Genomic DNA, 72,089 nt, shown 5'->3' with positions numbered 1-72,089 from the left:
CCCTACTCCCTCGCAACTTGGAATTTGAATTTCTTCCATGTTGATGGTATGATTAACATCTTCACATGGAACCGGGCTCATCAGCTTTGTAATCTCGTTCTGACATGGGATATATGACATCTCTAAGTGCTCCTCATGATGTATCCGACACCATTTCGGAAGCAACAAATCTTTTATTTTCATAGTATCGCCCAACAAACACATCCCTCATTTTACTGTTGTAGTGAAGCCTTTGACCCACCCTCTATATGCAGTCATGTCTTCTTTAAATAACTAGAGAGGAGCCGGTGTAGAGAAAGTGAAGATTTCATTGACCTTATAGACTCCTGGACTTACTTCAATGTATGCCACCTCATTGGGAGTACCATAATCTATCACTAACTTCTTCAACTTAGGTTCACTATCAATTCAGATCTGGTTGCTCACCCCCTTCCATGGAAGCCCTAAGTATGTAAAGCAATTTGGGAATATCCTCCCATAGTTTTTGACCAATCCCTACTAGGAAGCATCACATATACCTCTAGAATATCCACCACTTGAATGTCGATGTAACAGGATATGCGGGGATCAGCACCCAATTGGATGTATACACCTTTTAATTCTCTGATTACATTAACCTCATTCTTGTCTAGTTGTACCACCTTACTATTTGCACATACTGGGTTGAGACCGAGCTTCTGACATATAGAGTAGGGCATTACGTTTCCTGAAGCACCTAAATCTACCAAACAGTTATGTAGATTCTTTCCACATATCCTCAAACTCAGTAAAAATGGTGGGTTCTCAATTGCATCAATATTGATGTTGGCGTTGACTTCATTAAGGTTAGCCATCTTAACCTCATTGCTTTGTGACTCTAACAGTTCCAACTTCCTAAGGAGAGCCCTCTTTTGTTCAGGGCAATATCTCAGTACTTCCATTAGGGACATAGTGGTAGAAGTCCTCTCCATCTTCTTGGTAACATCAAATGATCCTTTCATAACATATTATTTCCCTTGAGCTTTTCTAGGGCATGCTCCTTGAAAATCCTGAGGAGGGTGAGGATTGTTGCTTGCATTTGCATCGGGAGGTACAAATCCACCATTTGGGGGAGGTGGCTCTATTAATGGAGCCTTGCCTTGACTCCTAAGATTGTAGTTGTTTCTGGTCTGAAATGCCTAAGCATCGTAGACACATGGTTCACCTTCAACTTCAGCTTGAAATTATTTGCACAAGAACATGTCAACCAACATTGTGGTATTAACTTTATCGGGTTTGTTATTAGAGCAAACTTTTGGTTGAGAATCAGCTTGAGCAATCCTTATGATCTTCTTGAACTGGGCACAATTAACCTCAAAATATGCAGTTGTATCATGCAACCTACACCAATTAGTTAGCAAATTCATATCCGCAAGGTTAACACTTTGTGTGTTGTTTGGTTTATCACGTGCATTGGGGTGATCATGGCTCACCCCATCGTTGTTTGGACCCATGTTCCACTGCCTATTGTAAGGTTTATTGTTATACCTTTGATTTTGGTTTTGGTTGTTGTAGTTTCATTGATTATTATATGGTTGGGATTGGTTATACCATCCCGGAGGATTCATCTTTAGGTGGCTCAAGTCTGAAGTAACTTGTGAGATCATTTTCTTTACTGCTTCTACTTCAATGGATATATGAGATCCTTGATTCTTAGGCATCGTAGTTGGAGGTTGGTTTGTTGTGTGAGTATTACCAAACTATTGATTTCCCCCTTGCACTTGACCAGCATTTTGTGTTTGAGTGAGGGCGGTATTAGTATTATTCTGCCAAGTCAAAGCTCGGGCAGAAAACTATTGATTCACCTGAGGTTGGGGTGCATAGATTGGCACCGACTTTATTGTTGGGGCACCTATAGGTAGAGGCGAGGATATGCCAGGGAGTTGGTTGTAGTTCCCTTAATTCACCCCTATGGGTAAATTATATCCAATCCCTCCTGGTGTTTGGTTCAACTCATGGTTCATGCTAATTGCTAACGTGAAGACTTTTGCCAAAGTGTCTCTATGATCTTGGGGAACACTCTTCTTAATAAACATAGCGGTCCAAGGGTCGATAGGTCTTAGATACGAGTCGATTCCTACATTGGGTGCTACTTGGTAAGGAGCTTGTAGCCTCTTGAATGCCCTTTGAAAGCTAGTGTTAAAAGTTGTTAAAGGCTCATTCGGTGACTTCTTAAGAGAGGCGAACTAACGGTATAGTGTTCTGGGATCTACGTACGCTCAGAATTGGTTGATGAAAGCTTTCTCCAAGACGTCCTAGCTAGTGATAGAATTTGCAGGTAGGGTTAAATACCAATTGTATTCATTCTCCCCAAGTGAATATGGGAAGATTATACATACTACATCTTAGTGTTCAATATTGTTATGAACGATTGCATTTTTCAATGCTTCAATATGCTCATCAGTCGTTCGTCCTCCCAAATAATAGAATTTGCTACAAAATTTATCTGGGTTTCTTGATAAGTCATGTATACCCCCTGGTATGGTTTCTAGTGGTGTGTGGTCTTGGTTAAAGTAGGCCATTAAAGGTGGTGATGGTGGATATTGAGTCACAAAAGGTGTAGCGATAGGCTGAGGACTAGGAATTAGTTGATCTTCTACGTTGAGTATGGATGAATGCACTAGTGAGGCTATTGAAGGTTGTTTCTTAGCTTTGTTCCTCTTTCTCCTAGTGGCGGGTCTTAACTCTACTAAGTAGGATGGTGAAGAACTACTCCTAAGGACTCTGTGGAATCTCTCGGGAGAGAAAGATGATATACGGTCCATCTTAGTACCTCAATTATTTGGTTGAGGAGGTGGTTGTGGATTTTCTTGTGGATTCTCCTAAGGATTAAGTTGTCTTTGTGCCTCTGCTTCTATACGTATAGCCTTTTGTCTTTCATTGTCCAACACTTGTCATGCTCGTAACCAATCATTATAATCTCTTGTATTGTCCCAAGCAAAATCGTATAGTTGGGTAAGAATGTCGGCATGCTCGTAGTTGAGGTTAGGTTGGGTAAAGGGCAACAACTACTCTCCTGGAAGTACCATATGTGGTTAACCAGCGAGGGGACTAGTATGGCCCTCCTTATAGCACAAGTTTATGTTGACAATTATTTTTGACACACTTGCCAATAGTCAGGTAGCCAATGTGAACACTCACCACTTCTCCTGAAAAGCAATGAGATTAGGAAAAATCACTACTCCAAGGTCTTTATAGTCGGGTCACGACAGTGATGAGCAGCCCAATGGTTGATGTGGTTGTACCTATTAAGGGGCTTGCTGGATGAAACTAAATCTCGTTGATCATGAATGGCTTAACTTCCTTTTTTGTATTTTAATGATTTAAGATTCTTTGGAAAATAAACTGTGAAGAGTAAAGGGAACAAAAAAACAACAACGAAACCAATTCAACAACAAGTTAACAAACTACTTAGTTAGCTCCCTGCAATCCAAAAATTTATCAAATATTATTCAAATTAGCATTCAACAACGGACCTCCAGTAAACTTGCAAAATCATCAATTTCACAGAATTATGGAAATAAAACCATCAATAATATCGCTTACCACAATAATTCTCATACACCACTACCGTGCACAATATGATTCATAAAGCAATAAACAGAAGATCAAACCCTATTGCTAATTCCAAATAACAAACATTAGCATATTACATAGAACAATTTCGTAGAATATAGACGTAGATTAGGCAATCTACAAGCTGCTTCTTGTATTAATTTCAAAGAATGTGTAACAAAAATAACTCAAATTCTTAACAATTTGCAAAATAATCTAAAAATATCTAAGTGGGCCACAAATCATCAATTTGGGGACCCTTACAAATGAATCCAAATTCTCAATTTATAGAAGTTTTCTACCCTACTATCTAGGAAATAAATCTAACCTAAATTAAGAACTCAAAACTAGGAGTCGCAATTAACTTGCAAGTTTCTACCTTAATACTCCAATTAACTATGACTAAATGGAGGTTGCATGAGCACTATGAAGACCATGTTGTGTAAGCCAAGATTTCGTAGTCATGCATAATTTTTCTCAAAACTGGAACGTGAGTTGGAGCTGCAGCTGAAAATATAAAATTGGGAGTCATGCAAAAGGCCTGCTATCTTTAGTAGCTATGTGTTCATCTTTCACTTTTTAATAAAAGATCTAGAATTATCGATAATGCATGCAACAACTTGTACAAATGGATCAGCTACATGTTTAATTCTAAATTTGTATTTCTTCAAAACTTCCTCTGCATGCTTCTTTCCTTTCTCTAACTCCCCTACTGTCTTTGCCACCTCTTGATAGTGGGTAATCAGGTACGTATATCTGTCCATGAGAGAGACATCAAACTAAGCCAAAGGTCCCAAATGTTGGGCCTCATGTGCATCCCACTAATTCAAAACTTGCTCTTCTTCCATTATCCTAGTGCTGGTTAACCCTAACCCAAAAGCTTCTAGCATATGCTTTACACAATTCTCGTATTCAAAATTTCTCTAAGGAGAGGGACTCGGATCTCTGCCATATCCTTCACATACTGCTGAAGCATTTCGATCTTCAGTACCAAAATGTATGCGTAATATTGCAGGTTCTTCCAGCTGTCTCCTCCTAAGAGATCTTCCTCCATTATTACCTCTTCCCCTAGATGCAAAACTTTATACAAAATTTAAAACTACTTATTAAAAATAGTTAGTTTCTATTCCCATTGTGTAGAACAAGAAGCTAATGTTGTGCCTACCTGTATTGCCTCTTGGTATATCCCCATGGCATCATGCAAAAATAATCTAATTTTCACTACATTTATCTGGGCCCATGATTTAGTTGCAGCAGCCACCTGTCTCACCTCCACTAATGCTTTCACTTCTCCCTCTGGCAGTGATGAGGTTGACGGTAGGTTGTCAGCCCTACAAGAGTTTAGAGGTTTGCTCATTTCTAATAACAACTGCTTGTATTTCCCCAATTGTGCTTTAAGCTCTATGTTGGAGGTATGCTCCTTCTCCACACGCCCCCTAACAACACTAGTGGCTATTTCTAGAGTGTCCAACTCTCCCCAGTTTGTTTGTTCGTTTACCCAAATTAACTTCAGATACTTGATATTTAGGAGAAGCTTGACCTTCAGTCTGGAATGGAATTTCCACATCTGCATCCACTTCATCGGAACCTATTCTTGATAAGTGATGTACAATTTTTTGGTTTCTGAAACTTTGGGAGCTCCTCTGTGATTACCTGTTGCGATGTTACCTTAGGGAGCTCTGCCTTTCTCTTCTTCTTCTTCTTGAAAGTAAATTTGAGCCACTATGGTATGTCTTGATCTTTGTCACCTTGATGTGACACTATGTCTGCAGTTACAATATGCACCTCTTCTTGTTCCTCTGATTCATCCCTCTCTTCTACATCTGTTTATTCAATATTAGGAGGTGAAGCGACTTAACGAGCCAGATTCGTTTGGAGAGCAATATTAGTATTCAGTTGTTGCTGCTTGTGCAACTTTCCTAACTTATCATTGACTGCTTCATAGAATGTTGTATCCTCATTTTCTCACGCCTCTGTTCCACCTTGCTTGGCAGTTATGTCTTTAAAGAGGTCTTCTTTGTCTTGAGGAGTTAAGACTAATCTCTCATTTAGCAAATCTTCTACTTCATCTTGTTCTTTCTCCTCTCCAAGTGGCCGATGTTGCTCGGGCTAATCCTCTCCTGATTTGAATTTGATTCTAAATTTGTAATAATCACCTCTTCAGTGTTGGACCTGAATCTTTGTATCCCCGTCTACCCTATGGTTACATTAACTGATGGTGGTACAGGGGCTCTGGTAACTGGAATATCCACCGTAGCTATTTGAGGAGGTTGAGCGGGCACATCTTCATTTATTTCTATTCCTTCCTATTGCTCTTGAGCACCCTCTCCTACATCTTGCCCTATAGTTGTCCTTGGTGGAAGGACTTTGGCCAATGGTACTACCCCTAATCCATCAGTCACTCTGAGGTCTGCAGCTTTCTTTAATTATTCAGACACCCTCATCTTCTCCCTAAGCTTTCTCATTAGATCCTCATTTCTATCTTGGGGCCCCATTTCTTCATCGGGGTCAGTAGATGTATTCTTTCTTGAGTTGGATCTTGTCTTCTAGGCATACTCCTTATAACCCCTTGACTAAGGTACCCCCGAGGTAGACTCCTTTTGTTTTCCCTTTGAGGGACTCGGCCTAACCCTTTGACATAGCCATTGTTTGGTTCTATTGATGAGCACTTGGTAAATCTTCTCTATATTCACGTCCTCATTCATGGACCACCTTATTGGGGAGAGGGCCTTTTTATCAATTTCTAGCCCTTTGTAAGCAGCATCAAGCAGGTCTCCATTGTCCTTGAGGTCTTTAGGGAGATTGTTCTCAATTTCAAAATCTCTTATTTGTGGCATTGATAACTTGTTATAAATTTTCCTCTCTTACTTCAAAACAGTCTTGGATGCTGGCCCAAAATCCTCCAGTCTAGGCTTGTGTCCCTCATATGCCTTAGGCATAGCTTGCTTGAGCTTCCCATAGGGATCATAGAATTACCTAGTAGAATCAAATTCTTTTAGGTTCAAATCCTGTAGCTCTAGCTCTACTAACTTCACCACCTATATCTTAGAGCATGGGAAGTATCCAATTGATACTGAAAAATCAATACCTATTTTGTGCTTAGACGACAGGAGGGATTGGAGGCCTAATAATTGCCTGACATATTCTAACAAAATTATCTTGTCATTACAATACCTAGGAAGCATCATTGGGTTCCCTATGAATCCAATGACCCTAATGTAACTGGAGGGTGGGTTTTGGATAAACCAACACGCCCACTCTCAGATAATAGCCATAGCCTCCGGGATAATCCGATATCCTGTATCTCCCATTAGTTTAATTATCACTGGAAAAATGAAGGCATGATTGATTCTTTTGAAATGACCCTTTGCATTGATTAGGGGGGGTTGGGAATAATATTCCCATACCTTCTTTTGTCCTTCTTTATCCCCTAATTGACCCTCCACCTGTAAGCCTGGGAATTTGTTAGCTCTCGCGGCCACCCAGATGACATAAGATGTGAAGAAGAATTTCTTGGTCCGGTGGACCTCCTTCATTTGCTTGCAGATGTTGTCTGAGACGATCTAAGGCCAATCAAAATATTGCTTTCACACAAAGATAGTAGTCATGAACTGAAACATCCAGGGATGAAAGTGCTTACAATTGGTCTTGCCAAAGGCCCTTCTTAGCATGATAATTAGGTCCCTTTGGGGCTCTTTGAAGTCTGCTCCCAGGATCTTTGTTGCCTTCAAACCTGTTTTCATCTCTTCCTCCAACCAGTTCTCATTCATGTGCCTTTTGTTCACTGTAACTTTGTCATTTCATACCTTTAAGGCCTCCTCTTCGGTTGAGAGGAATATCTCATCTCTGGTTGGGATACCGAACACAAATCCCAACATGTCAGGGGACAAATCTATGACTATTTTTCCCTGTGCGTCAATGCACTTTCTGGTGTCAAGGTCATAAAATTGAGCAATTGTCATTATGAACTCAGGTGCCTACACCAATTATGGAAAGATGGCCACCTCTACTAGGCCTAATATTTTAATTCTCCTGTGTGGGGCCTCCAATCTTGTCTTATCCAGATGGGTTCTGATATCCTCAATTTTGATATGGCCAATTTCAGTGTCAGTGACACATTTGAATTGATCGTCCAACTTTGAGGCGTAGACCAGTCCTTGATAGTGTTATTTCATGGTCGCTGGAAGTCGATCAATATCCTTGCCTCTTTTGTTGGAAGATGAGTCCATCTAACTGCTTGAATCTGCAAGAAGAAAGCAAGTTTCAGTTCCTTATCCAAATTATTAAAAATTCATTCACTTCGGGGTTCCGGAGTTTCAAGGTAGGAAGTTTTTCTTTTAAAATAGGGTCGGGAACTCTAGGGTTTCGGGGTTTCAGGCTAGGCACACATGGATGAAGTCTGGAACTCTGGGGTTCCGGGCTTGAAACTTAGGCTTATCTCGGGACTTTGGGGTCCCGAGCCAAATAAAAGATACCTAATAGGACTTTAGAAAGAGGAATTATAAAGGTGGACCTCGGAACTCCGGGGTTCCAAGGTTCTGAGGTGAGTGGTAGAAATTCCTCGAAAGGGATAATCTGGAACTCCGGGGTAAGAAAAAGCAATGAACCCGAAACTTTGGGGGTCCAGTGTTCCGAGCCAGGGAACTTAGGGCATGCGGGAACAAGCAATAAAACAAAAAAAAAACAAGAAAAGAAGATCTAACCTACAAACGACAAAGAGGGCAAGAAAAATCACCGACCTTGTGAAATGAAACACCCAAGAACGCGAAGGAAGCTCAGAATTTTTGAAGCACGCAGTCAGGGGCAAGGAAGCAAGATCTCTGAAGGTGGAATGCACAAATGAGCTTCAAAATTCTCACTATTCATACTTATACCCCCCCCCCCCCCCAATTCGTCTGTATGAACGCTTTAAACAGGACCTTGGGACTTTGGGGTCCCGAGGTTCTGAGCTCGATGACAAATACCCAAGACAAAAAACTTCACCTCGTAACTCTAGGATTCCAAGGTTCTGGGATGAATAAAGGCAAAGAAAGAACACAAGGATCAACCTTGGGACTCCGGGGCTCCGGGATTTTGGGGCTGATCAACAAAAACAAGCAACCGATCACTCAACCTCAGGACTCTGGAGTTCCAGGGTTCTGGGGTTGAGTAAACACAACACACCTCGAGACTCTGGGACTCCAGAGTTCTGAGGTAAAGAACTCAAAAACACACCTCGGTACTTTAGGACTCCGAAGTTCCGAGGTGAAGAAAACAAGACAAAGAGACCAACTTCGAGACTCCAAAGGTCTGGGGTTCCAAGGTGGACAAAGTGAAGAAACAAAAGGAAAGAGACCTCGGGACTCTAGGGTTTCGAGGTAAAGAAACAAAAACCAAAAGAACAAAGCAACACAAAGCAAAAACAGGGGACCCATATTTCAACACAAGGAAACTAATGGAGGATAGATATGCAGGGCATAACAGGTAGATAATCAAATGAGCCTCTATTTAAGACAATAGGCTACTCTGTTGGGCACTTCAACTGAGATGAGTGCATTGATATTAAATGCACCAACCTTGTACATAGTTTAGACCAGTCATTGATAAGCAATATTTATATGATGCACATACTAAATCCAAATTGTGGATCCCTTATGTGTTCTTACATATTTTGTGATTTTCTCCTTTGATTTGTTTATGTTTGGGGGTATTTCACTATTATGGCATGCTTGCATTTGTATGTATGCTACCTTAAATCAATTGCTTCCGATTGAAGTACACAATAAATTTAATGTGGGGATATATAGTTTGTTATGTATTTCACTTTGATCACACACCACAAGATTAGTTTTTGTACTTTGATCACACACTGTGACTTTCTTGGTGACACTACAACACCCATTTTGCAGTCTCATATGAAAAAAAAATCTTAGTGTCACTAAAACATCCATATTGCACTCTCATATTCAGATTACCAAGAAAACAAAGAGGTTTTGGCTTATAGTCTTCATTCATGTAAAACTCACATAGCATAATGCAACTTGCTAGACTTGTGTGAGACCATCCCCTGAGCATGAGCAACATAGCATAACACAACTTGCTAGACATGTTTGACTCCCTTTGTAACATGACACCTAGCTGGTATATGAGGATTTTTACTAATCCTAGAGGTTGTTTTGTGTTTTATGGCTCCTAGTAAGTTCTCATGGATCTTACAAGTCCCTAGATGCCATATCTTTTTGTTCTTGCATGATCCATGTGTTGTTACCTATGCTACTCATAACTCTCCATTTAACTTCATATTTTTTATTGATAAGATTGTAAGTCTTAGGGGCTACCACCTTCCAAAGTCTGGTGTTGTCTTGTCTCTTTAATGTCTTCATGAAAGTCATTTTTTTCTCTATACTTTATTAAGAGTATGAACATAAATTCGTATTCTCGCTAAAGTGGGGGCTAAATGTATTGTAGTAAATTATATACCCTTACAATTTCACACTCACTCTCGACTCACTTGGTGATTATGCCTCATGTTCGCGATTCATGTCTATTTGTGCTCAATTTTGGGATTGTTTCTAGAATCTCAGTGCAATCCCCTGCTCAATGACCTTTTTTGGCCTAGAATTCCAAGACTAGGGCATGTAGAACCCCTATTGAAACATTTTGGCCCAAAATTTGAAACCATAATGGTGTCTATGCATGTAGAAATAAAGTGCTCCTCGATGTTGATCTTAATAAAAAAATAAACCTAAAAAGGTGTAATTTGCATATATATACAACTCACTCTTTCATTTGAACAACAATTACTTTCATCTACAATTTATTAAACATTCCAATTGAGCATTTATCCAAGCTTATTCAAGGTAATTGAGGAAAAGTTTGCAATCAAGGATTCAAACATTCAAGTTTAAAAATCATGATCAACTTTTATGTTCCACCACAATGAAGGCATGATTTAATATACATCAAGCAATATCAAGATTTGTGTGATACTTCAAGGTAAGGGTTTCAAATCAAAAGTATCATTTACCGTTTCAAGAAAATTAATTGAGGTTTTTAACCTCTTCCCTACTAGGGGTAAGCTCTCTTTCATCCAACATTGTTGTGGTGAAGGTGGACACACCAACACGAGGTTTGACTTAAGCAAGCCCCTATACAACATGACATTTTCTCTTCTTTTCATGTGTACTGGTACAGATCTAATAAATAAAAGTTATAGAATTTTTCAAAGCAAACTAATATAAACAGTTCCAAAGCTAGAAAAGGCAAAAAAAACTAGATTGTGCTAATTTGCACACATGTATAACACTTTTAGGCTAATTTTTGGAGGGACGAGTCTATAGAGCCTCTTGGTCTAAAATATGAAGCTTTATATTGATGAAGACACCTTTAGAATAGAGTTCCTAGCACGTCAATCCAACACTTTTAGCTTCAAATTGTTGTCATAGGTTCTTCTCTATCCTCCTAATTTCATTTTTGTACTTTTATGTTGGCTTCCAATTCTATATTTTTCTATATATGTTGAATGTTGTCAATTTTTTGTCACTTTACCTAGATCTTACATATTCATAATCAAAATCATATCCTTCATCAAATCAAATTGAAAAGGCCAACAATTAATCAACTTGTGTTCAACTCTCCTTAAGTAGTGAAATTGAACCTTATTAGTTGTTCCCTCATCAAATGATTTAACATTATAAATGGTTAATGAATGAGTTCTTAGTTTGCATCCCTAGGCTAAGACTCCATTTCCACCTACGTTTCACCTCTAAAAACTCCTAAATAATGGTCTAAAACATCAAAAGTTTTTAAATTGGCTAAAAATAATAGGGTCTCTATTTTTAAAAAGTTTGCTTTTGTGCATGTATGGACTTGAAATTTTTCCCAAATATAAAAATTAAAAAATGAACATTGTGGGTGAGTTCCAAGCCAAATTCAATTCTAGATGTGAATTTAATAAAGATTTAAGGTTTTTATAAATTCTAATAAAACTTTAAGATTTAGTTTTAAGGCTTCAAATAATGGAATGCATCCTCAAAATTTAGATAAATTGAATCGATTAAATTTCAAGGTTATGGATCACTTTGAGAACTATAGTTAAAAATAATAATAGGCTCAATCAAGTACCTAGGTCAAAACTAATAATTCCTAGAAGTTGAGATATTTTTGGTGATGGAAGTTACTTTCCAAAACATGTAGCAAGACACCTAAAGGAAGTTGTGGAATATTTCTAATCTTTTTAAGGCATGCCAGGAAATACAATACAAAGTGGTAAGTCATGAGAAACATTGGAGGTAAAAATGTAGGATTAGATTTGAAGATTCATAAGAGGTAGAAGGATCCAAACGAAGGAGATTGAATTTATAAGGTGTTGTAGTCTATTGAGAAATTATCCTCTATTTTGTATTAGATTTTCTATATTAGGATAAGTGCTGAATTTGAATCAATGAATTGATATTTTCAATTTGTTAAATCTCATTTGTGATTTTTATGATTCAAGCACCATCAATATAAGATCTACATAATTATCAAAAACAAATAAATATCCATGAACATATCAAATAGATCAAATATTCATGTACAATATATGAGCATATATACATATATATCATGATCCTAAAAATTGGGTATCATTGATGCAAACATGATGAGGGGGTCTAATTACATAACCCAACCTCCTACCCAAACAATACCAAATCCATACAACAAAGAACATCATTCAACTATATCCGCAATCAAAAAAAGCTTCAAAATGATTTATTTGGATTTGAAATATTCATAAATATATTACAAAACTTAAAAATGTCACGTTACAAACGTTTCCCTCATTCTTAGTCATTGTCCCTCTCTATCTCCTTGTTGGTTTCACCGAGAACTCTTTTTCTAGGTGAGCTAGACCCTCACACTCTCTTTCCATTTTTTTTCCATTTGTTGTCAATAATCTTCTCCCTTTAACCACTTCCCAAATTACATATCCCCTCTTCTTGGATAGATACAAACCCCTCTCCCAACATCATGTATTTTTCTTTTATACTTATTTCATAAGGTTTTGAACTATCGACATAGTAGCTATGAAAATGATTGATCATTATTCTTCGCATCTCCTATTGTCATGTGTCATCCTCCAAAATACTTAGTTAAATAGTCACATGTTTATAAAAAAAATTCACCTAGTTAGAGCTCTTTTAAAGCTTATTGAGGATTTTTTCTCACTTACAAACCATGCTTCAAGAAGATTATTGAAGGTTCCAACCTTCATTTATTCTTTGAATTTCTTAAATGGGGATTCCAAGATCCTCATTCTCATCACCACATTAGATGTTCCTTCTTCATTAGGAACAAAATGAATTTTGTTGAGGGGTTCTTGCTAATGGGAACTTAAGAATTGACCACCCTTATCAATGATTCATTCTTCCATTAGTTATTTCTTGCCCATGTCAGGGGTATTTTGTTTTCTTGGATTGAAGGTTCCAATCCATACGGGAACTAAGTAAAACATTCCCTTTGTTAGGGATTTTGAGCCCATTAGATTCATTACCCTTAGCTTGTAAAAAAATGTGTTGGGCAAAAGGGTAGGAATCAAAACCATCTGAAGTTCTTGAGGATCTTGACATAGACTCTAGCATTGACCTCAAACACTTATCCTTTGTTAAAGCTTTGCAGTAGAACCAAAACTCGTTGATAGATATCAATGTTGTAGGAACTTGAGAAACTTCTAAATTTATCAATAAACCATTTCATCCTTCAAAAAATTATTTTACTTTTTTTTTAGGGTTGCTTTCTCTACTATGAGTTCCTTAAACTTATGTTTATTTGTCTTTAGTTTTATTTCTTTGGGATTTTTAGTGGGAACAAGAACTATTCTCAAAATTTGTTGGACAAAGAAGGATTATGTATCCTTAACAATTTTGGGTTGTGCAATTCTCTCAATTATTGTAAGTCTCTCAAGATCAATTCTTACACCTTCTTTCAAAAGAATATGACCTTATAGCTTTTCATTGATCACTTAAAAAATGCATTTCTTTGAATTCAATAAAATTATGTACTCTTAATCTATGAAAGATCTTTTCAAGATGTATGCAATGATCCCTTGCCCTTTTGAAAAATGAATTCAATTCATCCTAGTAGACAACCATAATCATATTAATCAAATAACAAAATGATACATCCATGGCCCTCTAAAATGTAGCACCTACATTAGTTAAAGCAAATGGAATCTTCACATATATATGTATCCCAAGGTGTGGTGAAAGTAGTCTTGTGTTGTTTTGATTATTTGAGGTTCACCTTTGTGTAACCATTAAATTTGTCCATCATTGATAGTAGTTCACAACTAGTAACCTTCTACAACATAGCCTCCATATTATGCAAAGGGTAATTATCCTTCGAGGAGGAATATTCAAGTTCCTAAATCTACACATAACCTAATTTATTATTCTTTCTAATAAGCACCAAATTTGAAACCTAGGTGAATTTTTTGATTGATTTTATGATTCCACCATCCCTAAGTTTTATCATCTCTTTTTGCACCTTTGGTGCCAATGTAGGATTTATTTGGTTTTTTTTTTAATCCTAAATGGTTTGGCATTAGATTTAAGAGTAATTTAATGCTGAAATAAGTCCTTGTATAGAATTTTAGATCAAAGTCCATAAAGAAAATATATTTTTGTAATTTTCAATAGAGATATGAGCATATATCTTACTTTAGGGTTTAGGTTTTTTCAATTAAAATCTTATGATGAGATGAATCTATACCCAAGTTAATCTCTTCTAGGTCTCTTTCATGAATGGGGGTTGGCTTAGCTATATTTCTATTATCTCCATCAAAAACCCTTTCTAATACAACTAATACTTTTTTAATATTGTTAGTTTTCAACTAAACAACTCATTACCAAATAAGGTTCCTTTTCCATTTATAAATTCGGTCATATTTTGAAAATCAAGTACTTGACTGTGATACTCATCGACACACTATAAGAATCTAAGTCAATCTTGATCTTCGTTGAAAACTTGTCAATTGCATATAATATCAAGAGTCGGTGGTCTTCTTTGAACTTATACTATAGAGATGGGCAACTAATGTAATCTCATCAAAACTTACTTCTATATTAGCCAAGAAATTGGTCGTGACATTTTTTCTACTCTCAATCCAATCAATAGAGAAAGCATCAAACATCTTTAATGTGTCTTAGCAACTCTATACTATTTAATCCTCTTATTCTGAGAAGCGTATTTTTATCTAACTTGTGAAACCACTAATTTTGAATCCCCTAGGACTTTAAGCTTCTTGATTCGGTGTTTCATAGCTAAATTTAATCCTAGTATTGAAGCTTCATATCGACTAAATTATTTGTACATTCAAATTTCAAAGAGAAAGGGTATTTAAAAGACTTGCTATTTGGTGACACAAGAATTTCCCTTGTCCTTCATCCTTCCTTTGAGCATGCACCATCAGTATGAATTAACCATTTATCGTTATTTTTAATTGTTGCATTAATTTCCTACTAGAGAGGTGACTTCTGTGAGTGATTTTTTCTAGTAGACTCAACACAAATTATCAAAATCTATATTTCTAAAATAGATTTCTTCATTAGACTCAATATTTTCAACAATGATAGTGATCTTTTTTCCCAAGTTTCAATTTCGCATCCCTACTATTAATAGAAATCAAAATCAAAGAATATGATGAATCCATTTGAATTCCTCATCCCCCAACTATTATAGACCATCTTCTAGACAACATCCTATATTGGGGTGGGATGTCTATCACTATAATATGCATATTATATTTCTTCTCTGGACATGTAATCAACTTAAACTAAACATATTTTAGGACACCAATAACTTGAACTTCTCTTGAATCTATAGCAGAGCACTTCCTTACTTGAAGGCCAAGCTAACTCGTGATTTACAAGGGCATGACATCGGCTAATGGTCCTGAATCATACATACAGTTCTTTACCAAGTTATCGTATGTTTATAAATTGACATAAAAAGGATCAACCTATGAAGGACACTTAGTTTATGTGGCCCCTACGTAAACCTCAAGCATTTAGAGACTAGAATCTATCACTTCAACTTTATTCGCTTGCTTTTCATTGTTTCCAAATTGCTCAATAGTCTTTGTATTATCTTGGGGACTCATTCGAGCTTTACCAATTAAGACTAATGCCTTATGCTCACTCATCCTCGTCATTTCCATTCTACTATCATAACCGTTAGATGTTTAAACTTTTTATTTTGTCATATTAAGATTATAATTTTTGTGCTTCATGTGATTCAAAGTAAGAAAAACAAAAGTGAAATCCTTGTTTAACAAAGGTTAAGAATAGAGATTTTTATTTGTATATCATAACTTTGTGTGATTTGAAGTGAGAAAAAACAAAAAGAAAATTTGTATTTTAATCTCTTGCATTACGCATAGTGTGAATTCAATTTTAAAATTATAAATTTTACATCATTTATTGCATTATCACTATGAATTCTAACAACATGAGTGATGACGAGTTTGAATCTCAACAAGTTAAAGTTAAAACTGAAATTCAATCCAATTATTACACCTAATAAAAGTGCAAAAGTGAAATAGGTTGACCATAAAACCTAAACCACTAGTTCCATTGTGAATGCAAATATTAGTTGTATTTCCATAGGTTTAGCAAAATTTGTTAAACCTTTAATCCAAAGTCTCTTATGAGAAAATCTGCAACAAAATTACAAATCAAACTTAAAGCATCTAGGGCACTATTTATTTTTTTCACTTTATTCATTAGAAGCACTACATTGTGTGTTGGAATTGTTGTCATTGATGTCAAAGACAAAAAGACAAAAAAAATTGTCATTGATCATTAATGTTAACAAACTAAATTGTTGTCATTGATCTGCTTCTTGGTGGAAAGGTGCATCCTTTGAACACTATTTTGTTAAAAAGAAAAGCTTCTCCCAGGTGGTGGCACAGGGTCCTCAGACTGAGGGTACGCCTCTTGTTTCTGGTGTTGCCTCGCCTCAGGAATGTGTGGATGCCTATGGTGGCATCCCGAGTGATCGTTTGAAAAATGATGGATCTTCTTCTTCGATGGATGACCCTCCCACATCTCAGAGTGTTGTTGTTGTCTCTGCCCCTCTGGATGTTGGCTTTGTTCCTCCTGATGATGGGAGGTCCTCTATTCTGGACCCATCCTCTTGGCAAAAGGCTGTTGCTAGGGTTGAGGAGGGATGGATTATTGTTAAAAGTAAAAAATCTAAATTGTCCCAGTCCTCTTTTGATATGACCCTTCGATCCCATAAGGGTAGGTCAAATTCTTGATCCTTCCTGGTTGGGTTGGGGCTGTTGGTTTTTTGCAGCTTGTTGGTTTTTGGTGGGGGTTATTGTTGTTCCCTTTCTTTTGATTGGTTGGGCCAAATCTCTTTTGTGTTCTGTTTCTTTGAGTGGTTTTTCAAGTTTATCTTTCGGTTTGGGTTGCAGGTCCTTCTAAAACCTATCTTGTATAGGGTTTATGGTCCCTTTAAAACTTGTTTTTACTTAATCAAAAACAAAATAAATTCTCAGTACATACATGTTTGTTTGATATTTTCATAAGAAAAATTATAATGTAATGACATTGAATCACTATAAATATTCATGTATATGCAACTTTGTGCATATAAGGCTACACTTCTAACAAAGCAGAAGATAAGATAATAGTTGTTGAGATGCAACATTTGTAATTGGAAACAAAGGTTTATGGAACTGTGAAATATATTGGGAGTTGACACCTCAGATTGTAACCTCTCACATTGTCAAATATCTATGAAAATCATTGTTAAGTGAGTAGATTTGTGAAGGACTAAATTTAGTCATTGGCACTTTTTTGGGGTAAATACCCTGAAACATATGGAGGAATGGGAAAGTGCATAATATTAAGAAGGATTCAAGATGCAATGTGTAGATCAAATAAAGCACACCAGTGAAATTATATTTCCCTCACCCACTTGCAAAATCCTACATATCCCACTTGCCTCCTAATCATCCTTCTAGAACCTATCTAATCCCTTCATTATCCTAATTAATCCATTTTGTTTCTTCCTAGGTTGCTCACACATGTGTGAGCACATAATCCCCTTCTCCGAAGGTGGGACTACATTGACTTTTCATCCCACTCCCCTTTGTGACACTTGTCACAAGGCTAAGCTTACAAATCTAGGACCACACTTGTGAGACCACATTGATCCTCACCCTCTCCCCTTTGTGACATTTATCACAAGGTTAAGCCTTTCAACTTGGGACCACATTCCTCCTTCAATCTTGACCCTTGATTGATAATCAATCTTGGCCATCCATTTCTAAGCCTTCAACTCTATAAATTAAGCCCTTATCTCTTATCAATCAATCCATCTTCATTTGCATCCAATCTATAGATAAATTGTTTTGTAAAGGTTACTAAGGAGCTCCATTGTCTTCTCTTAGCATTTTTAGATCATCTTAGTTGCATTATAGCATAGATTTCATCATGTTTAGTATATCATGTTAGTTTCTTTTCCATTCTAGATCAATCTCATCTTCATAACATTCTCATGTTAGCTTAATCTCATACTAATCTTCTCATCTTGGTAACATATCTAGTTTCATATCCATTTAGCATATCACTAAGATATTAGTTGTATTCCATTTAGATCTTATAATCATACATATCTCTCGTTCTTTAGGTAGTCATCCTAGAGATCAAGTACTCTTCCAAGCTGAGAGACACCTTGATTTGAAGGGTCCTTGGAGATAAAAGAACATGAGATGCACTTGGAGTTTTTTGATTTCAAAACTTAGTTTAGTTTCTATTTTAGATTTCTAACTCTAACACAATGTTTCATGTGTATGCTTGCTTGTTGTTTTCTCCTCTTACAAGTATCACAACAATTATAACATATTTTAATGAGCACTGGTTAGAAGTCTAAAGGGCAGCAATAAGGATGGTTCACTATCAGAAGGTGATCAATATATCACAGGATAGTTGACTATCAGAAGATACATATACACAACAGCAATAAAAGAAAGGGACAATGTAATTCAATCTAATGTGAACAGCAAAGGTGGCAGATTAATGTACAAACCGACTAAGCCAAAAACTACGATTAACAAATATTAAGTCAACTACATAATGCTTAGCAATCTGCAAACTGAGAAAGTACTTAATATGTTTATCAATAATCATTAGAGAGTAAAGTATATCATCAACTGGTGCGATTTCATGGAAGAGTGTGATCTGAAGTAATAAACAAAATCAAGTCTTGATCAAAACCGATTCAAAGGAAAGAAATAAAGCTTTTAGAAAAGTGTGATTTGTTTCGAAGTTGATAAAGCTGTAATTTATTAAAGTGACTCTGTTTAAGTGGTGCCATTCATTAAAATGATGTTTTATTATATGATGGAAGACATTAAGAAAGGGTACAATTCATTTGCGAAAGATTAAATTTGTAAAAGAGGTTTGACTTAAGAAAGAAGTAATTTGAAGAGATGTGATCATCTTTGTTATATGTTCATTTGTGAGGAGGCATGTCTTTTTTATGAAATGCAGATATAAAAGGAGATGAAGAATATGGGTAGGAAGAGTGTGTGGAGATGTGAAGTACATTTGAAGTGTATAGAAAAAGAATATATCAATCAGACATACACAGGTCTGCATCTGAAGGAATAGAAGAGAGATCAATAATCATACAGATATAGAAGAGACCATAAAAAAGATTGTGCAGACATAAAGAAGAAGATATATGCAGATATAGGAGGAGGATTATGCAGTGATTGATGATGAAATAAAGAAAATCATCTTGTGGTTACAAAGAAAGAGATTGACAGTTATACAGTGTAGATTGTAATTGTAATGCATGTAAGCAATGCAATGAAGATTAATTTTAAGTAGATATAATGGCAGATTTATAATAAGTTTAAGGAGGGATTTGTGATCATAACTTTGGCAGATTTATGATCCATTTTTAATAGATTTGAGAAGGAGATTGTAACAGATTGAAGAAGAGAGTTATAGTAAAATTTGTGGGGAAAACATTATCCATTATCTGTTGTAGAAGCAACATTGATAAGGTGTAAATTTGAATGAGAGGTTGGTGCCTCTAGTGGGAAAGTGTTCACTAATTGAATGAGGGGTTGAGGGGTTGGTGTTTCTAGTAGATTGAACCTACAAAATTTGTAAAAGATTATTATATAAGTAATTTGTTGTGGTTTTCTTTCATAAGGGTTTCTACGTATATTGTGTTCTATAATTTGTATTACCTGAAAGTTAGATCTTATATGAATGATAATGTGCAATGGATGTGAAATTATATGCATAAGATATTGACTTATATGCTTATGATATTAATTGAAAAAGAAAAAATTTGTTGTTATATTGATTCACTCTCGCACCCCTTCCCCTCTCAATATAATGTGTGCTCATCATTGTGGAAGTATCACTTCTATATGTAGATGTAGATGTATGTGAGAAGTAGATGTAGTACTATTAGAGTTAATGATCATCTACTTTATATCCAAAGCAAAAATGCACAAAAATTGAATTAAAGGGTTGGGATATGTAAGGTATGGAGCGGTCCATGTAATGAAGACAATGCACCTACATCTTCATTGTCTCTAAGGTCAAGGGGTCATTAGAGACAATATTCTACTTCTACTCCTTTGAAAAGCTCAATTGCATATATGTTTGTTTCTTTTACTTCGGGTGCAACAAAGGTTGGGAGGAATGCATGATGATAGTGATGACTGAAAACCTATTAATAGGATTATTCAATGTGCAATTGTATAATGAGGTACATAATATTATTGGCATCTTCTTTTCTGCCAATGGCATTTCATTCCATGTCGTTCGTTTTCTTTATTATAAAGAGGTGGTGGCAAAGATAACACGGATATAACCATCGTATGTGCTATCTAGGGAGACAAAATTGAAGATCACAATTATGGATAAGAACGATTCCAAAATAAATATTTTAATTGAGAAAATAAAGGAAACCAAATTCACAAGTGGGTGCAATATATTCATGGATAGGTGGATAAACATTTGGCACCATTCACTCATCAATATTACGATTATATGTATAGAGGGCCCTGCTTTTCGTAGGGTTGTTGATTGTTTAGAGCATTGCAAGGATGTTAATTTTTAGTTTCAAATTTTCAAAGATGTTCCACAAGGTGTTGGGCCGTAAAATATGGTTCAAGTAGTGATAGATGTGACCCATGTGTGTAAAGCTATACGAAAATTAATTGAGGTAGTTTATAGACATATTTGGAGGACTCCTTATTTGCATGCCATGAATAATGCACTTAAAGACATGGGGAAAAATGATAAGATTAAAGCTTGTCAATGATGCTAGAGATATGTAGATGTTAATTTACAACCACCACATTTTGCATGCACTCTACAAAACCTTCTCTAAGAAGGAATTCTTGAAACCTATGGAGACTAGATATGCATCATATTTTACTCTCTTGGAGAGTATGTTTGAGTTTAGAATAGACATGATAGTCAAAGTTCAAATCAAAGCAAAGGAAGAAGGTGAAAGATGTGGTAAAGAGTGATGCTTTTTGGGATGATGTAAAATATATTCTCTTCATCAATGCTCTAGTCTTCTAAGTGATTAAATATGGGGATGTCAATGCACCTAGCCTTGGAGAGGTGTATGAATTAGTTGATTCTATAATTGACCAATTGAAAGTTTCCAAAAAACAGAAAGACTCCACATTGCGACTCTACAATGAACTTATTTAACTAAGTTTATCAAAGGTGGGAAAAGCCCAACACTCTCTTGCATATGGTTGACTAAGCATTGAATCTGAAGTAGTACGTGGAAAGGCTTGGTAGAAGTACACCCATACAAGATATTGCAATGAAAATAAGATTCATCAAGGCCATCCAAAAGATATATGCTTCTACAAAGACTAGCCTCATTCGTACTAAGTGAACAAAAAATTCCCCCCTCATGTTTTGAGAAGACCAAGATGAAAAGTGAAATATGACATAAGACCCAATTTTGTGGATTCTACATGGGGATTTTTTTACTCTCTAGCCATTGATTTATTATCTCAAGTTTCTAGTTTTTTTGTTGTTGAGAGGAATTGACCTACTTATGGCTTCATTGCTTCCCTTAAAATGAGCAAGCTTACGTCTAAGAGGGTAGAGAAGCTTGTGGTTGCATAGCACTTTGCATCTCATTGACCACAAGACACACATGCAATGAGACATAGAATTTGAAGAGCTAGCACAAGTTGATGATGATGCTACATAATTTGTATTGGCTTAGAGGAGCTTGAGCAAGTGGAATTCAATAGTTCCAATGATGAGAAGTTTGAAGATGATAAGAGGTCTCACTTCACTTCATTTTTTAACTTTGTCATTTTAATCATCATCATGAAAATATGAATATGATATAAATTTCGAACTCAATTTTTTTATTGTTTCTAGTTCTTTTGTTGTTGAGAGGTATTGGTCTACTTGTAGCTACATCCACTCCGCTACATCCACTCCCTTAAAAAGAACAAGCTTACCTCTAAGAGGGTGGAGAAGCTTGTGGATGTATATAGCACCTTAAATCTCATGCATATGGCACCTTACATCTCATTGACTACAAGACACTTGCAATGAGTTGTAGAGTCAGAGAAGCCAACACAAGTTGATGATGATACATAAGTAGGGCTTTTTTGTATTAGTTGAAAAGAGCTTTTCCATGTGGAATCCAACAATTATAATGACGAGATGTTTGGGAATGATAAGAAAACTCACTTCATTTTTTTATTGTGAATGTTTGTCATTGTAATCGTCATAATGAAATTTTGAATATAATATAAATTTCAAACTCAACATTTTCATTGTCAATGAAAAGTGCTTAGAACTTTAAAGTTTTTTTACTAATTTACCAAAGTCTCATTTATAATTTTAATACTTAAACATCCTTTTATAGCTATTTTTCCAAATGCTTTGTGAATTTACGCCACCATCCCCAAACTTAAGTCTAAAGTATGATAATATCATCCACAACGTATATTAATCTATAATGACCAAATTACATAGATGAAATGACAGCTAGCAGCAACCCTCGATGAAAAGAGAATCAAATGATGCAAGAAATTTTAGAATGAATATCACATCATGTAAACCCAACCACCTGAACAGCTAGAATATAACGTCAGCACAAGGTCAAAGCTATAGAACAGAGACAATATAGTCCACAACAGTAATATAAGTGCCTAAAGCACATTAACCACTAAAAACGAGTCTTCAATATACAATGTAATAATATTCCGAGAGGGTGAATTGAACTGAACAGGTAACTTATCCCCAGCATTTGTGAGTTGCTTTGTGCTCACTTAACATCTACCGGAAAAAGCTGCAAAAATAGGAAGACTACAAATACCGGATACATGTAGATATAGATGTTTCTAAGTTCAGTTCTAGAATCTCTTGCTTCGTATTGATCTTGAGAAAAGACGGATGTAAACTATCCTATGACACAAATAGTCTCGTAGTTCGTACTGAAATTCATTGAAGCTCCAAGACACTCGATACCCCAATTAATTGAGATCAGTTGAAGGATGTAATTAATCTGCAAGGTCTTAGGGTCAAGTTCGTACTGAAATTCACTGAAGCTGCAAGACACTCGATACCCCAATTAATTGAGATCAGTTAAGGATGTAATTGATTGGCAAGGTCTTAGGGTCTCTTGCTACAGCAGAATATCTACGTAACAGCAGGCAATCAGCTCATAGTTGTTAACGTAGTTCATATTTTAGTCACATTCCATCAAATGAAACAAAAACTGAAATTCAAAAATAGCAGTCCATATGCTTGAAGTAACTGCCAAGCAAGGAAATTTGCTCAATCCCCCGAGAATAAATTAGATATCTACCCCAATGAAGATGATCACAATGTTGAAATGATTACTGAATGGCAGGGGCAATTATTAAAGAAATTTTAAGCATTTTCATTAACATCTCCCATGTATTTCTGATTTTATATGTCACCGCTACTCTCCGCTTTATGGTAATTATATCAATCCTACAACTAGAGATCAACTATCCATTACTCTAAACTCGTTAGGTTCTCTCAGCCAAAGAGATCTGACATGGCACATATAACATCTAGCCAAAGGTATCCTGTAAAAAATATGAACACATACCTGCCTGATGGAAACAATAGCAGCAACTGGTATTAACAGTTTGAACAACTGCCAAGAGTTAGATAGCTTCCAAATGTAATTAGATCAGCCCATTTTAAATCTAAAATTAAACCAACAAAACAAAAAGATTCTACTCATATATTGGACATGATAAATATGCAAAACGTAATGCAGCATGTCTTCTCCAGAACACTAAAGGATTGTCTCTGGAAATGTACTTCATTTTTATTTACAACACCCCACAGTTGACAACTCGAGATTGTATAGCCCTAAGCATGTTAGTAATACTATTTAGAAGAAAAAACTGGAGTAGACTTGGCTCTTCCAATTAAGAGATGGGGCAAACATGCTGACCAAAAAATGACAATATAAGATTAGAACCATACAAATAGATCAGATGATTATTTTTATGATTTCTGGTTACTGCTGATCCACTCTAGGCAAAATGTCAATCATTTTGTCCAGAAGGGATAATGAGCAATTCCTATACACGATAGATGCTAGCAACCCAAAATGTCAATCATTTGTCCAGAAGGGATAATTAACAATTCCTACACACAATAGATGCTAGCATGGTTGCTTTAGCATTTAAATCCTGCCAAAAAATCATTCAACCATCTTTTTAACTAGATAATATCTAAGATTGTAAATCTTCTATTGATTTAAAAGTATTCATGTTGCCTTAAATAAAAGACAACTACATGCAGTTCCTATGTGTATACATTCTGATTGCATCTAATTGTGTTCATTCTAAACAATTTTATAGTTTATACTACTCTAATCATCAATCATATTTTTCTTGGAACATGTCACAAATCCCTTCCCAAATCCCTTGATTAGGAAGAACAAAAAACCTCTAGAATCCTGAATATATTTATCAGCAAGGCTCTTACATGGTAATACTGGCTGCAAATAGTAGAAAGTATCGCCAACATAATAAGGAACATTGCTTGGTATCTGGCCCCAATTTGAATCTTGCAAAAGGCTAGAAAGTTTGCTTTGTTTAGAAGTACATATAGCTTGTGATACTAAGTTACTTTGAGATTCGTCATACTCAAAGAAACACGAAATTCTTCACTAAGCATGTTTAAGAAATTTGAAAAAAAAAGAATCGGCCAAGGCAACCCCAGTTAATCTTCAGGGAAAACCATCTGTATACCAGAATATGTGGTGTTGCATTACAAAAGCATCGACGGATGTATGAGCTTCGAAAGTTTTTGGGCATAGGTGAAATTCTCAACAGGTGTGCAATCACGAGCATTATCCCATACATAACTTGGAAAGATGGTGATTGAACATCACCGTGATTGAACATCACCAGTTAGAAACATGCAACTTACGATCAAAAATTATATGACAGCTTCCACAAACTAGAGACAAGATATAGACGTTCAGGAAAGATCACTACAATACAGAGGTATTTACTACAGAGTGGTGCTAAAGCATGTAATTCCCCTACCGATGATTAACATGAACACCTCTACCTTGACTAAACCTATCCTGCAAAGCATAATTTCCCCTTCTACCATAGTCTTGTTGCCTGTAATTTCTCCTGCTGGAGAAGTCATCACCATAGTTGCCCTCGTTGTACACAAATTGATCATTTCTGCTTCTTTCTGAACCTCTGTAAGAATCATAACTTCTTCTGTTGTCTTCTTGTGTTGGCCATGGCTCCATTGTTTCAGACTCATGAACAGTGTAGGAGCTCTGAACCTCATGATGCCTTCTGCTATCATCATTACCAACAGGCCAGTCTATTGCATCAAGATCCTGATGTGTATGTGTATCCACAGAACTAGGCCTTGCACCTAGTCGTTCTAAAACAAAACGCCTTGGGGTCTCTCTTTGTGCAGGCATAGGACCTAGTCTATCAAAGACATCTCTCTTCCGTTCATTGTAACCAGCAAAACTACCAGATCTATCAAAGTCAGAGCCTCCTCTAGAATGTTTCTCCCTTGCTGGTAAGGAAATTCCTCTCTCAATAACTAAACCTCTGTGGGTATCACTTCTCCTTGAATTGGGTCTTGACCCTGCAGGCTCATGCCACTGAGTATCGCCTTGCCAGGAGCCTGTGCCTGGTCTTTCAGATTCGTGAGCTGTGGTATCATCATGCCAAGAACCTGATCCAGACATTTCAGGTCCATATCCTCGTGGATCACTCTGCCAGGAACTTGAACTCGGCCTTTCAGAATCATAACCTCGGGAAGTATTATTGCGCTGAAAACGAGAATCTAGTCTTTCAGAAGGGTGTCCTCTGTTAAAATTAAAAGGCCCAGTGTTAGATCGCACTCTTTCAGAGCCATTTCCTTGAAAAAAATCATTATACCCTGGTCGAGGACCTGACCAACCAGAATCAGGGGCTGCAAGAAATCCAGCATGATCTGAATGAAAGCCTTGTCTGTTTACATCATATCGTCCAGGAAAATCACCAGACACTGATCGAGAACCAGGCCTATCAAGTGCTGAGCTTCGACGACCAGAACCTCTGACCATGCCCCCACGTCTCTCTGGTTCAAAACGCCGTGACATGTCTCTGTCTCTAGAGCTCAAACTTGATCTCTCACCATCATATTCTCCTGTTATATCTCCACTCAGTGACAATGAACCTAACCTTTCAGGATTAAATCCTCTTGAAATATCTGATCGCTCAGGTCCTGAGAACAGCTTCCCAGAATGGTCAGAATGTCCAGATCGAGAACTAGGTCTATCAACATGTTTCTGTGGGAAACGAACCATGTCATCCAGACCCAATGTCAACTCTTGCAGCTCACTCTCTTTCTGATTAAGTTGGGCTTGTAAGTTATCCGCATGTTCCTTATCCAATACCTGACCAGATCCTTCAACATATTTAACTCTGTCCCCCTCAATGGCATTCTTAACCAACATTTTAAGTTTATTTATCTCTTCCTTCAGTTCCCTTTCCTTTTCCGACTCAGGCCTGCCAAAAAGTGACAAAATAAATATTAATGCAGAATAAGAAGATACGAAGATCTAAAATGTTCCTGTCAATATTGTAGTCATAAAAGCATACAACTAAAGGTAATAAGTAATAACAACAGGAAGAACTACATTTATGAGCAGTTTCTTCTCATGTTCTTTTAATAACTAAATCTAAAGATTTCAGAAAATTTGTTATAATGATTAAATGCAGTTAATGTACAGCCAGATTAAAACTAACAAGTCGATAGGATATAAAACAAATGTGTCATTTTTCATTTATTCCAGGCTAGTGTTCGAACAGAAAATGGAAAAAATGTGGGATCCTGATATCTACTTGAATGAATCTTTCCTACATTATTCTTCTTCACACAATATGTAATATATACATTATGCTCTCTCTTGAGAACATTAAAGAAATGTTTTTTCATAACATAATGAGTATTTCCTAGAGATGTAACTAGACAGAGATAACTTTCCAATTGTATAACTTTGTAGTTAATCACAGGAATATTAAACTTTCCAATAATATAACTTTGTAGCCAATTGTAGAATGTTCGACAAAAAATCTTAATATATCTGCTAGATTAAGTGTTGAGATGAAAAAGCATATCAGTATATTAAAGGTTGACATAAACTTGACACTAACTGTTAATCCTTCAAAACATTAATTGGAACTTTAACATGTAATGAGGAGAGTTAACCTCCCATTTATAGAATAACTAGTTCTAACTAAGGACAGTACCTGTGCGAGGAAGTCACAGATCACAATACCGATAGGATTTAAATACCTTTACTTTCAAGTAAGAGAAAGGAGGCCTTAATTGCTCTCCAATCTCTAGAAATCCATAGACAAAGTATTGCATTTACAGAAATATCTATGAGTAGAATATGCTGGAAGGAATTAATGAACACCAAATGAGAATACAACAAAACTGATTGCAATTCAGCCTAATCAAAAAATATAATTTATACCGGATTTACTGAATCCAAGTAGGAATTCAATACTTCCACAGACCAGACTTGTTCCAACTTCCAACTCACCATTTGCATGTGCATTCAAGAGATAAAAAGGTAACTACAGCAATACATTGCATAGCTAAATTTCAAAAGTAGAACAAATATCTATCAAGAAAATACCAAAAAATATTGGTACTATTGTTCAAGGGTGGTGTGTACCCTTTTCCTATAACAAGTTAATATTTAATAACTAAAAAGCTTTTGCATAATTGATTATAAAATTGTGGAAAAACCAGCATTTCCCAGTCCGTTTGATCTCACATTGAAATGACTTGGAAAAAAATCCTTGTAAATTGTGAGTCAAATTTAAGCCAAGGTTAAAATTTTATTTTGTGAACTCAACAGAATGGTCTTCTGACAAAAGCTAGTATGATTTTCATCTAAAACGGGTTATGATTCAAGATGTTCCCCCTCTCCCAAAGCCATCATATATGCCTCAAAAGTAACAAATAGCATTGTTTTTCTTTGAATAATGCATCTTATTACATCACAAATTGGTAAGAGTACAATGATGAGAAGTGCAATAAGAAAAAAATTGATCGCCCCAATTGCAATGCAATCATGAGTGTCCATTGTAGTAATGATCATTAAATTTAACACAGTAAAACCTCAAGCAAGGGCAGTACAGTTTCAACCTTGTCATGTTAGAATCATGATCATGATGGTGTCAGTCAATTATTTGACCTCTTTTTCTCTAGAGAAAATTCTTTGAAAATGTGTTATTTATCTCATCAATTTAAAGCTCTTCAGAGACCCAACTATTTTTTTGGTCAAAACAGTCCTATCATGACTTCACACAACCGCCTACCATTTTAGACAACTTTTGTGATAATTTAAATTGGTTTTGAGCCTTTATTGAATGCCATAATTTTACTTTAATATAATTCGTGGCTTCCCAAAGATCTCTTGGCTTATTTTCTCTCCCCTTTGCAGGTCTGCAACTTGCAATTCCCATGCATCAGTGAAAATGATAACATGTCATTTGATGAGCTTACACTTTTTGTGGATGGCATTTAAAGTGTTATCAGGAAATGAATAGCTAGATAAAAATGTGAAGAAACACTTAGGAGGTGCCTATCAGGTAAACATCACTTTCAGCCTTTCATGTTACTGCTATACTGGGTCCTTGTGGCAATTTTGATGTGCCTAGGAACATCCACACTTCAAGATTTCAGGATCAATTCTTCTAAAAGGATTTGATAGCAATTGGAGATAGTGTCAGATGAAGGCATTAAAAATTTGCCAGTACCTCCATTCTGGGAAAGATTCATATGTGAGGCCTATAAAGAAACATTTGGCTTGATTGTAATGAGAATATTGATGAAAAGCTGCTAAAGGAAGGTAGCAGCTCTTTAACATTTCCATGGACTCTCTTTCCAGGTTTCAATTCTCCTACAGCAGAGATCTTATGGAGATAACAACAGTTCACTCTTACAAAGGAGTCCAATTGAATGGTCTAACTTTAAGTTTTCCCCTCTCAATCACACCTTTGTAAGGGATATGCCTTCCTTTCTATCTTGAAGCTGGTGTTTTCATAAATAGCTTATGATATTCCTTCGACTATGTCTCTATTCATTGCAGTCATCATACTCTAAGTTCTTTATGGCTCAGAGGTTAAGGCTCTCAATTTGGGGTATACTGACTAAAAATGTAGTGAGGGTTTAAGCTATCATGCTTTAAAATGTAACTCATTGCAAACAAACATTGCCTTAGCTCAAACCACATTGTAAATTTATTTGATGTGCATGGTTGAGATGAGAACGATCTGACAATCATATGCTTCTTTTATGCAAATGGAATACCATTTAATGTTACTGCTAACCTTAACATGAGAGGGGGGTCCAAGCTATAGGCAATGGACCGACACAGTATAACCCCCCAGGTCTATGGAGATTTGCACGACTTTGATTAACAAACAAAAAAACTACTAGAGCAACAAATCGCACTGATGGAGTGTGATCTGCAAGAGGGTGCAACATTGTGATGGACAGCAGGAGAAATACTAGAAACCATCCACTTCTCAAAATTATAGTAACTTGTACAAAAGGCCCTTATTTCTATAGGGAGGTAGATAGTTTGGTGCATGAACAAACTGAGAGATACTTATAAATCAGCCATATGTCCCCATTTGGGATATACCTGATTTTGCCCAAAAGTAACAATTCCAATAAATGCAATTCATTTACAAATAGAATTCTAAAATAAAATTACATAATTGCAATGCCATTAATTAGAGAAAATCCTAATTTAAGTCTTATAAACAATATTAATTAATATCAAAGCATTAATATCAAGATCTATGATTGTATACAAATAATCTTTATTCAAATCAAAGTATTCTAATATCATTCATGTCTATTTCTTAGCTTATTCCCATAGTCAACTATATTGGGAATCCAATGCCGGGAGACCGTCTCCCTCAACCCAGCCCAACGGCATGGAATGAACCTCCAATCTATTTGGCCCCTTGGCCCACAAGTATGGTAGGAGCTCCACTCCATCCATTTCAGGGTGGCGTACTTGATGAGGGAAGACCAGTACTGCTGCATCTTCCTATTTACAAAACACTTCGCATTGATTCTAAACGTGGTTGCTGATGGAAATTAGGTAAATGATTACTTATCATATATTTCTTGTTGAATTCGCATTTTAATCATATAAGTAAGACTTAAAAGCTTCCTATCAGATTTATGTTGAAATAAATAAATAAATACCATAATACTTGCATACCAATTATTTCCCTTAATATTATAGACTACTGTTCTTAATTTCTACTCAGGTTTATTTCTTTTTCTATTTTCTGATTTCCTTGATTTCTGTCTTCTCTACTTTTCTATTTCCTTTTTCCAACTTTCTCTCTGCCTCCACCAAATGAGGCTTCCTTCTTTTATACCATCCAAGGTGTGAAGGGTCATAACCTTTAAAAAGATACAACCTTTCCGATGGCTGCCCTTCACTTTGTAAAGCATGCCTTTTCATGATTGCTGCCCTTTGGAGAATAATTTAATGAACTTCAAATGAGTTCCTTAACTCGCTGCCCTAGGTCGGCCATTATGTATTAGCTTCTTTTTGCCCTGTTCGGCCCTTATTTATTAGCTTCTTTTTGCCCTAGTAGGCCCTAATTAATTACTTATTTTTACCCTAGGTTTAGTTATTGATGCTGGGACTTGTTCTGTCTTTCTTCCTTGCCTTTGTGAATAGATAAGGTAAGCGATCCAAGTCCCCTTTCTGCTGTGATTTCAAAATTCCATTTCTGTTGAGACTTCTTAGTGATGTTTTTAGTCAGAGCATGACACCATCTGACACCATTAACAAGGTGGATGCATTATATATAATCCAAATTGTTACAAATGATACTCTTGTTGTCAAGCAATGGCTTGTTGATGTAGCAATAATAAAAACATATATTTTGAACAACATGATGTGAGCATTCATTGAATAATGCACTTGAAAACATTGGCAAGTTTCAGTGGGGATTGATAACAAAAGGGAAATAACAATTTGTGTATGCAATTATTGCCACACACATGCCATTTATCAATAAATTATTAAATTGTCAAGGTGGTACCTATCAAACTTGCCCATACACAGTTGCTTCTTACTTCATACTTCTTGACTGCCATTACGTGGTCAAAGAGGCTTTGTGTTACACAATAGATAGTGATGCACAGTCAACTTGGACACAATCTACATCAAATACTATGGGTGGGGCGGATGGTCCTTGATAATCATTTTTGGCCAGATGTTTAATTTGTATGAAATAGAGAGAGATTGTAAAGTTGCGTTGTGCTGTGGTAAAAAGGATTTGCAGCTGATAAGAAGATGCTTCTACTATCAAGAGACAATAAAATAATTTTTCATGCAGACAAGATGAATTTTCTACTGTGGAAGCTGTTTATAAAATGAGTATGAAGAAAGACCAAATAGAATGGTGGTAGAACCATGGAGGTGAAGCACCGAAATTGCAATCATTTGTAAAACGATTACTCCTGCAGTTAACTAGATCATCTTGTGAGAAGAATCGGAGTGCTTATGATTCTATTCATTCGTTGAAAAAAGAAACTAATTAGGGTTGACAAAATAAGAAAAACTAATCTAAATTCATAGCATACTTCACTTTCTCACTTGAACAGACCTTGGATACAAGGAAGTTCCTTCAACAAAATAGAAACCAATTCCACCTCATGGGGCAGGTGACCTCTTGGAGAATGAAGTTGCTGCAGCAAACAGACTCAATGATTGACACCCAATTCAATCAGATGTAGATGAAGCTTCTGAGTGATGTGTATTTAAAGAACATCCCAACAAAGGATCTATAAATTGATAATAGAGTTGATGCAAGAGTTAAGCTTGTTCCATAAACATAATTATCATTTATAGTTTTGGGGTTTTGTATGTCTACCTCTCAACATTTCAATGAGAGGTATTATACATGAGTTAATAATAATACTCTTTGAGATTATATTGGCTTTAAAGTGTTATTATTTTATACAGTTTGAAGTTTAATTGTTTAAGTCATGATAATGATTATCAGATATTAATATAAATAATCTTTGATTTTATTGACATTTATTGAGTATTTATGTACTTCCAAATACCAATTTTTTTATTTCTTTAATCTTTTTTCTCTCCAAGTACCCATTTCCTATTTTATTTTAAATGGCATACTAGCTGTCCCCATCTACCACACCCTCCAGGACCTGTATCCTGGTAACTATACTAAAAGTCCAATGCTATCACACAATTTTCTTTCTTACTATTAGGAATGTTTCTACAACATATTGCCACCCAATTCCATTCCATAAATTTCTGGGGTGAAACAAAAATCCTAATTTACTATTTTATATATATACAAAAATCGTGTTCTAAAATTCATTTAATGATAAATCTATAGAGTATAGATATAAAGTATAAAGTATATTGCTAGGTTTGCTAAAGCCTAGTTTCAATTGCAAAATATAATACTGAGCGTATTTTAAGGTGCACTTCAAAAACTGACTAAAAAATATTTTGAATAAAAAACTTATTTTTTCTCTGTAATTGAGGGTTAGAAACATAATATCTATTTCAGCGTCTTGCTCAAGATTCCAAGAATAATAAATCATATCCATCTTGGGATCCTGCTCTATCCTCCACTTATTGTATAACAGAAGTAACTTCGTTGCATCATAAAATAAAATCTGTTTGTTGATTTAAGGGCGTTTTTTTAAAATCTTTAATTATTATTTTTTAAACTTTTTTCAGTTGTATTTATATCATATGATTATATGTTTCTTAAACATGAAACATCCATGGAGTTGAGATCTTGTAATTAAGGTGTTGGGTTCTAATTTTGTAGACCCAAGTTCAAATCCCCAAAATGACATCAAAGGTGAAAGTCTACGTGGTGTCTCTTAGTCTTCCACTGATTAGCTTCTAGTAGCAATTTCTAAGTTGTTGCTCTTAAGGAATTAAGTATTTGTATCAGTCAGCTCAGATGCTCATTTGAGATATATTTGCAGACTGTCAGAAAAAAAGAAAGAAAAGAAAAAAGTGAAAAAACTTGAAACCAAAATTTATCAAAAAGATTTCCATTGATCTTTCCAAATTGTGTGGTCAAATTCAACATTCAAATTCAAAACAGGCAACATGGGATATATAATTACCATACAGAGTCATTGTAAATACATTAAATTTATTATTTTGATTTCAACGCATCCATACAATAAGAATATAGCACACACAACAAAATTTAAAAACTACTGCACTACTGAGGTTGGAACTTTGTGCTAGAGCTCTTTATTAGCTGAGACCTGCACAAGAATAGAGGGCCAGCATTTTTCTTGTCATATACCACAACACAACAAAATTTAAAAACTACTGCACTACTGAGGTTTGAACTTTGGACTAGAGCTCTTTATTAGCTGAGACATGCACAAGAATAGAAAGCCAGCATTTTTCTTGTTATATACCACAACACTTGAGTATTGAGAAATTCCGTTTTCTTGATCGATGTGTCCACTAATAATTTCAAGGAGCTAACTATTTGTACAGTTGGCTCAGATGCTCATTTCACTTATATTTTTTTACTATTGAAAAAAGAAAATAAGAAAGTAAAAAGCAAAAAAAAAGAAGACTTGAAACCAAAGTTTATCAAAAATATTTCCACTTAGCTTTCCAAATTGTGTGTCCGAACTCAAAATTCAAACTTAAACCAAGCGACAAGGGCTATATCATATATGCATTACCATATTGAGTTGTTTAAATACTTTAAATCTATTATTTTATTTTCAATGCATCTATGCAATAGAAATGTAGCTCACACAACAAAATTAAAATAAAGCCAGATATAAATTTGCCCCCTCTTTGAAATAGGATCGGCACTACAAATTATTCCTAATTTATCACCCTGCAGAATAATTAAGTGGGAGTTAGTTGGGTGGGGTTTTATATTGCTTATTCGCCTATTCTAATGCATTCTAGCTTACTCTAGCAGGTTAATTAATTCCGGATAATTAAATTTAATGAATGGTCAGAAGGCATGAAATGAAGAGTTGTGACTCCCTCAAACATGAGAGATAAAAGAGAGATCATTTCATTCAAAAAGAAGATTCATCAATCATTGGTCGGGAATGAAGGAAACCAATTTGGAAATAAATTATTATTCTCAAAGGCAGCCATTTAGGGTGGTGATTAATTCTTACGAAGGCGGGTGACTCATTCCTTGAGAAGGGTGGTGACTACTTCAAGAAGTGGGTATAAAGGGCAAATCAATCCTCCAAGCAAAGAATCCAACAAGCCATCAATCCATCCAAGACAACAATTCAAAAATTCATTCAACAATAAATTGACTCAGAAATTCATATTTCAAGTATCAATTTATTCAGTAATAAATATAAAAGCAGAGATTCATTGAAACATAATCCATTAAAACATCAAATCAGCAATAGTCTAGAAAATACATCAAGTTATGAATTTTGGATTCTAGGTAGTAAGTTGCAAATCGGAAGAATGAAATCCCTTTTGGGTACACATGAATTGGAAGGACTTAAACCCTTTCATACTCTTACCAAGTTTGGATGAAAACCCAAATCTTGGTCAAGGAGGAAGAAAACCCTTGGTATTGTCACTGTTGAATTAGGAACAAAACCTCTAATTCAGCAGATTTGCAAGTATTTCCAGAGAATTCAAGATATGATTGACTTTTTGAGTATTGTGTTATGATTTATTGATCTGACTATTATCATAAATTCTTACTCTTTTATAAAACTATTATCAATTTTAAGTAGATATTATTGTTATAAACAAAAATCAGGAATATCCCAAAAAGTGACATTTCAAATGGATTGTGAGACCTCCCATTTATGTCAGTTCTGCCATATATGTGGCCAAAATGGCAGATATAGCAAAAAGAACTATTTGCATAGAAGAAAAATCCTCAAAAGGAGAGACTCCAGAAGCTAAAAATGTAAGTCACACAATCAACTCAAGCAACCACAAAATACCATGGTGAACAAAATGCAAAATACAATGGTAAACAATAGCCTACATAATGTACAAGAGGAACCTTGCTTATAAAGGCAAGGTGAAAGATAAGACGAAGTAGGATTATCACAAGTGTCACAATCATATGACATGAGATAAAAAATGACCTAAATGTTCCCTAACTAAACTAAGTGTCAATAGGACCTAGATGGGAACCAATTAGGTAATATACCTCGTTCACTCACACCAACACCCTCCTTTGTGCAACATTGGTAGGAAAACAACAGCAAACATGAAAAGATGGTTCCCTGTGATAAGGCCTTGTTAGGTATGCATGTACAAAAGATCTCTCACAAATAGAGTAAAAGAGAAAAATCTGTAGGGAAAAACCTCTCTCAAAAAGAGAGGAAATGTGAAAACAAAGTCAAACATATATATACATGACGGAGTGATGAAAGAGAACTCAACAAGACAGCCAATATCCCCCCATAGGAGAGAAAGAGAGAATATGTATACCCCCACAAAGAAGTAGCTCACGTGCCAATGGTGAATGCTCGAAGATGAATGCTGAAGACAATCCAAAATCAGCAAAACATTTTTCCCCTAGGGAAGAAACAAATCCAATGGTGCAAGTAGAAAAAACTTCCACTCCAAAAAGAGAAATGAAAGGATAAATCTCAGAATTTGTGCCTTTGAAAACTGCTAGAGTGTCCACATGTCCAAATTAAAGGATGTCACTGATAGTAAAATCTAAGAAAAAAATATCGAGCACTTATGTAAAATCTAAAAAATAATATGTGTACCACTACGCAATGCTTAGAATCAACTTTGCAGGGCCTATAAGATCACAGAAAACCAATACTCTGACAAAAATTTCTGCACTATCCATGAAAATTTCTTTGGAGCAATAAGAAAAAGATGCATGGCCACTATCAGGAAAATTTCTTTGGAGCAATAAGAAAAAGATGCATGGCCACTATCAGGATGGCACCACGAACCTAAGCAACGGATCTAAGCAGCCACCAAAGCAGGTTTGAGGCCACAACAACCACTGCACTACTTGCTAGCATTAAGCCCCCCATGGTTTGGAGTGCCTAGGGCTTGTGGCTTCGTGCAAGATCACCCACTTATCAAAATAAAAAGTTTAATAATTAAAATAAACTACTCGATCATCATGCCAATGACATCAACCTTGCACTGACAATACCTAGCAACACATAAAATACAAAAAACTCAATCCAAACCTTTGACGAAGTAAAATGACGTTAGGATTAAGGTGCCATCTACCTTGTAAATCCTATGACATGGTTCCGACATTCTTGGAAAGTGTCCTAAGGCACTTAAGGTGTATTGGGGAAATATTTTGTAATATTTATTCACTATTGTTTGTAATACATTCATAAGCAGTGACAGGTTCCACTAGCAATGGTAAAGGTGGGTTGTGAACACAATTATTTAACATTGTTCTCCCCACATGTAATGGTCTAAAATGGGATGATTAATGACAATGGAAGAGGAGAAACAAGTGACCCTTGGGCTTCTCCAAGCTAGCACTTGGAAGAGGCAATAGGTGCCTTTTGGTATTTCGTCATTTATTGCATTTAGTGTAATGTTTACCTTCCATGTTTGGATGCCCAAGTTGGAGTGAAAGTATTGGAGCCAAAATAGGTGTCCTTTTGACTTCTATGGAGGTAATCGAAGGGTTGGAAACATTTGGAATGAAGATCTTTCTTTGGTGGTTTTGGAAATCTTGTCATTCTATATAATATTATAAACAACTCTTTGAATGTAGAATTTAAGAGGAACAGTTGAATGTAGAGTTACTTTGCAGAAGCAAGGACAGTTAAGAAGCCCAAGGAGGTTTTTCATGTGTAAAGAGGTGTTACCATGTTGAAGGCAAAGAGAAGAATGGAAGTGAAGGTATTGTAATCATATTTATTTGTTACTATGCATACTTGGCATCTCTTCTTCCTGGATTTTTTTCCCACAAAGGTTTCTCCATGTAAATCATGTGTTATGTGATACTCTTTTGTTGCTGATTTGTGCCTCATTGCTGCTATTTATGTTAATGCCATGCTATGTTTATTGCTGTTGTAAGTTCACATAAGGTAGTGTTAATAAGCGTGATATGTAGGCTGAATTTAGCATTAAAAAAAGATCTAAGCTTGGTTTTTCCACATTAAGGCAACTTAATTTCAAATTTGCATTTAAATTTCAAATTTTCGTGTTGCAGTTATCCAAGCCTTGTATCTCATCCTTTGATTGGTTTTTTTGGATAGAGATTGAATTTCTCAATCTTTGGTATTAGAACATGATATTTATTGACATATGATGCCAAAGGATGTAGCAAATACCCTGCAAAACTTGCTGACTATACAAATGAAGTTTTCTAACAAGTGTGAACTGTACATTTATATGGACTGTACAGATCCACACAATTGTATAGATTTTTTTATAGACATTTTCCCAAATCCAAAACCTATCAAGTTATATATCAATGTATAGATTTTTAGCCTTCTAGACTCAATGGTGAGGTCCACTTTGCACCATAATGCACCCAACAAATATTCCTACCAAAAACACTTCCAAATTTATAAGGGGCTTGCATATCTAAAGCTCTAATACCATGTAAGAGTCACACAATAGAATCACGCAATCAAGATTATCTACAAAACCAAAAATACCTTCTACAAGAGATTAACAATAAATGAATTGCTAGATCATAAAATGCATACAAGATACATTGGCATATAGATGGACTATACAAATGGACTGCATGATATACATAAGAAACCTTGCTTATATGAGCAAAATAAAAGATAGCACAACATATTATGGCAAGTGTCACAATCATTTGAAATGAGACACACAGAGTAAACTAAAATGACATAAAAGTGCCCTAATTAAACTTAACTAAGTATGAATAGGATCCAGATGGAAACCAGTTAGGTAATAAACCCCATCCACACCAATAGAAAATAAGGGAGAAAAAAACTTGGTAAGATCTACCAACCCCAAAAAAATTCCAAGACAAACATGCACTCTAGTGGAAAAACAAATCATCCTCTCCTTTAGAATTCAAGAATGGAAAGGACAACCTGATTAAAGAAATACTCACAGATACGTTTTAAAATAATTAGAGCAGCCCCAAACAGTCAATCCTGTAGATTTTGAAGAAATATAATTTAATGAACTGTATGAAAGAAGAGATGAAATTGTAGAGGAATCTACAGGAGATTCAGAGGATGAGATTATTGACAAAACTGAAAAGGAGATTTGCATGTTGTTCCTCAAAAGATTATTCCCTGGATAAGTCAAAGTTGTAAACCTTAGAAAACTTCAAGGGATTTATTGTAAGGATGGTGATGTAGGAAACTGATGCTTTCAAAACTGAAAAAAAAATCATCAAACAAAAAAAACCAAATGAGGTGGTTCCCAAAATCAGAAAACAGAAAGAAAGAAGATGCAGTTAATAATAGGGAGGAATTAAAGACATGACATTTCCATTGTCCATGACATAAATTATAAAGCTTCTGGTAACAACTGTGTACAGCTTTTTTAGCATAGAGATTTTGGATCACACTCTATGATCTATCGTTTTCATTCTGATGATGGATTATGGAGTGTGATCCAAAATCTCTATGCAAAAAAAGTTATAAACAGTTGTTACCGGAAGCTTTACAATTAATATGGAGTAAGTCAAAATTAGATTTCAGATACACTACAGAGAGCGGAACTTGCAAATGGCAGCTCAAAAAAGGTTTGTCAAGGGCGGGCAGAAACCTAGCTACTGAAGCCACTTGGTAGTATGATGATAATTCATGGAATATCAAGGGTCTAGATTTCCTGATTAAGAGATGCTTCTAAGGCATATAATATTTGATAACAAATGATATACACTTCAATCATATGAATCCCCTGGGGCCTTAAGATGACTGGCAAAAACTCAGGCATCTTTACAAGGTGATAGATACTCAGATCCTTCCCCACATTTCAATTAAAGTTCCAGTCATTCCTGCTAAATATCTTAAATTCTTTCGAACTCTTATGGCCCTGCATTAGCAGGCATAAAATGAATATACTGTATCCTGATCAATGATTTCAAAAGTGGAGAAGCTTCACACCAGTTTGGAAGGAAACAAAAAAGGGAACCCAAGTGACAGTTAGATAGAAACTTGCTGAATCAAGAAAAACCATGCTCCAACAAATTACGGTAAGTGCCAATAATGAAAGAAATACATTGGAGTAAGAAGTCTCAGATACAGCTTATCTGAATCAAAAACAAATCCCTCGTTACAAGATACAGAAGGTGCCAATAATGGAAGAAACAGAATGGGGACGTGACAGGAAGTTTTTCCAAAACCACAGTACTCATAAGATGTAAACGCAGGACAAATTATCTTTGCCATTCCAGTTGGACAGGCAGTATCAGACCTTGAACACATCACGGAAGAGAAAATCAAAACTACCTTTCTCTACACCATCCAAAACTGACTTAAATTGAACAGCAATCCAAGAGAAATTACTAGAGAACTCAGCCAAGATTATTTCAAAAGAGGACAATAAACATTTTGTTGACTTCTACTTAGAAGTGGTTCATAATGTAGTCTTTTAATTTGATCAAGGTAAGTCTCCAGGAGAAATGACTTAAACTGAACAGCAATCCAAGAGAAATGACTAGAGAACTCAGCCAAAATTATTGCAAAAGAGGACAATAAACATCGGTTAAATTCTACTTAGTAGTGGTTCATAATGTAGTCTTTTTATTTGATCAGGATAATGTAGTCTTTTAATTTGACAATAATTCAATAAACAAATTTCCAGATGGATTCTAACATGAATTTAGGGATAATATCAGTTTAAAAAACTGGCCTGCTTCTAGCAGTGAAGTAATCTAGAATAAGCAAAAACAATTCTTGAATTTTATATTAATAGCATTAAACCCAAATAAAGAAGAAGCACGATGATTTGACTCTTGCAGACGAGCTGCTTTTTGCATCAAGACCTACAAAATATTAAAATAATATTAAAGATATAGGACAGAGTTTCCTTCAAAAATCCCTCATGGTCGTATAACTATATCCCATGAGTTTTGCATAGTGAACAATGGCAGGAATCTGTATCAAACTACAAATAAACAAGGCATATTATTGTGTGAAAATCATTTGTTTTAAGTTTTGTGATTCATCGAAGGTAGTGCAGTGCATACAGGAATCTTACTCCACTTCAAGGTTCTCTTTGTGAAAGGAGATCCAATATCTTCACACATCTTCATAAGGTTGACTGAAGCACTGGGAAGGAAAATTTATTTTCTCAAGAGAAAGTCAAATAAAGGGTTCCAAGTTATAGGAGGGCTCACGAGAATCTATCATTTAAAATTTACAGATAACACCACATTTGACAGTATTGCTACTTTAAATGGAGCAGAAAATACAAAGAGATCCTTGACTTGAATGTGGTTGCAGCTAGTGATGAAAATCTCTGCAAATACCCACAGAACTCGTGAGCACTTGTGCCTCAAAAATGGCGACGAGTTACATGTTGAAAAACTCATCACCAAGTTTCCATAAAAACTTGTGGCAATTTTTACATAAAAATATCACAAAACGTGCAAGTTAATGCCCCTAACTCCATCAAAAATTCATCCAAATGCAATATATAATTGATTTATAACAAAATGTGATTTTCCTTAAGAGTTTTTGAGTATTTTTCCAACGAGAAAATATAACTGGGCGATTGAGGGCATGTTGGCGGTGCACAATTATAGGTTTTAGGAATCTTTTGTGGTTCTCTGAATTTTTTATGTTTGAACTTTGCATTGTTAGGAGAATCCCTGCTAATAAACTTGTGCAATGTGACATTGTGACAAGAAGTATGACAAGGCAGCAATTGCATACAACAGTAAGGAAACAATTAAGGGTTTTGATTTTAAAAAATACGAAAGGGTTTTAGGGTTTAGCATTGGTAAAATACAATTAGTTTAGATATTTTCTGATTAGATTATGTAAGTGTTTTGGAATGGTTTAATTGCTATGTTTGGAATGATTGGCTAAGAGGATTTAGATCTTTGTCTTGGCAAATCTGTTGGAAACGATAGTAACTTGTTATTTTAAAGCAGCTGAAATGATGACAGCAGAAGAAATCATCCAGTTTATGTGATTCTCATTCCAGAAAGTCATGTCAACCTAATACATGGTAATGACCATCATTTGTTATCTGGTATTTAGGCCTTCCAGAATTCTAGATTTAGAACAAGAACCAGTTATTTAAGCTTTACACTTCTACTACTTGCTCTAGAGTTGTAATCTTTCTCAGATTGAAGATAGGCAGCAAAATCACAGCTTGTAATCCTTGTATTCAAACGAGTTTCACAAGCCTTATTATATACAAAGCACTAAGTTTCTGTCCTTCCAAAAACCCAACTTTAAGGGGGAGAATTATAAGTACAAGATGCCATAAGCTTCTGTTATTAGAATAATATCTTTCTCTTTGTGTTATTGATGGTCATTTAAGTTGTTTCTAATTTCGCCTCTAGTTAACGATTGTTTCTTTTAGAAACATCGTCTTTGTAACTCTATTTAAAGGAGCTTTGTCTCCTTGATTAATTGAACAACATCGATTCTTTGAAATCCATTGCGTGTCTCGCACTGTTTTATGGTATCAGAGTCTGAATAAAGAATTTGTGAATTCTTTTTCGAGATTTTTCGGGCCTTAGTTTTGCTACAGATTTTCGAAAAAAAAATTGTGTTCAAAAATCCGTTATGGACTGTGTTTATGTCGTGTAACGGGATTCTTCCTATTTGCGTCTGTCTGGCGAGGGTTTTTGGCAGTTTTCGGCGCGGTACAGACCCGCCATTTTTTCTGCAACCTGCAACTTGGTCAAACCCGCGTTTTTTGACTTTCGGCTAGGGTTTTGACCCTCCAGATTCATTCGAAATTTTTTTCTGATTGCAGATTCTTGGTGGGTTTTTCGAGATCTCAACTGGGTCGTCGTCAGAATTTTCTGGGTGCCTTGATTTTCGTGCCTCAATTTTTGAGCCAGCAGATCCAGATTTCGATAGCAGATTTTTTCTGGGTTTTTCGCAAGGATTTCTGGGTTGTCTTCAGATTTTTCTGGGTCAGCCGGATTTTTTTTCGAAATCCGTGCAATCCGTACTTCATTTTTTGAAGTCTGTACTTGCATCTGCCTCTGTTTCTGCATTGGGATTTGAATTTTTTGAATTCTGTGGCAGCGCCTCTTCTCAGTTTTTTGTTTTCCGTGCATTGGGAAACATGCAAGATGGCGTCATTGACCAACTTGATGTTGGAAGGCAGTCAGGTTTTGTGCACTTAGCATCTTCTTAGTACCTTGATTTTCGTGCGTCGAAAAGCGTGCAGATGGCTTATGGGCATCGATGTTTGTTTCGGTTTTTAATTTTTTTTACCTAAAAAAAATTCTGATGGGTTTTAATATTTTTTCCCTTGAAAAAATCTGTGGGTTTTAATAGTTTTGTCCTAAAAAATTATCTGTGGGTTTTTAAATATTTTTTGTCCCTGTAAAAAAAAAAAAAATCATGAGGGTTTATGATTTTTTCCTAAAAAATTGTACTTTGCTGCAGTCTGTTTTTTGTCGCATCTGGAGTTGTGCGAACATCTGCAGTAGTCTCTTATTTGCAGTCTATTTTCGGGCATCTTGCTCATCTGTAATAGTTTGGAGGGTTTGCCGATTTTTTCCTCAAAATCGTGACAACTGTTCTTGGTGTGTCTCTAGTTACAGGGAGGAACAGTTCTCCAACATCAGGTTGGACGGTTGGTGTTGTTTTGGGTATCTCCAGAAGTTCTGCAGTTTCTGGGAGGGTTGGTGGCAGACTCATCTCAAGTGACAGAGTTAGTGGCAGGCTCTTGTCTTCTGTTGCAGCGTGTTCTGAGAAGAAGGGGGCAACCTTCTCTATTATTTCTCTTGGTAGTTAGAACGATGACCATTAAGGGAGGGTATTAGAATAATATCTTTCTCTTTGTGTTATTAATGGTCATTTAAGTTGTTTCTAATTTCGCCTCTAGTTAACGATTGTTTCTTTTAGAAACATCGTCTTTGTAACTCTATTTAAAGGAGCTTTGTCTCCTTGATTAATTGAACAACATCGATTATTTGAAATCCATTGCGTGTCTCGCACTGTTTTATCTGTCAAATTGCAGTTTGCACAAGTTTATATATGATGGATATCAATAAAATGTTCTACAGATAAAGTATATATTGTTGTTTGTAACTAGGTGAAGATGGGTTCGGATTGCCTTAAGGCAACATCCAACCCCACTTAGGACTGGGCCCTATCCTAAAGGGTAATGTGCCCCAAGGTTAAGCCCAGCCCTATCCTAAAACCCCACGCCACAATAACAAACATTCGCGCCAAAATGAAAGAGGCCGACTTGCAAAATAAAAGTTAAAAATGCATATAAATAAAAGACACTTTGCAAATCAATTTCACTTATCTTCATTTCAGCGAATTAGCTCTGCCTGAAAAGTGCGAACTTACTCTTGGAGAGTGCGAAGTTGACCAGACTTATGTGAATTAGTTCTAGACGACAAAGACAATTTTGGTGCAGAGATTAGAAGTGCAGATCTGTCATTCAAGAAGGAATCAGATTTGTAAAGCAAGCTAAGTATTGTATTTGTGCAATAAGAGTGAATACATAATCTGACCTGTGGGTCTTTAATGCTGGGTTTTTCCTCCTTGGAGGTTTTCCCAGGGTATTTGTGTTTGTCTCTTGGTTCCTTGTTCCATTCTTGAATTCACTTGATTGTAGTTTACTAAATTACAAATCTGATTAATAAACTAGGGCATGATTAAATGTTACAAATCCGATTAATAAACTAGGGCATGATTAAATGTTACAAATCTGATTACTGATCTAGGGCACGAATTTAACATGGTATCAGAGCTAAGGTTATACTAACCCTCAGATTTCAGTAAGCTCTTACCTTCAGGTTGTTGTTCGCGTTTTATTAAGAAAATGACGGGTGAAGTTAGAGGGCATCATCGGGTCCTCATCAAGGAGTCATTCTTTAATTCATTAAAGATTGTGGAGATTCGAGTGAAGAACCAAAGAAGGAAGTAACTGGTATTTCTCCTTTCAGATTTTTCAGATCTCTGGAATGCAAATTATATACTGTGGAGTCATTACCTTATTCAGACCTTCAGAATTGATTTTCAGAATTGGTCTAAACCCTAGGTTGGTATGTATTTCATGATTCTTAACCCTTGATGTGATCCGATCCAATTTTAATAATGATTGAATCTTTGATGGTATGGTAGATTTATTTTGCTACTAGACATGCAACTACTATTTTGTATTGCTAACAAAATCAATTGTATTCCCACCAATCTTCAAACCCTAGCTGACTGTGCTAAGGCACATCAAGAGGAGATTGCGAATTATGGCTTTTGAAGATAGACTGCAAAGATAGGTTCTTTTGGGAAGCTTTCGGTTCCAGTGTTAGTGTTATCTAAACATCAACAAGGTATTTTTTAAATTCTTTATTAACTTTGTGATGAGAGACTTTATGATAATTGAAGATTAAGTATTCCTGTTGAATAACTTTGTCAATTTGTTTATATGGGGTTTCTTTGTCAAGTTGTAATAATAAGGGTTTCATTATCAATATTTGCTTCTTATGGGTTTGTGCTTACTTAGCTTTGTAAAACCCCTGTTGGGTTGTGTGAAAGGAAAATGATATTCTCTTTGAATTAACCCGTGTTGGGCCAATCATGTTTTGAGGTTCCCTGTGATAGGTGTTTATCCTTGTAGGTGTACAAGCAAGTTTGTGCCCGTGTTATCCCGAGTTACCATCCTTATATCATCCCTGTTGCATTCGAGCTCATGTCATTAAATGTTGTGACAAATGCAGTCTTATTATGTGTCAGTTATCTATTAAAGTAACTGCATGACAGGTTGCTTTCAGTTATTTGGTTATGATGATGCTCTTTCCTACATAGTAGAAGTTAGAATGTATTGTTGTAAATAGCATATGTAGGAAAAGTGAAAGATGAACAAGTCAATGGTCTCCTTCTGTGATTAGCATTGAGATCTCTTCAGGTTGAGGTAAGCATTTCACTCGTTAATTTCTTCTACTTCCACCAAAGCTGAATATAATTATGATCTTGTTCAGCAAAGTATGAAGATTTTGTTTTACTTGATATTTATCTATCATATGTATGTAGTCATAGTATATCTTGTGATTGAGTTTCTAAGAAATCTAAATTTTAGTTGTTCAGTTTGAAAGATGATTTGGCTTGTGTATTTTGCTTGCTTGAATCTCACGCCTGTTTTTTTTTTATAAGTATATAAGGATCCTTTCAGGCAAGGTTATTCGGATGGGAACTAGGTTGTATCTCAGCCTCTCGGGGTTAAAGATGAAGGTTTTCTGAAAATTCACCTTGCAGAAGGTGAAAGTAAGAGAAACGCAAGTAGCATCTTCAGTTGTATATGATTTCTAGTTCCTTTATTGATTCTTATTTGATTAAGGATTAAGAAGGAGTCCTATCTTCAATAAAGACTTAGTATTAAAGAATTGACAATCATTTAAGTCTAGGGTTTTGTAAAGTTCTAACTTCCTTTCTTAAAGTATTTTGGTTTTTTGATGTGATGATTTAACTCTATTCTCATCATTGGAATATAAGGAATAATTAGCACAGGGATCTAAATTTATTGTCTTCTAGGATTAGAAATATGTCAAGGATCTAACCAAATTATTCTTTTGATATTTAGAATAATGGATTGTAAACCTTTATGAAAACTAACATAAAGATTGAGGATGTCTGTAGCAAAGTCTGATTTTGCAGATCCATCTAAAGACAAGCAGCTGATTGGTAGATGCCTCAGCTAATTCACGATCAAGGTCGAAGCATGTTGTTGCTACCAAGCATATCTTGTTGCATTTTGAAAATCTCAAATGATTGTGAGCAGAAGACTGTAATCACCCCAGAAGGCTAACTCAGATTCTGAAGTGTCTCAGACAAGGGAAGTCACTTCAATCTCCTGTTGTAACTTGAATTCCCTATGATCTCTTAGGACTACAGCAAACAGTCCTCAGTCACACTGAGTACTGCTGAAGCTGAATTCATTGAAGCATGAACTATATCAAGGAAATTGTGTGGTTTTTCAAATTCTTGTTAAATGGTTTCTTATAATTATTCTTATCAGAATCGTATAGAGATACCTGAAAATTCGGTGTCTTATGGCAGGATAATCTTGCGTTGCAAATATTCTCACCAAGTCTTTTGAAGACTGAGTACTTCAAAAGATAGACTTGGAGCTGAAGAGAACGCCACCTTGATTGAGAAGGAGTCTCAACCTCAGTGATGCATTGTGTTTCATCAACCACCCTCTGCGGGTAATGTAAGGTGGTAGTGTAATCTTCTCAAGGGAAGAGTAATTGTTACCATCCTCTGCGGGCAATGTAAGATGGTAGAAAAGACGGAATTTCATCCTATGCTTGTGTGCTAGATGGAAAGTGTACTAGATAGAAGATTATGCTTATTCATTCCTTGCTTGTGTGCAAAATGGAGGACTATGGTTTATGTAACTTCATTCTATGCTTGTGAGCAAGATGAAGGATTATGATGTTACATTCTTCTCTGAGAGAAGATTGAAATGGAAGCTCTTCATCATTCTTAACAGGCAATGGATGGTGTATATGCGTGATAGATATCATGGAAAGAGTCCATGATGTGCATATATATACTTGTGTTTATTCATGTCTTGCAGGTGTACATGATAAAGTTCTGGATTCATCCTCTATAGGCAAGGCAAGATGAATATTATAAAAGGGTTCCATGATGAGTTACCATTATGTGATTTGGTTACTGGCTACTTGATGTGATCCTCTCTAAGGAGTGCTGGCTGAGTTTAGATTACAGATTGCACAATGAATGTATAAGGAAAAGTACTTTGGGTATCTGCTTCAACTTGGGCTCTACAGTGATCTCTTGGGCATGTAGAAAGCAATCTTCCGTAGCATTAAGCACTGCAGAAGCTAAGTACATTGCAGCATTTGTTGCATCCAGAGAAGCAGTGTGGCTTCGCAAACTCCTCGTCGGATTATTTGGTCAAGCTAGTGGTCCTACCACCATTCATTGTGATAATCAAAGCTGTATAAAGATGTCAATAAACCCTGTGTTCCATGACCGGTCCAAACACGTGGAAACGCACTATCACTTCATTCGGGATATGGTGCAAAGAGGCGCCATTCAACTAAAGTACATTAGCAGGGATGAACAGGTTGCGGACATCCTTACCAAACCCTTATCCAGAGTGAAGTTCGAAAACTTCAGAGACAGACTTGGTATTGTGGAAAACGAAACCCTGATTGAGAGGGAGCTCCAATCTCAGTGACTCTATCTGCAACACTTTGATCATTCTTTGCTTGTGTGCAAGAATGAATTGTGTCCAATCTAAGCTTGTGTGCTAGATGGAAAATTGTAATTATGTAAAGACCCACTTGTGTATTACACTTTCTATGCTTGTGTGCTAGAACCATCCTATGCTTGTGTGCTAGGTGGAAGATGTAATTCTATGCTTGTGTGCTAGATCCATTCTATGCTTGTGTGGTAGATGGAACTCTAAAGGTTTAGATTATGTATTCTCTTCTTCCCTAGTTAAGAGGGAGTGTTGTTTGTAACTAGGTGAAGATGGGTTCGGATTGCCTTAAGGCAACATCCGAACCCACTTAGGACTGAGCCCTATCCTAAAGGGTAACGTGCCCCAAGGTTAAGCCCAGTCCTATCCTAAAACCCCACGCCACAATAACAAACATTGGCACCAAAATGAAAGAGGCCGACTTGCAAAATAAAAGTTAAAGATGCATATAAATAAAAGACACTTTGCAAATCAATTTCACTTATCTTCATTTCAGCAAATTAGCTCTGCCTGAAAAGTGTGAACTTACTCTTGGAGAGTGCGAAGTTGACCAGACTTATGTGAATTAGTTCTAGAGGACAAAGACAATTTTGGTGCAGAGATTAGAAGTGCAGATCTGTCATTCAAGAAGGAATCAGATTTGTAAAGCAAGCTAAGTATTGTATTTGTGCAATAAGAGTGAATACATAATCTGACCTGTGGGTCTTTAATGCTGGGTTTTTCCTCCTTGGAGGTTTTCCCAGGGTATTTGTGTTTGTCTCTTGGTTCCTTGTTCCATTTTTTAATTCCCTTGATTATAGTTTACTAAATTACAAATCTGATTAATAAACTGGGGCATGATTAAATGTTACAAATCTGATTAATAAACTAGGGCATGATTAAATGTTACAAATCTGATTACTGATCTAGGGCACGAATTTAACATATACATGTGCTTTTGAAGAATATTTTTAAAAATTATGTATTTTCAAATATTAAATAAATTTGCCAAGTTATTGCCAAGTTTTTCCTCGAGTTTTTGCAAAGCCCCAAAATTTTAAAATTGTGGATCTATTAAGTTATTGCCTCTTATGGTAAATAGATGTTATATTAACAAAGGAGACAAAGGCTCCTTAAATAAGCAATTACAAGCAGAGTTTCTAAAACAGAAACGAACAACAAAAAGGAAACTACCTAAAAATCTGAATCTAAGATGACCATTATAGAACATTACATTATTTTAATATCCTCCCTTAATGGTCATTGTCCTAACAACCCTAGAGAAGGCAATTTGCAGGTCTTTAGATCACAAGCACAAAGAAGGCTGCCCCTTCTCCTCAGAACACTTTGCTGCTACTGAGACCCTCCCTGTATCTATAGAATGTTAATGACCGAGATAACCAAAAACCTCCAACCTAATGTTGGGAAAACAAAAAGCTGTCCCTCCCTGTAGCCAAAGACATCGAGAACAACTTTTCAAACTAGAACCACAATTTTGAGGAAAAATCGGCAAACCCTTGTGCAGACCGTTGCCTTAGCAACTCTAGGTGTGATCCAAAACCACTGCAAGAAACCACAATTTTTGTGGAAAAATTGAGCAAAACCATCTTTACAAGAGAAAATACGATTTTGGGGAGAAAATTGCACAAAACCCAAACACTATTTTTGAAGAGAAAAATCAATCAAAACCCACAAATGATTTATAAGGAGAAAATCACACAAAACCCATACACTGAAACATCAACAAGTAGCTAGTACAAAAGCTAAGACATGGATCAACATACAAAACTTCATTTTTGAGGAAAACAATAAAACCCTTGTATAATTTGTGGAAAAAATCGTACAAAACCCAAAAATAATTTCTTTTGGAAAAAATTATAAATCCAAATACCCTAAATCCCACATGAACTTTGCAAAAAATTACAGATGAATTTTTAGGACAAAATCAAGCAAAAGCCAAAATATTTTTTTAAGAACAAAAATTATTAAAAACCTAGAATAATTTTAATAAGGATTAAAAAAATTATAAAAAACCCACAAATAATTTTTCCTCAAAAATTATAAAAACCATACAAATAACTTTTGAGGAAAAATTACAAAAACCCTCAAAACAACACAAGAAAGCTTCTAATGATTTCAAAAAAATACTTCCAACAATTCTTATTTTCATAAAAAATCGAAAAAAAAAATTGTAGAAAAAAATTCCAAATAAGAAGAGGCTATGAATTTTTATTAAAAAATTTGACAAATTCTAAAAAACCCCATCAACCCGCTCTGATACCATGTTATGGTAAATAGATGTTATAATTAACAAAGGAGACAAAGGCTCCTTAAATAAGCAATTACAAGCAGAGTTTCTAAAACAGGATTGAAGGACGAAAAGGAAACTACCTAAACATCTAAATCTAAGATGACCATTATAGAACATTACATTATTTTAATATTGTCGAGTCCAAGTTTTCAACTATGGTTGCAGCCATGCCACTTATCAATTAAAACCAAAAAACTTTTAAATTTTTGCATTATAGAAGACAGGAATATGTACAATCTTTAACTAAAGTTCCAATTCTCTCCCCAGATCTTACTGTGTAGTGGTAGAAATTCCTTGAATTTGTGTAACCTCTTATTGATTGACTCCACTTCGAAGTGACAGTATGGAAAAGAAAATGGTTAACTCTTACGGGCCATCTCCAAACAATAAATTCTACAATGCAATCTTGACAATCATATCATGACTGCTTTGAAGATTTCTTCCAAACTTTTCTTCATTGCTCCTCAAAACCAAAGAATCTTTCTATAGAATGGTACAGAGAAAAACATGAAAATTCTACTTTGGAAAAGGATGGGAAACTAATTGGGATAGAAAGCACATGCCTATGAAAATTCCACTCAGAATCTGAATTGATCTCATCGAGGTCAATTTGCCAGTCTTTCTCAATGATATCTGATTTTTTTCATATGCTTTTTATTTTTAAGAATTTGTTCCTTTTTAACCTCTACTACATCTTGTTCGCTTATCTATGACTCTATGGGCATAAAAAAAATTTTAAATCTTGTACATTATTGAGAAACTAAAATCTTATGATTTAATCATCTAATGTGATCCAAAAAGTTGATGTAAAGAATCACTGCATGGTTTTATATGTGTGTGTGTGTGTGTGTATATATATATGTATATGTGCGTGTACACACACATATATATATATATATACATATATACATATACATATACATACATATACATATATATACACACATATACATACACACACACACATACATACACACATACATATGTATGTGTGTTCTACTCCAAGTTTCTGGGACAGGCACTGCAAGGGACAAGGATATGCATTTCTAGGAGAGATTTTTTAGGATATGGAAATTTCTTCAATTTTAGGTGAATAAATTGAGTGTTTGGAATGAGTGTTACAAGAGAGTACTAATAAGTTGCAAAAGAAAAAGACATCAATGGCTTTGTGGGAAGTAAATTGAGACCTTTTGAATCAAAACGTTGGTGAAGAGAATTGAACAACTTCAAAATACATTTTACAAGGAAGATTAAGAAGATTATAATCAATGTCTATGGTCCTAAAAAGTGTCTTGAACCAAACCAGGCACCAGGTTCACCAGAAGTGTCTCAAATGGGTTTCTTTTCGTACTTAAAAATGGAAATTAAGATCACCTCATATACATATGATCAAGATGCCATTCGAATACTATACATATGGAACAATAGTAATAGACCACATCTCATATAAGAATTCTACTGTATGGTCCTGGAAAGGTTACACGTTCACTTAAGAGCATAAGTACAGATTGAAATCTAATGGTCAAATCAAAGGTGACAAATAAAAGCTAATTTATGCAATTCAGGAAATAAGCACAATACCAATCAATGCGGCAGCAATGATAATTAAGCATTGAGGCCAACTGCCATTGACTTGGTAAGAGCTGAAGTGAACCACGTTGCTGCCCTACCATTTTCATGATATGGCAAAAAGGTAAAGGTTGCTTTTTAGATCATGGCCAAGTCAGATGCCAATTTTCTGTATGAGATCTGCCTAGTGAGACCCGGCAGGAAGGTTTCATTTGATTTAAATTACACCTCACTCAGCTTTTACAGCCCTGGGTTAACTACACGAGGAGGTTTCATTCCAATTAACTAAAACAAAATTCAACATTTGCACACATGAGCTTTGATCGCATGACCAGGCTCAAGGTAAACCAAACCTTGCCAATTCACCTAAACCCAGAGCACCCAATCTCAACAATCCTGATCAGAAAATTGATTGCCTTTCAAGAAAAGAAAATACTGATTTCAATAATCATTTGAGTTTCATCCCAAGAAAGAAAGAAATTTGAGTTTGAGTTTCAATCCAAGAATGAAAGAAAATTTCATTTGAGTTTCATTCCGGGAAAAAGAGAAAAACTTATTCGCGTTTCGCTACAAGAAAGAATGAAAAGTTCATTTGAATTTCATTACAGGAAAGGTACATCCATTTGAACTGCACTTTAGGAACACAAGGACTGCGCTCAAAGGTCGATGAGTTGCAGAATTTACCTGACAACAGGCCGGCGCTCCAACTCCAAGTCTATTTTACGATAATCCACACCCCTCTCCTCCAGCAACACTTCTCTGGGCTTTCCTACGCCAAATATATTCTCTTTCTTCTTCCGCGCCGCGCCTTGGGGTTCGAGCTCTGGACCTCTAGGAGTGGGGGGCCTACTGGACGTTGAGCTTCTGCTTTTCTCTTCCACAATAACCTCCTCCTCGACGACATTACTAGCCTTTTCTGCGCCGCTAACGATGCCCATTTTATCTTTTTCGCTTACCTTATCTTTGCACAGAAGCCCTTCTTTCTCCCTCTCTGCCAGAACTTGCTCCCGCGTCCGGGCGCCTGCAAACGGGTCGCTTCTAACCCTAACTTGCTGTTGCACTAACTCCGCCACTCTCGTCTCCTCGGGCGGAGGAAGGGACGAAGATTCCACGCTCCGCTTTCCGTCTTGTGACGGAATACCGGGGCGCTCGCTGCTTGAAGCGACAGCCGTGGCCCTTTTGACAAAACCCCAGTCGTCCACCTGATCGGCACGCGAGGCCGGAGCGGGCAGCGGCTCCCGCTTTCTGTCGAATTCCTGAGACCTGGGATCGAACCCTGCCCCAGCCCTTCCACTTAAAGTTTGATCAGGGACCTTGTTTCTGTCAGCAAACGGGAAAACCCTGGCATCTGGGAGGACCCGGGATCGACCCCCGGGCCCAACATACTGCCCTGTTGTTACCTCAGAAATGCTGTATGTTGGGTTCTTTTTTCTCCTCGATTTACCAACTGCTGCTGCGGCTTCTGTTTCTGCCTGTTGCTTTTTCCGTGAAGCTTCTGCTTCTGCTTCTGCTTCTGCCTGTTTTTTCTGTTCCGCCTCTTCGCGCTCGGCTTCCTCAGCCCACGCTCCGACCCCTCCCAGAGCTTTCGCCATTTTTCTCTCCTCGAACTAATAATGATAATAGCAGCGCAGAGATCTAAGACAAAGTCCCACGCTTAACGGCCATAGATAGCTGCGGCATTCATGGTGCTTTTAATAGCCAGTTGAGTTCCGCTTTAGCTAAAAAGGGTCAAAGCAAAGGCAAAGAAAGACAAAGACAAAGGCAAAAGCAAAGGAAACTTTAGATGCTTTCGACAGCACTTACAGGGCACTTGCGAAGTGTTCAGAGTAGCTTTTTCCCACTACAAGGAAAATGAATCATTTTCTTCGTGTGGGGGCTCAGATTAGACTCAACGCAGGACTGTAATCAATCATTGCCAGCTTGATTGAAACGTATGAACTGCACTTTTTCCTGTGACTCTTGGTTCCATAGATTGATTGGAACTTCAGATGTTATTAAATCAATCTCTCTTTCGATTTTATTATAAATGGTACAAATACAAATTATGTTTTAGTCAAAGTATTTTTATAATAATTTTGAAGTATGCCATTCATAAAATAATTGTGGTTGGTGTAGTTATAGTAATATGTTCAAGATGATTTTAATTTTATTTGAATTGTATAAGTAGTTATAGTAGTAATAATGGTTATCGGTTTCAAGAGTACAAGTTTAAGTCGATATCTTGTTGGTTTAGTCTCCTCTCTTATATTATACTGTTTGAATCTTGGTAGATGACAAAATCAAAGAGTTACATACCATCATCCTCACTATTTATGTTCAACCAATTAAATTACAATCTTATAGTTTGCAAAGATTCTTTAATGAGAAGGTTTTATAAAGGTGTTAGAGAACATCTAAAGGTTTAAAAGAAAACAAAAAAATATGTTTTAACTTAAGATTTAAGTAAACATTGGAAGAATTCTTCATGAGAAAGTTTTATAACGAACCTTAGAAAACATGAAAAGGTTATAAAAAAAAAAGCAAAAGAAATATGTAGTTACTTCAAAGCAAAAGAGAATCTATTATAATCTTTGAGACATAAAGATTATTTAGTAAAAGAATCAATTTTAATATGCATATATTTTATGCGTCTTTGACTTGAAGGTAGGCCATTTTTAGAAGTTTGTAAAAATATTGATTTGAACATTGTTGTCACTGAAATATGCACCCTTGCTAAGCACTTAGTTTAGTTGTTCAATGAAACATGGAAGGATCTTTGAAGTGTGGGTTTGATAGTATAAGATCAAACTCCAAACAATGGTTGATTCCCTACTACTTGTCATTGAAAACACTTAATGTATGACTAGTTACAAGCTTAAAACACTATTGAAAGAACACTTCTCAATTATATAATTTGGGTTTACACAATGGAAAAGGGGGGGGTGAGTAAAAATACAAAAAAGGTGATACACCAATGATAGGTTAACCCTAGACCTACTTATCAAGCATAAACAACCACAAGGGTGTGACCAATATTCACACAATCTCGTGGAAAACCTATGACAAAGGATAGAAGAATAAAGGTACAATTGTATGAAAGGCTAATATCCACAAGAGAAATCTACAATTCTTCAAGAAAATGTAATGGAATTGTACAAGAGAAAGGTAATAATTAGTTCTTTTATTGATTGTGAAGGCTCAATGATGTGTTAAAAACTCAATATGTTGCTATTGACCTACCAAAAGTCCAACCACTCCTCATCTTCTACCTATTTGCAATAAGATATAGAAGAATAGTAACTAATTGTGTAAGAGAATATAAGGAAGATGTCTTCAAAAGGAGAACAAGGAGTTCAATTAACTCTGCAATGCTTTAGTTGGCTTCACCTTCTTCTGTGCATAAAAGGGACAAACATGTTTATTTCTATCCTTGAAACTCCTTGATAATCTCAACTAATGTTCAGAGTAGTTAACTAGATCTCCTTGCATGAAAATCTCCTAGAAGTGCTTAAGAACTGCCACTACTTATTCAAACATGTGTTTTTCTATCCTTCACCATTTCTTGCACTCCTTGGTGGCATAGAAGGATCACTCTTTAATGGCATAGAAGAATCTTTCTCAATGCTATATTTTCTACTCTAAAATCACCTCCAACTATCATACTCTACCAAACCTCATGATGACACTAGAAGTCAACAAAATCTAAGAGAGATACTCTCTAATACCTCATCAACAATGGATATCTTGTTTTAGTCATTGTTAAACTTCTCAAATAAGTTGTTTATATGATATTATTTACTCTTAATAATCTTGTCACTTGTGATGGTAAATAAAACATAGAAACATGTGTATTACACTGAGGACATGAAAGAATATCTAAGACAATGATTGAAACAACACACTTTGCCCTAGAGAAACCTCGAAAGAGAAAAAAATTAGTACAACTAAGCAGTTAGTTCCTCACACCAATAAAGCTCAATCAAACATAATATCCATAACCATATCCACTCTCATCCATAACTACTTCTATGGCCATCTCTTTATCCATACCCCTCCCTTCATTCATCATTCCCTATTTCTTCTAGTGTTTCCTTTTTAGAGCACACTTGTGTTCTCCTAACCCACATGTCCTCTCGAGAAGGCATCATCCTACTAACTCATTATCTTTCATCATCCTTCCAATGACTGGGGTATCATGCTTCTAGTCCTTATGCCTTTCCTACCCACTATTTTTTAATCTTATTTGAAACAATGTGATAAACTACATTGTCTCAAAGAGGGGCAAAATACAATCACCTAAAAATGCTTAATTAAATTTATTGTTTATTTAATAATTTTCCCTTATTTCTTCTATTAATCAAATAAAAATATTTATTTAATTAATTCATTAATTGGCCTTTTCTTTCTTAAATTAAATAAATCTATATTATTTATTTATTTATCCTTAATCCTACCTTTTTCCTCTATTAATTAAAAAATATTTAATTTAATTTAATTAATTCATTATCATCTTCTTTCTAACCCTAACCCTCCAACTTGTTCACGTGGATCATAATCCAAATTCATAGGCACATGACAAGTGTCTTATTCCTCTAGATTCACTTTTGTCCTTTCTCCGATGTCAACAATCATTAAACCAAAAAGTCAACCCACCTCTTACTCTTAGCCATTTGTTCAAATTAATCTCTTAATCTTATTCACTCTCTTTTACCTCTTAATCTTATCCCTCAATCTCATTTGCATCTCTTAGTCCTATTGATTCTCTCTTAACCTCTTAGTCATGGGCATTCATCTTTTAACCTCTTAATCTAAGCCCTTGACTCTCTTGAGGATTTATATAAAAGAGGCATTTTCCTCTCATTGACAAGAATCCATAAATCATTAGTGCCTACTTCTATTATGTGAAAATTTCTCTAGAGCTTTCATTATCATTATCATCATTCTGTGTGCATCATCAATCAACCACACTCCATTTCTTTGTGTCATCTTGTGCTAGTACTAACGGTGAAAGCAAATGCATCTTTTTCACAATATCTTGAAGGATAGGAGGACAATGGAGTCAAGCTTGTCATTTGTATGAGGTATATTGTTGTTTGTTTTATTTGCATGCATTTGACTTAGAGCTTCATTGGTGTTGTTGAATGATTTTGTAGATTTGGGCTTGTGGTTGGGCTAATTAGGAGTTAACAACAAGTTCAAAATTCATCATATACTTGATAGTAGTTTGAAATGATGCCAACACAATCACTTCAATGTGGCAATTAAGCTTAAAAACCTATGATGGAGTCCACAACCTCAAAAATCATGCCCCACATTTATAAATTTTGCATAGTAACATAAAATAAAATGAGGATTACTGAGAGAGCTAACCCTTCTATAAGTTTTAAAAGAGTCTTGCATAACTTCTTCAAGCCTCTAGGGGCACCAAAATATGTTTTTACATGCTTAGGAAGATGAAAATAATCAATCAAACCCTTTAAATTCCACTTGTTCTAAAAATGACTTTTTTGCTTCTTGTAGCAAAGAGGCAAAATTGAAAGCATTGCAATCAGGAAAAATTGTCATGAGCATTATGCTTTTGCTATAGTAAAATCACTTTCATTGCATATGAAAAATGATAAATTCATCATAATATAATTACTACTCCTTTCTCCTACTTGCACACTTGTCCTCAAACATCCCTTGAGTGCTTAATGTTTATGTCAAATTTTGAATCTATTTGTACACCCTTACTAAGCCAACCACTAAACCTAGATCTACAAACTAATTCAATGAAACTCAATAGAGAATCTATCTAACATGCAAATACAAATTAAATCAAACAAAGTATACCTTTCACATGTTTAATAAACTTGTTTCAATTGTTCTCCTATCCTCCATGATCTTGTATTTGAAGTCGTTGCTCTCATATTTGTGTTACTCTTGTATAAGAGCTCAAAAGAGGAATGTATGTGGTTGTGATGATGTATGCTAGAATGATTTTGATAGAGTATAGGTATGATTTCTTGATTGTGGATGACAAAGTGGAAAGAGAAAACCCCTTTTTATAGAAATCTCCAATAGAATAAAGAGTTTAGATTAAGAAGTTAAATAATGAGTAGCCAGGATCACATGGATGAAAGAGACTCAATAGGATTGAAGGATGGGTAAAGACGAAGGGAGGAGATCAATTAGTGGAAAGGTAAAAGATAAGAATGAAATAGAGTTAAGACGTTAAATTGAAATGACGAGTTAAGATTGAGGAGTAGGTAATTTAGGGATATGTGTTGTCATGTGGATAAAAATAAAAGGTAAATGAATTGATTGAATAAATAAAAGTATTTATTTAATTAATAGGAGAAAGGCTAGGTAAGGTAAATAAATAAAATATTTATTAAATTTGGGAGAGAGGTGGGAAGGATCAAATAAATAATAAATATTTATGTAAACTAGAAAGAAGAGGTTTAGTGAATTAATTAGATAAATTAAAATATTTATTTAATTAATAGAGGAAGAGGCTAATGAATTAATTAATTAATAGAAGACATTAAGATAAAATAATTAAATAAATAATAAATATGTATTTAATCAACGAACAATTTTAGGTGTCCACATTTTGCCCCTCTTTGAGACAATGCAAGTTATTGTGTTGTTTCAAAGAATAAAATGTTTATTGATATATGCTCCAGTTTCGAAGGTGGTATACCCCCTCAAGAGATTGGGTGAAAAATGGGAAAAAGATCTGGACAATCCCCCAACATGAAGAGAGAAATAAGTGAGGCAAGATCAACAAAAAACATGGGTTAGAGTGGCAAAAACAAACCAAGATTAGGTCACTAGGGTTATGTGAAACACGTTTAGGTCAATCATACAAATTTTTTGGTTGAAAACTCGTATTTGTCTTGTAATTGTATTTGTGCTTGATAAAAGCGTGTATATGTTGCAAAGATGTGTATTTATTAGATAAAGATGTCTATTTGATAGAAATAGCACAATTGATAGGATAAATTGTGCAATTGATAGAATCAATAGTTGGCTAGCTGAATTAGAGCTTTGCTAATGCAATGTTTGATATAATTGTAAGCTAATTTAGTGTTGTTGATTTCACGAGAGAGAATTTTGTGCACACAACAAATGTAGTCATCATTAATCGAGGGTGATAACAAGGTCTTGGGTTCATTCATTCTATGGCATTTGACCTTTATGCCTAAGATTAGGACAAACCTAGGGATGTTGTCTACACTGGTTAAGAGATGGCACAATGAGCATAGATCTTTCCATCTCCTGACTGGGGAGATGTTAGTGACCTTGGAGGATGTTTGGCAACTACTAAAGATATCAATAGCAGGAGAGCTAGTTGTCCATGAGAAGCATGGGATGCAGATGCAGCATCGGCGAGAGGAGAAGCAACCCCACCACCAGGGGCAAGAGGGACAAGATGGGAAAGACCTTCAAGAGCTTGGCGGGATCTAAGACCAGCTAGTTCAGAGAAAGGGAGCATATCATAGCTCACTTTGGTCCTTATGTATCATTTATGTTTGAAGTATAAAAACCTATGGTCCATGTGATTTTGAGGCTCCTAGTAGCTATTTATGATTTTGACATCATTGTATCTAACACATTTTTATTTATTTATTATATATGAGATGACATGATTCCTAACGGTGATTGATGCTCTAAATGGGTGCGTGCATACACTTATGATGGTTGTTATGATTATGAGACAATGACTATGATATGGTCCTATGATACTATGGATGGATGCATATATGATATTTATATTATGTTTATTATGATATATGTATGGATATACGATGCATGATATTAGGTGATGGATTATGTCTATTATGATATGATTTTGAGCTAACCCATTGTGGATGTAGGATGAGATACTGTATGATATGCCTATATATGCAATCCTAACATGTGGTGAAGTAGGATGGTGTTTAATGCAATGCATGTCTGTAGTATTTTGGTGTGTCAACATACTCAGTCAATTAATGTGGTACTACCAAGACAAGGGAGGGGAGATGATCGATTGGCCATAGAAGAAAGGAGTGAAGATGAAGTGGTGAGAGATAGGGAAGATAGGTAATTGATGAGCTCTTGTGCGAATTTAAAGTTCTTTTATCATCATTGAGCTTATTATGGCAAGTAGTTGTGACTATTTAGATATGAGTTTGACCTAGACAATTTACATACTATAAAACTTGTTATATATGCCAATAATTATGGCAAGTGCGAGCGAAAATCTGCAAGGCAGTGCAAGCGAAAATCCGCAAGGCAGTGAATATGGCAACAAGGATGCGACTATGAGGAGGACCAGAATCAACAATGATTTACAAACCATATATGTTTTAGAGGAAATCGAGGTGGATTTAGAGTATTTGAAGGATCTTGCAATAATTTGCAAATTCATAGGTCCGAGGATGGAAAGGATAAAGATATGCAAGTGGATCGATGAAAATTGGAAAACTTTGCAAATTGCAAAATTCCTTCCACGTGGCTTTTTCATTGTGATCTTTGCAATGAAAGAAGAAAGAATGAAAATACTGGAAGGAGGAGTCTAGTTTATGGATTCAGCCCCACTCTACATCCAAAGATGGCATAGGAACTTTAATCCCCTGATCACAAAACCATATGAAAAGTCGATTTGGATCCGCTTGAACAATCTGCCCATGGAATATTGGACGAAAGAAGCACTAAATAAAATTGGTCGATCTTTGGGAACCCTAATCGACATCGATACCGAAATTGCGGAGGGGGACTCATACCTATATGCTTGACTTCGGCTAGTAGCTATTAGGGTAATTCCGTAAGAAATCAGGTTAGTTGCCCACAGTAAGGAATGGTTTCGGACAGTTGAAATCGAGGAGGACAAGGTATTTTGCCTGAATTGCAGACTACAAAATCATTCGACGATAAAATTGTAGAAAAAGTGCCTAGGACAATAAGGTGTGGAGGCCTAAACAATTATTAGAAGATAACCAGAAGGAACCAATAAAGGTCTCTTAAAAATAGAGCTTAGAGGTCAAAACAAATATGGGTTGCAATGGTAATCGCAGTCCTCAACCCGAGGAGTATAAGGGAGAAGGTAATCTAGCTAGGGAAGATTTGATTAAAAACTCGCAAATAAATAAAGAGATTTGTGCTCCAACTACATATGATATAGTCATGTATCAGTTATCTAATGAAGTGGGAGAGTTTGAGGAGGAAGATGGAGATGATGAAATTGATATCACAGAGATCAGGAACGTAGAACAATCGATGTCAATAGAAGGAAGGGAAAAGGTAATAAAGGTAGGAAAACAAACAAACAGAAAAGAGAGGAGGAGGTTGTCGAAAAGGGATTGATGAGTGTGACAAAATTTCTCAGAAGAAAGAGTACCAAGGGAGCTCAAGGCTCCCTTGGGAATCAATGAGGATCCTTAGCTGGAATGTCAGGGGTCTAGGGGCCCCTGACAAGCGTCGGATGGTGAAACACCATCTTGCTAAAGCAAGCTGTGACATAGTTATGCTTCAAGAAGTTAAATGTGGAATCATTGATGGAGAAAAGTTTATCAAGTTTTGTAGATGCTGGTCTGGCATTTTCCAAGCTACAGATGGGTCCTCGGGAGGTTTGGGAATCCTTTTGAACCCAAATATTATCAATATAACCGGTATGGGTAAAAGTAAACATTGGATCTCAACACATGTCCAATGCAAATTCTCATCCACCTTTGTCTCTATTACTACTTATTACGTTGCCATTAGTTTTCTATCCAAAGTCATTCTATATACTTTAGTCGGTTACTACTACCGAAATATTCAGTCGGTAAGCACAGAGCAGTCGGTTATAAAAGAAAGTAGTCACAGAGCCTAGTATACACCGAGTTGTCTACCGAGTAACACTCTATGTCTACCGAGCAGCAATAATGTTACATCGAGTTGATATACACCGAGTGAAACGTTTTACCAGATTCATTGAACCTAGACACATGTGTGGAAACGTGTTACAAGATCAAGGAACAAAGAACCATTATCACATTGGAAATTGCACTTCTGGATTGTGTATGATTTTGAGGTCATCTATCCAATGAAATATTTTGTATAGTTATTCATTCGATAAATCATGTTTGTAAGATCGAAGCAATGAACCAGATCACCGACATAAGAGATCTATTTATACAGCATGGATTGGAATCAGAAAGAGATATAGAGGCATGTGTGTATGAGTTTGAAGACATACATATGTGAAAAGAAAAATCATGGGAAAGCACTGAGTGTTATGACTGTTACAGAGACACAGAGGTCACCGAGAAGGATTTCAGAGAACAGTCAAAGAACAGAGTAAACAGAAGGGTTTACTGAGTTATTTTATGGGTTACCGAGGTACGCTATAAGCAAGGTAATCTCATTTTGAGCACATAGAATCTGCTATAACATTCCAGATGTAAAGTTGCAGATATTTGTAAAGATTTTATTGTAATATTTTGAGTTGTAAGAGAAACCTTTAATAGGGTAAAAGACTCTAACAAAGTCTATAAATTGTAAAGCCTTTAACCAGGTGCAACATTTAGAATAAGTGTTGTAAAATCCTTTAGCAAGGTAGATCTAACAATCTTGATACTCCTAACAGGGTAAGCTATCAGAAATAGCCGAACATGTAGCTCTAACCGAGCAACCTTTATTATTGCAGTAGTGAAGTTGTGGGTGCCATCCCCACCGCAGTTTTTCTCTCTACCCAAGAGTTTCTGCGTAACCAAAATATATGTGTTATGGAGTGAATCATGTATGATTGTTATTTATTTGTTTTAGCTTTATGTTATGTTACAGTAATTTTTGGTTTATGCATAACAGTAAAGATATTGTTGAAGAAAAGTTTTGAAGTACTGATTCACCCCTTCCCTCTCAGTACATTAGCTTTCCATATTGGGCCTAACAATCTCAATTTGGAACATCTATGGGCTGACTTAGTCACCGGACAAGCGAATATTATGGGAGGAGCTAAGCGAACAAATCAGATTAATTGGAACTAATAATTACATTCTAGGGGGAGATTTCAATGTTATACTGGACTTATCAAAAAAGAAAGGAGGTACAAATAAAATCAGCAGGGATATGGTGGATTTCAGAGACTTCATTCAGGGGATTGAGGTCGTGGATTGTATTCCATCTTAAGGATGGTTCACCTGGACAAATAGAAGAATGGGCTTCACCAATCAATCAGAGCGTTTGGACAAGTTCTTGAACGAGACAAAATGGTTTATGGAGGGAATTCCAATTAGCGCGAAGACTCTTCCTTACTGCATGTCGGATCATTACCCCATAATGTTGGAAATGGGCTCGAAAATCGGTTGTGGGGGAGGATATTTCAAATTCTAGAACATGTGGTGGAGAGATATTTCTCTTAAGGACACCATTAATGGATGGTGGAAGGAATTTTTGCACATAAAAGGTACACCAAGCTTATGTTTAGTTAGAAAATTAAATTTTATAAAGGATAAAATTAAGGTGTGGAACAAAGAGACATTCAAAAACATCTTTGAGGAAAAGGACCGAGTGGAAGGGGAATTAATTGCTTTAAGTAGGAAAATCACAGATATTGGGATGTGCAAGGTAGATTTCATTAATGAGAAAAAACTTAAGGAAAGACTTGTGGAACTACTCATTAGGGAGGAAATTTACTAGAGGGATAAGGCGAGGGAGATGTGGATAAAAGATGGGGATAAAAACACAAAGTATTTTCATTCCTTTGTTAAAGCAAGACAAGGGAGATGTGGATAAAAACACAAAGTATTTTCATTCCTCTGTTAAAGCAAGACAAGCCTTTAATCGGGTTAGTGAAATCACCTTGGAGGATGGGCACAGGCTACAAAATAGGAATGAGATTGGACAAGTTGCGGTTGAATATTTTTCTGACATTCTCAATGATAAAATCAGAGATCTTGAAGTAGGGAATGGGGAGATAATGGAGGCTATACCTAGACTAGTCACGTTAGAAGACAATGCTATGTTGATGGCTCCCTGCACATTGGAGAAAGTTAGGAAGGTTTTTTTTGTCTGGACTTGGACAAAGCTCTGAGGCCAGATGGTTTTCCTGCACGTTTTTATCAAAATTGTTGGGACTTCATTAAGGAGGATATTTGGAAAGTGATGGAGGATGTTAGAAAGAAAGGGAGCTTTGTGAGGGAAATAAACAATACAATATTGGTAATCATTCCAAAGAAGGTTGATGCAAAATCATTGGGAGCATTTAGGCCAATTGCGATGTATAATACTATATACAAGATAATTACTAAAGCCTTTGCTAATAGAATTAAGCTTCTTCTACCCGAACTCATCTCTGAAGAACAAAATGGTTTCATCCCTGGCCGAGAAATCGTGGACAACATTATACTCACAGCTGAAGCCCTGCACTCGATAATCACAAAGAAAATGAAAGCCATGGTAATCAAGCTCGATATATCAAAGCTTACGACAAAGTATGGTGGAAATTTCTTGATGAGGTATTGGAGAAGTTTGGATTTGATGGGAATTGGAGACAGATGATTAGTTTTTGTCTTGGCTCTGCACACTTCTTAGTTGCGGTCAATGGAGGGGTGTTCGGTTTTTTTGAAAACACTAATGGATTGAGGCAAGAGGATCCAATCTCCCCTGCATTCTTTGTTAGAATTCCCAAAGATACTGAGAGGGGGGGTGAATCAATGTCTTGCTAGTTTACAAATTTTTTGAACTTATTAAGTAAATTGCATTCCAAAACAGTGTGTCGGTAAACCAGAATTAATGCAGTAAATAAGAACAATAAGCACAACATAGAAAGCACACCATAACACAATATTTTTAACGAGGAAAACCGGTGTGAGAAAAACCTCGGTGGTATTTGTGACCCACAATATTCACTTACTGGCCAATAAATGAATATTACTTACAATAGGGGCCTGCACATGCAAGAAGGCCAACTGCCTAAAGCTCACTGCTTAATTACAAAAAGAGAAGTCTTACTGACTTACAAAATGGATTATGCAAATCCAATATAATGTACTGCTTCGATTCAGCATCTGCTATGCCAGGTTCAGTACCAGTTTAAGCTCACAGAATAACCATAAACCTTACTCCAAAACCTGCCTTAATATTCGCATATTACTTTTGCAATAATCTAACCATGTGCACATCCTAAATGATCTACAAGATCTCATACTTATATATGAGTCCTATTACAATTTGCCTTGTTAGCTTACAAATAGATATTACAATTAAATACAAAATGTAATAAACAAAATCCTATCGGCTGGGTGTCGGTAATCATCTTTGTCGTTGTTTGGGAAAACTATCTCCTGGTGTAGAGTCTATCGGTGCCGGTGCCATAGGATTGCGAGGTTGCCATCAATGACAATACCTTCAATCACCTACATTTCTCATTGGAGTGTGCATTTTCCAACACTCTTCGTATTAATGGCTGAATCTCTTAGTTGTCTAATACACAAGAAAAGGGAAGCGAGATTATGGAAGGGGTTGGTAATCCACGATGGACTAACTCCGATTACCCACTCATAATTTATGGATGACACAAGTTTGTTTGGAGAAGCCTCACTAAGGGAAGTAGAGGCAATTAAGGAGACACTGAATTTGTATGCTAGTGTTGCAAGTCAAAGGATTAATGATGAGAAAATAAAGATTTTTCTATTTAATTTGAAAAAACCTTTACAAAACAAAATTCTGCAAAAGTTGGGTTGGAAAGTGGGAACGCTCCCATCAAAATATCTTGGTGTCCCAATGTTCTCGGGAGCCTCCAGGCCTAAGTTGTGGGAAGAACTCATTTCCAAGTGTAGAGCAAAAAAGGAGACATGGAAGAACAAGTGGTTAGCCCTCCCGGATAGAATCCAGTTAATCAAATATGTTCTATCTGCAATGCCAATTTATACAATGTCATGCTTTAAACTGCCAATAAAAGCTATCAGAGCAATTAAAAAAATTCCCATTACTAAACTAGGAGATAGCATGCAAAGAAAAAGAATGTGGTGGTGTTGGACTGAGAAAGATGGAACTACAAAATTTGGCCTTAGGGGCTAAACTGTTGTGGAAGATGTATAGAAGTCCGAATAAGGTATGGTGCAAAATAATGCAAAAAAAATACCTGGATAATGATGACCCTACGAGGATCTTGACAATAAGCACTAATAGGAATGAGTTTTCTATTTGGAAGTTCATGAAAGATTGTAGGCACCTAATCTCTGATCACTTGTCTTGGAAAATTGGTAACGACCGCAAAGCCAAATTTTGGCACGATTCGTGGAATGACTTTGAGAGTGTCAAGAGTTGTTTTGTAGAATAGAATTAGATAAAAGAGGTGGAAAGATGCTATGGTATTTATGTGTTAGATTATGTTGTGGAGAACCATTGTGGGAGTGGAATTTTTGGGTGGAAAGATATCAATGTGGATGGTATGACAAAGGAAACTCGAGAAAGATTTGTTGAAATCATGAAACAAAGGAGAATTACTATTAACAAGGAGGAAGATAAAATAAGCTGGTGTGTAGCCCGATCAGGGGAATATAAGGAAAAGTTAGTATATCAAATTCAAATTATTGATCATGAGGAATCTAGATGGTCCGTTAGCTTATGCTGGGATAAAATGGTGACTCCGCGAGCGAGGGCCTTTTTATGGATAGCTATGTATGGTATAATTCTCACTGGAGAAAGGTTGAAGAAATATAGAATTAATGGACCTACTAGATGTGTGCTATGCAAAGCTGGTGAGGAGACAACAAGACATTTGCTCTATGGATGCAGGTTCATGAAAGAATGTTGGAATTGGATTCATGCAAATCTCGAGTGGCATACAACTTCTAATGAGGACTTCAGGAGCCATATTATCAAGTGGCTTGCCTCAAGGAATAAATCTCTTTAGGGATCTCTATGGATAATTATCCCCTCTGTGGTGGTGTGGCAAATCTGGAAAGAGCGTAATAGAAGGATTTTTGAAGATAAAGAATTCAATGTGACCACTATTATTGGAAAAATTAGAGGTATGGTTTCAGAATTGGCATTTGTTAAGGTGTATGGTAGGAGAATTGAATGCATCACAAGTTGGGACAAGAATGTGTAGATGAACTGGGGATCTTTAATACCACTCAATATTATAGTCAATCATAAATATAACATGAGGCAGAATGTCAGCTGGGAACCCCCTGAGCCTGGGTACTATAAATTAAAATTTGATGGGGTTGCCAAAGGGAATTCGGGTGAGGCAGGTTATGGATGCATAATCAGAGATAGTAGGGGTGAGATGGTGGTTGGAATCTCAGGTTACTTGGGCATAGCGAGCAATATTGTTGCAGAGTTCACTGCACTTGAGAGAGGTTTGAAATACTGTGTGGGGAACTGAATCTATCCTCTGGTAATTGAAGGAGATTCATAGTTAGCAATCAATGCAACCAAGAATGGTTTTACATAGAATTGGAAACTAGGACGATGCTTAAAATCAATCCTAGAATTATTGGATCATATTCCAGAGTTCAAAGTGACACGCGTTTACCGTGAGGCAAATACAAGTGCAGACTACTTGGCAAATAAGGGTGTGGTGTCTAAATGTGAAATTGAAGAACACATATCCATAGGACAAAGTGCACAACTCTCCAAGATTGTGAGGGACGATATGTCATGTTCTTTGCAGAACACTAGAAAGGGTATAGGATAAAAAAATTATAAATGGGGGAACTATGCGCAGTTGAGAAGAGTGACATCTTGGTGCTATATCTCCTTTCTCATTCTCGGTAAGTGTAATGTGGTTGAAATTAAAACATTGGTACATTGCTTGAGCTTCGGGGAAGATTAAATTCTCATTGTAGAAGAGATATCAAGGACAACAAGTAGACTAGATGATGCAGTTGGGTCTAACTGAATTCACACATTACTCAAGGCTTCATGGGTGGATTTTAGTATAAGGGTTATCACGATGCTAGGTGAAAGCATTCGAGTCTTGAGGTGCAGAGATGGTTCATCACTTTGGTTTGAGTTGTTTGTGCAGGGATGAATCCTTTCATGTGCAGTGTAGAAGGTTGTTTATCATGAATGATAGTGTCCTTAATGCGATTTGGAGATTGGTGGCATCCATCCTGGGCGGAGGTAGACACCGGTGCAACGACTTCATTTATGAGGCAGTGATTTTCCCATTGATAGATATCCTGGGGTCGAAGGAAGTATGCATCCAAAGGATAGATGGTTTTATCTGTGCGATGGATGGGCAGGCCATGAGATTTTGAATCTGGATGCGAACAGGTGGGTTAGCCGGTTGGGCAGTTATTTCAACTCAGATAACTATGTTTCCTCAGATTTAGAAGATGACTAGGACCTTGTAGACGAGGAAAGAGATAGTGCCAAGGTAGAAAGGGAAAGGTTGAAATCCCTGATTGAAGATGTCTGGAAATTCTACCGGATTGGAGTCATCAATAAGAATTTAGCCCCCTTCCAAAGGCTGCTAGACAGAGATGATTGCTAGCTCTCGGAGGTGGCTGCGGGCAAAGTATTGGAATTTGGAGCGCACCTGGCCATCATTCTCCAAGCCCTATAGTTTTTCTAGTTATAGTATTAGGATTGGATGTAAGGACCTATTCTGGTCGTGATTATTTCTGGCACGGTGTAAGGGAGCTAACCCCAATTTTTGGTTAGTACTTATCTATAATAAAAAAAAATAGAAGACATTAAGATAAAATAATTAAATAAATAATAAATATGTATTTAATCAAAGGACAATTTTAGGTGTCCATATTTTGCCCCTCTCCGAGACAATGCAATTTATTGTGTTGTTTCAAAGAATAAAATGTTTACTGATATATGCTCCAGTTTCGAAGGTGGTATACGCCCCCTCAAGAGATTGGGTGAAAAATGGGAAAAAGATTTGGACAATCCCCCAACATGAAGAGAGAAATAAGTGAGGCAAGATCGACAAAAAACATGGGTTAGAGTGGCAAAAACAGACCAAGATTAGGTCACTAGGGTTGTGTGAAACACGTTTAGGTCAATCATACAAATTTGTTGGTTGAAAACTCGTATTTGTCTTGTAATTGTATTTATGCTTGATAAAAGCATGTATATGTTGCAAACATGTGTATTTGTTAGATAAAGATGTGTATTTGATAGAAGTAGGACAATTGATAGGATAAATTGTGCAATTGATAGGATAAATTGTGCAATTGATAGAATCAATAGTTGGCTAGCTGAATTGGGGCTTTGCTAATGAAATGATTGATATGATTGTAAGATAATTTAGTGTTATTGTTTTCAAGAGAGAGAATTTTGTGCACACAACAAATGTAGTCATCCTTAATCGAGGGTGATGAAAAGGTCTTAGGTTTATTCATTCTATGGCATTTGACCTTTATGCCTAAGATTAGGACAAACTTAGGGATGTTGTCTACACTGGTTGAGAGATAGCACAATGAGCATAGCTCTTTCCATCTCCTGACTGGGGAGATGTCAGCGACCTTGGAGGATGTTTGGCAAATACTAAAGATATCGATAGCAGGAGAGCTAGTTGTCCATGAGAAGCATGGGATGCAGATGCAACATCGGCGAGAGGAGAAGCAACCCCACCACCAAGGACAAGAGGGACAAGATGGGCGAGACCTTCAAGAGCTTGGCGGGATCTAAGACCAGCTAGTTTGGAGAGAGGGAGCATATCATAGCTCACTTTGGTCCTTATGTATCATTTATGTTTGAAGTATAAACACCTATGGTCCATATGATTTTGAGGCTCCTAGTAGCCATTTATGATTTTTGACATCATTGTATCTAACACATTTTTATTTATTTATTATATATGAGATGACATTATTCCTAATGGTCATTATATGCATGTGTTCCCATGTGATGTTTTTTATGATTTATGATGCTCTAAATGGGTACGTGCATATACTTATGATGGTTGTTATGATTATGAGACAATGACTATGATATGGTCCTATGATACTATGGATGGATGCATATATGATATTTATATGATGTTTATTATGATATATGTATGGATCTACGATGCATGATATTATGTGATGGATTATGTCTATTATGATATGATTTTGAGCTAACCCATTGCGGATGTAGAATGAGATACTATATGATATGCCTATATATGCAATCCTAACATGTGGTGAAGTAGGATGGTGTTTAATGCAATGCATGTCCCTAGTATTTTTTGTGTGTCAACATACTCAGTCAATTAATGTGGTACTACCAAGACAAGGGAGGGGAGATGATCGATTGGCCATAGAAGAAATGAGTGAAGATGGAGTGGTGAGAGGTAGGGAAGATAGGTAATTGATGAGCTCTTGTGTGAATTTAAAGTTCTTTTATCACCATTGAGCTTATTATGGCAAGTAGTTGCGACTATTTAGATATGAGTTAGACCTAGATAATTTACATACCATTTATATGGAGAGAAGACACTCAAAAACAAGGAATGGCCTCATTCACACTAGAATCATAGGTCCTTAATAATCATAGACCATCATGTCCTCATACAATACATAGTGTTGTTGGAGAACAAACCACAAGAAACAATCATGTGAGCATGCCCCATCTTGGCCACTCTAGTCCATAAATATCCTTGAGTAGCATAGTAAGCATTTCACAAAAGATCAAATAAAGAAGAAAAAGAAATACCTAAACCAAAAGTCAATGAAATCCTCATGCCACAGATATTTATTGCCATAGTTTGGATTTTGATATGGTCAAATTTCAATAAGGTCCTGATAAAGGATAGATAATGCTCAAGCAAACAAGATCGTTAGTCATGCAAAAAATTTGGCCTTCGTTGAAATATTGATTTGGTTAAAGAAAAACATTACATAGATTCATCTAAAGTACCTCAATCCATGAAACATATGCTTTATCACAGAGAAATACGAAAAAATAATTGTGGATTGGCAATGCAAGCATAACTTTATTATGGATTGTGAGTGTAACAAGGAAGGTAGAAAAAGCTAAGTTCCTCATAACATGTGGTGCCAAGGATCCAATTGCATCACTAGGTTGAGGATATGGCCCCAATTAGAGATAGGACCTAATTATTATTTGTGAAGCAAAGGTGACAAAAAGGTTTATTATGAAAGGTGATGACCTTGGTAGAACAATAGCAAGCCATGATGGGGATGGAAGATTTAGATTATGGAGTGATGAGTGTGAGTGTGTGCAAAGTGGAAGGATGATGCAAAATCCTAAAGGAGAGAGGAGTGAAGTCCCTACACATGGCATCGGTTGCTTGCTTTTGAACATGGTACTTGCCTAGGGCACCACCAAAGTGGTTTTAACTATTGGGCACATTTATTTATCTTTAATTTTTATGATTTTAATTTAATTATTGTAAGAATTTGTCAAATATAGCCAATATCTAGAGCACAATGAATAGCACAAAAGAGAGACAATAGATTTGATAAGAATAAACTATATTCTAATCAAGATACAAAATACCATCAACTGGATCATTAAAATTACATACAATGTAAGATGAGCCTGCTTATAAAGGCAAGGCTATATGGACATGTGAGCACACAAACATGACATGTGACTCAATAAGAAACAAGGGTAGGTGAAGTTAGGTAGAAGTAGGTAGGAGAAATAATTAAATATTCCACAAGAGGTGGATCACCCACTGAAGGTGGAATGTAACAACAAGATAAGACCACAAAAGGTGGAATTTCTCCTACATGCATCATCCCTATTTGCACATAAGTATAAAACTTGTGAAGGTAGATACCATTGATAGGATCTTCAAGCAGTTCACCTTTGAGAGTAGATAACTAATATGCTCCAAAGCCACAAATTGTAGTAACAATATAAGGGCCTAGCCAATTAGGTTTGAATTTTCCCTTCTTATATTGTCTTGCTAATTCTTATGATTTTTCTTGAGAACCCAATCGCCTACCTCAAATGTATGAGGCTTAACCTTGTGATTATATCTTTGGAGCATATTAGCTATCATTAAAATTGATCAAGCACTTTATACTTAGTGCATGTACAATAGGCCATTTGCAAAGAATGGCAAAGTGGACTTCTAATTTCAACTTTATAACTGCCTCAAATAGGCTATAAGAGACTCAACCAAATACTGCAAGAGATATAAGCTGAGATCAAAGCAAAATACAAGTACGAAATAGGCCAAAGATGATCAAATACTAAAAGTACAATTTCTACTCAAAATGGTGAAAATTTGATAGCACCACGTGAAAGTAGACAAAAATTTATGCACTTAAAAAAAATGGCACCTAAAAAGCCATATGAGCCTAAACGAAGCCTCTAAAGTTGCAAAATCAAGGATTGGATAGGTACAGTTGTGAAAAACTAAAAATTCTATCCACCAAAATCAGAAAACAACCAAACCACTACGAAGAGCACAAAAAATTAGCCCAAATAAAAATTATTGCACTAAAAAAAGCTTCAAAATGACCAAGTTATGAGCTTAATTTTTTTAAAATGGCTGACGCAATGTTGACACCATCATTTGACGAGCTTAAATTTGACACCCATCTAGACGTCATGAAAACTTCACCTCTCTGCTTGTGTGGCATCCATATAGTACGGATTGGGTGACGTGGTCAAATCACATGAAGATGTGTGTCGTACAGATAGTACAGTAAAGCTGAAGTGTACTATCAACTGTGCAGGTCGGTGAGGCAAGCCATACAATGACTGTGTAGGTATGAACTAATAATATTGCACCATGTGTTCTCTGACTAGGCTTTGCCTGTCTAATGAGTTCAAGCCACGTTTCTGAAATGTGGTA

The 72,089-nt window shown here is 36.0% G+C and overlaps 2 protein-coding genes across 2 annotated transcripts; one reads left to right on the top strand and one right to left on the bottom strand.

Annotated features, from left to right (window-relative positions):
* Positions 1–24,533: 24,533 nt before the first annotated feature.
* On the bottom strand, positions 24,534–53,354 carry LOC131065614 (uncharacterized). Its single transcript, XM_058000175.2, has 3 exons — positions 53,177–53,354; positions 52,058–53,044; positions 24,534–26,635 (listed from the first exon to the last, which is right to left on the bottom strand). The coding sequence occupies exons 2-3, from the start codon at positions 52,963–52,965 to the stop codon at positions 25,153–25,155; spliced, it is 2,391 nt and encodes a 796-aa protein (XP_057856158.2). The 5' UTR covers positions 52,966–53,044; positions 53,177–53,354; the 3' UTR covers positions 24,534–25,152.
* Positions 53,355–66,473: 13,119 nt separating this feature from the next.
* LOC131856810 (uncharacterized) lies at positions 66,474–67,010 on the top strand. Its single transcript, XM_059208741.1, has 2 exons — positions 66,474–66,672; positions 66,826–67,010. Exons 1-2 carry the CDS (start codon positions 66,474–66,476, stop codon positions 67,008–67,010), a joined length of 384 nt encoding a protein of 127 aa, XP_059064724.1.
* Positions 67,011–72,089: the final 5,079 nt, after the last annotated feature.

This window comes from Cryptomeria japonica, chromosome 7 (genome assembly GCF_030272615.1).
Source record: "Cryptomeria japonica chromosome 7, Sugi_1.0, whole genome shotgun sequence".
NCBI lineage: Eukaryota > Viridiplantae > Streptophyta > Pinopsida > Cupressales > Cupressaceae > Cryptomeria > Cryptomeria japonica.
Note: the sequence above shows the minus strand (reverse complement) of the source record. Positions and strands in the feature narration are given on the sequence as shown.

Excerpts from the sequence above, each read along its gene's own strand:
- LOC131065614 (XM_058000175.2), bottom strand. The coding sequence starts at position 52,965 with ATGGCGAAAGCTCTGGGAGGGGTCGGAGCGTGGGCTGAGGAAGCCGAG. Across the intron at positions 26,636-52,057 it reads GAGCGCCGGCCTGTTGTCAG|GCCTGAGTCGGAAAAGGAAA; the intron begins GTAAATTCTGCA and ends ACTTTTTGGCAG.
- LOC131856810 (XM_059208741.1), top strand. The coding sequence starts at position 66,474 with ATGAGGCAGAATGTCAGCTGGGAACCCCCTGAGCCTGGGTACTATAAA. Across the intron at positions 66,673-66,825 it reads GTTCACTGCACTTGAGAGAG|AGTTCAAAGTGACACGCGTT; the intron begins GTTTGAAATACT and ends ATCATATTCCAG.